Here is a 72,089-nt window from a genome sequence, read left to right as displayed (position 1 = left end):
TTTTAGCTGTGGAGGTCCCACATGTCTAAACCCCATACAAATCATTTTCCAATATTGCTGACACCAACAGAAGACAGCAGATGCCTTGGAATTAAAGACCTCATTAAAGTCAGAGCAAACAAATTGATTTTATGGCCCCGCATGACTCTAACACAACTTACACAAACCTGGGCGATCACTATAACAGTTTAAATGTGTTCAAACTTTAATTTTAAAAAATGTTCATCTTTTTTTCCCACCAGAAAATCTTAAATGCATGCTGTGAGCTCCACATGTCAGGCTCTTGCACAGATGGATCAAAGTCAGCAGGATAAATGGCTCCTGCCTTTGATAATAATTAATTACACACTCAAGCAAAAACAAATGCGTATGCAGGCTCCTCAAATGTGAGGGGATTACACCTCTCTCAGTAAAACCCAGAGACATACTGTGACCTTTTTGTATCACATTATCATTTTCTTGCCATGTATTTTACATTGTTTTTCCATTAAAAAGAGAACGGGAAAAAATGTCTTTTTGGATATGATATAAAGAAAGAGATTTTGGAGTGAAAAACAACATACACATAAACAACACCATTTGCATAAAAGCAAGAGATATGCATGAAATGTCAGAGGTATTTGATCCCTGGTGCAAAGTTGCCATGGAGATGTAATTTGTGCTCATTGTGCCGTGGTGCAAAATTTATGTAAAATTTATGTTTGCAGAATACCAAAGACACAAGGAGACAACAGAGAATATTCTCCTTGTCTCTGTGTCTCCTATATGAGACCATTGTCCTTCAGCTACAATGTGAATCTTCTAGCTGTCAAACTGGGAAAGAAAGAGCATTGGCTAAAGGCCACTTGTCTTTTCACTGGCACCCAGACCGTGTTTGTACTGTCAGTCCTGCACAGCTCAACACAAACTCATATTTACCCACCACTGTATTGTGTGAAGGTGAATCTAAAAATATATACACATAAATAAATATAGATATGATTGGGCTTGAATTTTGATTACTTTGGCATCACTCCCTGATCTAAGCTGTGCTACACCTATTTTAATCATTCTTTGGTGTATCCCACTGCATGATTAAAATGCAAAATGATCATTTCTCTCTCCATGACTATTAGAGCCTATGGGCAAACATCTGGGACACTCACACCAGGGTTAATAATCCTGTTATGCACATGCATACAGTAATTATGGTGGGAGACGGCAGTTTATTGACAAGGACATTGTAGATTTTCTCTCATACAGCAACTGTTTCTGGATTAGACTGCGTTACCATCTTTTCAAATTCCTATGCTAGACTATACTCTAATTGACAAATTTAAAGAATACACGGTAGTTTGACATTTTCCTTGCATTTTCCTTTCCTCTTGCATATAATATGCATTACATTGGAAGACTGATATCTTGGTGTACACATTCTCTGTGCAATTTTCTTCATTTTCAAATGGGAGTTTGTACGTAACAAAAGAATTTCCCTACAGGGATTAATAAAGTTTTTCTGATTCTGATATGATAATAGTATGTAGCTTTAGCCAGCAGCTAATTAGCTTAGCTAAGCATAACACGGGAAACATGGGGAAACAGTCAGACTGCCGCTGTCCTAAGGAAACAAAACCAGTACAGAACCTCTGTGTCTAATAAACTCTTACAAAAACCAAAGTATTAAATTGGTGATTCTGTGTTTTGTTGCAATATTTGTCCCTAGCTCTTGTTCAGCCAAGAAACAGTCCAGGACACGACCCCTCCTAAAATGGTGATTTGTTGTTCTTATATATCTATAAATGCTTGTTCTAACGAAACACAAGAGATATAATATGTTTATTCCAGCAATTTAGAGATGTCGGTAGTTTGAAGGATGCTAGCTGTTTCTGGTATTTATGCTAAGCTAAACTAACTAGCTTTCATGTTTATAGCTGAGTTTCCCATAATGCAACTAGACCTTTCCCCTGATTTTATTGTCTCTAAGGGGGGATTTGTCACGTAGCCAAGTGAAACAATGAACACAGAATTTAAAATAAATTGTGTAAAAATATGTGAAACTTATGAAATCCCATAACTAAGGTCTCATGAAACATTTTTTTTTTACCTGTAGCCATCTTCAGTGGCTGTAACATTATCACCATCATCTCTCGCTGGATATCTCCGGTGCAGAAATTTAACTTACACGGACGCTAACGTCTGTGTGAGATCCCTCCGCCTAATTGACTCTCGGTGTGAGCCGCTGCACCTGCCTCCACGTTGCTTCTCCCTCCGCCTCCGCCGGCCCGCATCATCTCCTCCTGCAGAGAGCCGAGCCGGAGCAGCAGCGTCTCTCCCTCTCCAGCTCCAGCTTTATGCCTTTGAGGGCTGCCCGGTACCGTGGGGGATATTTTATCAATGCTCTCCACCTAATGTGACAATTTCATACAACTGCTAGAAAACACCGGCTGAAGCAATGGGAGCCTTTGGAGTGTTAATAGGGATTTTACAGTACGCGGGACTTTACATTCAACTTAACGCAGCGCTCAACGTCGGGCACGGCGAGGTGGACAATCATGTCTCTGGAAATGGTAAGTTGTTCAGTGTCTGTGTTTGTTGGTGGCAGCTTGAATGCAAAAGGAAGCGCCTTAATATTATGATTTTTACTCTAGAGGAGTGGCTGGGTGGGATTCAGTGAACAATGATTATTCTTGATCAGGTGCTGATTTATTTTATTTTATTTTATTTTATTTTATTTTATTTTATTTTTTGGTTACTTGTTTTTGTCGTGAAGCTTTTTTGTAGTCTTATTATTGTCTGTGATAAAACTTCTGAATATGCACTTTTATCAGTTATTTCCAAATTAAAGTTGCTGTTGTGTAAGTTGGTGAAGAATTTTGATCTGATATTGACATATCACTTTTAATAACTTATTAAGAGCTGGGCTGCTCATAGCACATTCATACCATACATTCACAGTGATAAAGAATTAGTTTCAGCACAACCTGCTCTGTTTGACTGAATCATCTACAGCATAAAGGTTTTTTTTAGGCCAGTGTACAGTAGGCTTTTTCAGTACTGACCAAAATGTCTGTTTAATTATTACTGCATAAAATCCTTTCTGAAAAACAACAGCTGTAACTATAACAATAATAATATTAAGATATCTGTGGTCTAAATGTCAGCACAAAATGGATTTTCATTTTCATATTATAGTCATTTATTTTATAACACTCACAACTGAGTGTGTGTGTATATATATATATATATATATATATATATATACAGAGAGAGAGAGGAAAAAACATATATTCATATATATGATAAAACTGTTATACAACTGTTGTAGTGGGATCTGGAATATAGTTTAAAAGTACTGGTGGTTTACCTGTATGAGGTTCTGGTTCTGATATTAAGATAAGCCAGTTATCCTGGTTTGGATCATATCCTGGAAATGTAAGTGTTTTTATTTTGTCTAACTTTACGTAACACAATACTGACTCAACTGTTACCATAAGGTTTAGCTTTGTATACTGCAAACTCAAGATACCGCCTGATAGCTAGTCGTGATATCCAGCTCCATTTATGTATTTGAGAGTTTTTAAATCTCAGCCTGGGATTTAAACCATCACTCTTTGTCGTGGCACAAATGTTCCTCTCTTACCTGAGGCTTCAAGAATCCTAATAACCTAATACGACGCTAAAAACAAATATTAATTTCAAGTCAGCTGTGCGAGGGTCGACATGAACTATAAACTCACACAAGAGCAACAGTGCAGTATGTCAACTTTAAAAATTAACACAGATTAATTTATGTTAAAAAGCCTGCAACCTAGATTTGGCTGGGGGTTTACTTTGATGGACATGAAATATCAACTTGTAAGGTAATACAAGCCAAGGTGAACCATAAAAACAAGAAAGAAAAGCACAAGGGCATGTGCCTTCAGTGTTCTTGAGACAAATTACAGTTCCTGTAGGCACCCAAAGGAGAGAGGGCCTCTGGGCTGCACTTTGTGCTTTTTATGGAGGTGGGTGAAGGGTTTCTGTTACTGTACTGTAGCACCTTTATCATAATTCATATTCACAGTTGGGTGTTGAGACAAAACTCTGTGGTTGGTTCTTGACCACATCCCCTATTTGTGCTGTTGCCTTCCAGAGACTCTGATTTGCTTGCTGTGATTAGACAGACCATAAAACTAGCCTGTGAAAACCTGCAGTAAAACTGTATTTTCTTTTAATTAAAGGAGGGGGGTGCCCAGATAAATGGACTTAGCAACAGCTGGATTCAGATCCAGTTTCACAACAGAAAGGCCATCTTCATGTTTAAATATATAATTCTGTTTCTTACAGCTTGCTGTACAGGGTCCTTCAGTATAAATGCCATTCCACATCTCTGTCTTTGAGGATGTCTAGTGTATAGTGATAGTAGTAACAGATATTGACCCTGCCCCTCAAATATGTTTCTGTTTGCTAAGCTAAGCGATCAGACAGCTGCTGAAAATAACTTTTTTTTTTTTTTTTTTAGCTCAGATTAACTTTACACAGTGGCAACTTTTTCAAAAGAGAAATTCTTAATTCTGCCCAAAGAAAAGAAAATTAGAACAACTCTGTATCAGTACCAGTGTTTTTTAAACATGATTGACATTTTCACCTACTTGCAATTCTACCTTCCTCCAGCAGGTCCAAACATGGATTTACTGTTATCTAATTAAATTGCGTGATAACCACTTCATCACAGTGTCTCACCAGCTGTCCCTTGAGCCCTTTCTGCTTAGCAAGTTAGCTTTAGTTCAATCACTATAAATGAGTGCAGCGGTTCTAAATGGATTGACTGTCTTGGACAGGTTAGAAAATCAATTAGCAGCATTTGTCCCAAAGGGAGTTAATTAGAACTGGCTATAATCGTTGTGTTCTTTCTCCCACTCTGCGTGTCAGACTGGCCATGAAGAAGAAACGCCTCAGGGAGTAGAGCCCTCCACTTTCACTTTTAAATAACAGCAGCTCCAGTACCAGAAAAGAGAGTTTTGGTATCTTTATGGTTAAATAATCCTCAGGAGATTCTTTTTTTTTTTTTTTTTTTAACATCTGGCTCTTTGATAAATTGCCCAAACAGAGGGGAGCTGAGCCTTCATGTGGAGCAGAGAGGCTGGATGCACTGTTCCGAAGAGTGCTTGTTAGATTCAGCTCAGGCTCATTTGTTTCAGCTAAGTGCATCTGGTTTGGGCCCGGTCATCCCCTGGACCCCAATTTCCACTTGAAGTGTAGATCGAATCACCTGTGATGCACAATTATATGCCCAGGTTAGATGGATCAGTACTGTCACCGCAGTTGTGCGCCACATGTGTCAGAGGCATGATTCTCACCTGTCATGCCCCTGGGGGCGGAGTCTTAGTGGTGAGGACAGAGAAAAGACCTAACAGTTGGTGTTGTTTGTGCTTGTGTGGTCTTGTGTGTGAGTTCTTGTCCCTGTAGACGGCGTATAATGCAAAGTGATGATAAAGCCGCGTGTTTTCATCATAAATTCTGAACATTTCCAGCGCAAGCCATGGCAGTGTTAGTGCTCTTTGGCAGCGCTCATCCTGTTATCCATCGTGAGCGAACCGCTTTCACAGTGTGGGGGCGTGTACCAATTCATTAGGCCTCCAAAGTGTCTGGGATCCTCTGCCAGTCCTCTGCTTGGTGTCCTCTTAATGAGGACGGCCAGCCCAGGCAGTTTGCATTGGCTTTCAATTTAATGGAGCTCTGGCTGTGCGAGGGGGTGGGGTGGGGGGCAACAGATTGTACAGTCATACTGTCACAGCAGAGGGTGCTGGCAGAGGCTCGGTAGGAGAGAGAGCAAGGGAGTGAAAAGATGGTTGAAACAATGCTCACCTCAAGAGGATGCTGGAGACAGGAGTAAATTTTAACATGTCGCGACTTGTCAGCTGCTTCCCCTGATGATGCAGTCATCTCTGGTGTGTTTGTCATGACCCATTGATGAAAAAGTCTCTGTCTATTCCACTGATCTTTCTGTGAAATTATTAATAAAAGCACATTTTCAGACAGAAATCTTGATTAAACTGGGTATTCAGAGTCATTCATTGTTGATTAGCTCTTTCATTAAACATGAACTTTTGCTTAAGGTTTGTCCAATTAAGAAAAGAGCCAGATACTCTTGTCGCTTTGCTATAAAAACAAAAGGGCAGCATAACAACTTGGGCTGTAACAGCCCATTGTTTTCATTAGGAATTCGACTGCAGAGTATTTTCTGCAACAACCAATTTATCGTCTTGTTCAATAATATGTTGGAAAAAAGATGGAAATGCCCATCACATTTTGTTAAGGGTGTTGTTTTCAAATTATTTTATTCAACCAAAAACATAACAGTAAATATTCCCATTTTATTGTAGCTGGAATCAGGGATTGTTTTGGCTTTTGTGCTGGAAAGTTTAAAGATCATCAAAATTGTTGATTAATTTCCAGCCGAATCAGCTCTTTAAAGAGCTCTAACCCTAACCCTAACCCTAACCCTTAACCACCAGAGAGAGGAAGATAGTATGTTTTTCTTGACACTGAAGAAATGTCTCTGAAACTGAAAGGGACCAGAAAAGATCCTGAGAAATTTATCTTTGTGTAGGTCCTTATCTTGTCCTTGCATATAGTCCACAGCGTGGACACCTTCAGCATTTAAGGTGCAGTTTAAGGCGCAGTGAAAGTAAAGGACTCTGCCTCAGATGGTTGGAGAATGGAGAAAATACTGTATAGTGCATTTTTGATAAGGTCCTAGTTGTTTAAGCTCATTTAGACTCACTTGAACTGAAATATGTTGACAATACATTTTATTACATTACAGCCATACTTCAACATACAGCATTACTTCAATGAAGGTGAAACTGCCTCAGCTTTAATTCAGCTTCCATTTTCGTTCTGTGGATCGCTGTAGATTGGACACATCAATGCCAGGCACAGAGCTCTTGCACTCAACTGTCCCATCTCATGAAATCACACATCACTTAAAGGTTCCCAAGGGCAACATACTAGAACCGAACATAATGTTGTCTTTCATCCCCCGGGGAGTACAGATGGAGTACAGTGTGCGTTCTCGAAAATGCCCCAGAGCTCGGGCATGTGTTGTCAACAATACGTGCCACTTTGTGTTGCCCACACACTGGCAGGAAAGGCAGAAATAGTCTCTGAGTCTTGTGTCCCATGGGCTATGAAAAATTCACTCCTCAGACCCAGAGTATCGGCGGCAACAGGCAGACAGCTGCTTGCTTGATTGCTGGCTCCATTCTTATTTCATTATTTTACCTTCCACCTTGAATGAGGTTGAAGGTCTCTCAGCAAGTGATTATTTCCCTAAGGAGACTCCTGTCTGTTTGCCCCGCCACTGATTCTAAACCAAATACAGCGTTATTGACAAATTCCAAGACTACTTTGTCATTGTTGTGTTTTTATTTCCCCACATTTGGTTATAGGCTGTCGCTTGTACTGTAACTGTGCTGTACCGAAATCCCTCGACGCAGTAAGTCAGGGTGATAGTAACTGCAGGAATAACATTTGACTGAGACTGTAAGAAGCGTAGGAACACTGTAAACAGAGAATACAGTAAATTAATAAAACAAACTTAATCTGGCTGCTAAATAATAATCTTTTCATTGGCATTGGGTGAAAATTTAAAAACGTGTTTCTAAGCCTGTACAAGATACATGAGGTTTTTCCCATATTCACTAACCAAACATGACTTCTTCCTCTAGTTGGTTATCTGCACGCAGGATTAAAGCTTTTTAAGATCAAGATAAATATCTGCAGCAGGTCTTTTTATTACAGGAGCTTCTTGTTGTTTCATCCACCGTTCCCTCGGGGCTTCCCTGATTATTAAAGCCATTCATCAAATTAGCGAAATACCTCTTCCCCCACGGCTTCTGTTCACGGGCTATTTACATGCACCTTGGTGGAAGTTATGATGTTAAGCTGGATTTTTACGTCTTGCTATTTACTGTTTTTTTTTTTTTTTTTTCTTCTCAGTGATTCATTTCTTCTCTTCAGTGCCCTACGGATGTGACTCAAATAGAGGTATTGAGTTAATGAACCCGATTTTACTAGCCGTCCCTGTAAGGTGGCACCTTTTCAGATGAAAAATGTTTGCACTTAACTTTGAGAAGGATTTCCACATCTTCCAGCTACCAGGGCATCATTTCAAATGCCTTCTCTGTGTCTTTACTCTTTCAGTACCTGTACACGACTATGAGATATATGCCAACATTCACACAGACGTTGAAAACATTGTTTCTACATTTGTATTTTCTTTTAGTGTCAGAAAAGAAAATGGAAACAGACAAAATGATGATCGTAAGTTATTTAGACGGTAGAATTTCTGTATAATTTTCAGCTTGTGGAACACTGTTATTAGCTCGCTAGCCTCCCTATTTTTTCAGCGGACGGGGACATTTTGGCATGGAAAATCAATTCTGACCATGTCCCAATCATTTGCAGTGCCTTTGCTGTCTTGTCTGAGTGTCCAGCTAGTGTTACTGAAAGGGAGTTGCATTTCAAGCCAGCAAACAGATGGACAGTGAATTTTAGAAACACCTCCCACTGGAGTACAAAGAGTTTGAAATTGAATGGATATGTCTTTTTTTCCATGTTTAAACAACAGTTCAGATTTCAAATAAAAAGTGACAGCTCTAGTAGCAGCTCTAGGAAACGTAGAGAGAACGGACTAACTCATTATTGGCTTTGGTCTCATGTGATATGTTGACTATAAGTAAAGTACAGACTAATACAAGCATCATACTTTAATGGCTTGACAAAGAAAAGCAGAAGCTTTCAGGGTTGGTGGCAAGCTCACGCTGCACGCCTCTCTGACTCACACTCTCCTGTTCACACACAAGCACACACACACACACACACACACACAACCACGGAGAAGCAAAGATACGGATGTCACACTTGCTTCTTGTCCATGCTAATAAGCCCTCTGTAATTTAGTCAACCTCAAACAGCTCAAGCTCCCGCCACAGCAGGGAGGGAGGGCGAGAGGGAAAGAGAGGATCGATGGATTGACCTCACAGTGGCACTCAGGCTGGATGGATCTCTCTCATTTTCCCTGGGACCTGACGTGAGAAAATACTAGAGAGGTCTCTTTTGGGCTTGAACAGTGCACATGCATTTGTTTATATATTTATGTCCTCCATCGCATTGCTTTCTTTCATTATTTTCTCTTCCCTTTCCATTTTTAATGAGTCTTCCCTGGATAGCGAGCAGCTGTCTATGTGTTCTTGTGGCCTCTCTTCTATCACTGCTCTCTGAGCAATATAGTGAAAAATGCCCAGGAAGACCATTTTAAAAATGCATGCACTGTACTTGCATCTTCAAACAGGGGTCCCCTGCCTCTACTGGAAGGTGGTTCTGACAGTACAGCCCTTATGAAAATCTCTACTTAGAAAAGGCCAAGCCAGGTGAACTCATTGTGGGCCAGCTCTATAGCATTGTAAATGAGACAAACCAGTGGGCTTGAGATTTCCCTGAAAAGTCAATATTCACCTCAGAAGTACATGTTTTCACTCTTTTCTCTGCCAGTTTGTGGTCATGAAAATTTACCAGTGGAGTCAGCTTTTGTTTTGATTTAGCATTCTTCCAAGGTTATGGGATTGATTTCTGGTGATGCTACTGTGATTAAAGTCAGGAAACAGTTGGATGTCTGCTGAGCAGGCTTGTCAGGACCTGACGTCGGCACAGCACTCACCGGGAGACGGTGTGTTTGTCAACAAGTCGTGTTTCACAGGCAGGTTGAAGAGGGTGCATAGAAAACTGAACGGCAACTGGCAATTTGACAACAGCCAGATCGATAAAGCCGGGACGAGAAGGAAGAGGAGGAGGAGGAGAAGGAAGGACAGGAAAGGCAGGAAGATGAGGCATTAGTTTAGGCACCGCATGATTTGGAGATTTGGATAATTTGGGATGTATGCATGAAGCTTCAGGGGTGTATCTGTTATAACGGTCATAACATCTTTGCATTTGTGACACTGTTTGTTATGGATCCTAGAATCAACCATTCAATTACTGTCTATCAACTGTCCATGGACATTTTTGTTTTACACATTTTTTTTTTTTTTTTTTTTTAATGTAAAGCACACTTAACGGACCAGTGTGTAGGATCTAGGGGGATCTACTGGTAGAAATGGAATGTAATGTTCATAATTATGTTTTCATTAGTGTATAAACACCTGAAACAAAGAATCGTTGGGTTTTCATTAGCTTAGAATGAGCCCTTCGTATCTACATAGGGAGCTGGTCCACTTCCATGATGCCCACCATGTTTCTGCAGTAGCCCAGAGCCAAGAGAGGTACTTTCGCATTTTCACGTTACTGTAAGGCCACCGTAGTTTCTATTACACGCTTGGAAAGGTAGGGATGAGAGGTGGGGTACAGGTGGTTGCAATCTGCAGCCTCACCACTAGATGCCACTAAATCCTACACACTTGTCCTTTGAGGTTGAACACAGTACATTACACTGAACATCCATTTTAGCACTTAGTGTTTTTTTCCATACAGTTACTTCATTGTGATACATATGAACATTGTAAAAAATAATTTTAGTAATACCTAATAATAATCTGTGAAGGACGAGAAACAAGTTGATTGTCAAATGTTTTTGCAACCTGTCATACTACATCATCACGTGTCAGATTTAGTCGACAGGTGCAATCGTGGTATCCCTTCACAGACTGAGCTTTACATACAGCAGGCAGATATCAGGGGCACATGAGGAGGAAACAAAAGATGAGTTGGTGGGTTGGTAAGTGTGAGACAAACAGATAACTTAGATAAATATTGAACCTGTACCATGCTACAAAAAGCCAAAACTTTTTAAGTATTTGTTTTACAGTAGTTGGATCCGTAATCTGAGGAGCATTCACAGAGAGGCACATACAGTATATAGAAACCATATTTAGTTAGCTTTAGTAGAAACTGAGTTGTAATGGATAGTATTCAGTTGCCTGCTGATGAAATCTGACTTTATTATTTGGTGAATATAAATACGTTAAAAACTGAAATTAAGAATCACAATTTCCTTGTACTCTGTCACACAGACACAGTTCTGCTGCCTTGGTTTGAACAAGAACAGGGAAATTTCATTTTTGTACAGGGATTCAGCTCAACTCATATTTTCTTGTTATTAATGGCAGTTGCCTGCTGATGAAATCTGACTTTATTATTTGGTGAATATAAATATGTTAAAAACTGAAATTAAGAATCACAATTTCCTTGTACTCTGTCACACAGACACAGTTCTGCTGCCTTGGTTTGAACAAGAACAGGGAAATTTCATTTTTGTACAGGGATTCAGCTCAACTCATATTTTCTTGTTATTAATGGCAAATTGTCCTCACCTCCAGTTCTCTGTAGAGCTTAGAGTCATTATTGTCCAAGTCTCTCCACCACCATGTCCAACAAATTTTGGATCTTCCCTCAGTTTTTTAGGCTTTTCAGCGATCAGTATGGTGCCATTTTTCATATAATTAATTCTCAACATTTGTGTGAATATCCACATTGACACTGATCGCAGCAGTTTACAGAAAAGAAGGACCTCAGAAATGTTTGACATGTTGAAGAGTAGAGCAAGTAAGAGTAAGAGATAAAAGAGGAGTAAGTGGAAGTGAGCTGGTGATTAGTCTCGCTAAATTAGTGTAAAGCAAATAGTTAAACTAGAGTGTGAAATCTGATCTTCACCCAGCTTTTAAATACCCATGCAGTATTTATCATAAAATCATTAACAAAAAATAGAGATTATATGTTTAGAATGCAAAATTGCATTGACATATGGTAATGGGTTTAAACTTTAATTAAAAGCAGATCTTCTTGCATCCAGCGTCAGAGCTATTAAAATAATAATGTTTTACTGAATGATGTAGCACTTTAAAAACAGTTTTATTCTCTTTAGCCTTTGCATCTCAAGGCCTACAGCATGAATGAGGTAGTGAAAAGTTCTTCTGCCAAATTTCAAAAAGCAGCAAAAAGCTCTGATGCACATTTGCGACAAAAACCCAGAACGTTTCACTGTCAACATGTCGAAGTTCCATAAAAATAAAAAAACTTTAATGGAGCTTTTCGACAGACGAGTGAAGAAGCCATATCCATTAGTGAAGAGAGAAACTGAAGGATGCATATTGTAACTCCATTTACAAGCACAAAGACTGACAGGGCAGAGGGTTAGTGTAGACTGTAATACAGCAGTGGGGATAATTGCCTTTCTTGTCGTGTTTAGAGAAGAGCTGAGGCCTTTAGCTCTCCCAGCTTGGTCAAAATAACTTGTTGTTCTCAGATACTTCTGTGTTTTCATTTTATTTTATTGTCCAAAACTTGACCCAGTGAGGTTCTGTGGATGTGCACACAACTGTATTTGTTGCTGCACTTTTATGATATTGTTACCTAGGGATACAACGAACATTTTTGTTCATTAGGGATTAATCTGTACTCTGTATAAACTTAACTGATTATACTACATGACTGCTTTTGACCTTATCATCTATTTGGGTGTATACGGTTGGAAATATATCTACCAGTTGTAAAACGGCTTTTTTGTAGGATTGTTTTGTTTTTAATCATGTTTTTGCAGTTCAATTGCGGGAGCTAGTAAAAACAGCAAAAACAGTTGGGATTATTTTTGTTTAATTCACCAATAATTAATTAATTACCCCACTCCACAGTAGCCTGCCCTTTGCAAGATATTGTTTGAGCTTAATTACATGTGTTTTCTGTTTCTCCTCTGCCTCACTCAGTGACGTCTCTCACACAATCATTCCCTCTATTTCTGATTTCATTATATATCCACTCGATATTCTGAATAAACCTTTGCTTGTGTTCCACCACAAGGTTGCACATGGTACAGTTTTTGTTGGTAAAAATGTTTGCACATGAGCAACTTAACCAACCCCTAAAAAGCTGTAGACCAGCAGTGACTTTTTTTTTTTTTTTTTTTTACCAATTTTGGACAGACGGTGGTATCAATAGAGATGGAGGATTATTTGTTTTGCAGCTGTAGCCTTTTTTGCATACTCTAACATCTTTTGATCTCCCTGCTGTGTCTACATTTAGCCTTTTTTTAAACAAAGTTAATTACATGATGGAGTCAGTGAGCCTAAACAGTAATTGTATTTCATCTGTGACAAATAAAAAAAAAAAAAAAAAAAAAAAAAAAAATATATATATATATATATATATATATATATATATATATATATATATATATATATATATATATATATAATGCTTCCGTCATAGTGTGGGGACTCTTCCATAAATTCTTTTTCATTTTTCTGTTCCTCTTCCACCTGCTGGGGAGAAGAGTTTTGTGCTTTGTTCTTTTTTCAGATTGTTGTGATCCTCTGTGCTTTGGTTGTGTGGTTGGAAGACATTGATCTGTGTGTGTGTGTGTGTGTGTGTGTGTGTTTTTGTGTGTATGAGAGAGAAACCACATGTGTGATTGGTGTTGCAGGATGATATTTGGAGAGAGCCTTTTCTCCTCCAATAGTTATACAGACACCTTGTTCATTCATTATGGTTCATTTGTGACAGCATGTCAATGTTACCCATTACACCATTAAACATGCATTTCAAATCCACAGTTACACAAACACACAGACATCACTGGGTGTTGAATACAAGTCATAGGGCACCACACACAGTGAGGCACACACACTGGGTAAGTCTCCCAGGATGCTGAACACCTGCCAGCACCAGTGGGCAAGGCTCCAGGAGATGTAGTGAGCTACTCTGAGAGTGTTGGAAGCATCTCTTTGTGCCAGACACCAGAGAGCCAACACACACAGACTGCCCACTCAGCGAGAGAGGCACAGAGAGGAGGAGAAAATAAAGAGGGGAACTGAATTAAAGGAGGAAGGGAGGCGAGAGTATAGAAGAAGTCTCAGTGAAAATAAAAAAGAGGTAGAAGCGCTAATAGGTAAAAAGTAAGAATGAAAGGGCCAATAGAAAAGGGAGAGTGGAAGAGTAAAAATGCAGTATTTTCAACACACAGGAGGGGGAGATTTGTGGGAGATGTTACTGAGCCGGCGAGAGGGACAGCAGGGGAGAGAAAGAGCGAAGAAAGGATTTAAACAAGAGGAAGAAAGAGGTGGAAAATTGAGAAAAATCTTGCGTTTGCAGAATCGGGGTCTTATTGGCTGGCTGGGGAAATGAGAAAGTGCAGGAATTACCTTGCAGCTATAAGCCTGTCCTGCTGTAGCTCTGGACTCCCGAGTGTATTTCAGGACTCCCTGTGCAGCTCTCTCCTTGACTCGACTTTGACTTCACACACTGTGGTTTCAAATGGCTGTGGAGACTCAGCTAGCTTCATTAATTCTTCACCATTTCTCCTTCATACTATACTTTGGTTGTAAGTTGTGGAAAAGGACTGGTTTATATTTGAATAGGCACCAAGGAAGACTTTTGCAAACAATGATATACACTAGAGGTAAAAGATAAACGAAATCTCAATCAAATTTGGCCTTGATTAGTCAGTTGTTACGTCTATAAATTAAAAATAAATGGTGTAGGAAGCAGAAGCCAAAAACATTGCTTTTATGATGTTAATCAAGGCCAAACAACATAATGTTTTAAATAGTTTTAAAACTCTAACCAGCTAAATATCTACTTGCAAATTGACTACAGCAAACACGGCACGTGTGCAGTTTACAATGGAGCAACAATGGAGGAAGCACTTGTCAAAAATGTTCAGGACGCTGTGTTCTTGATTTCAGACAGAGGCAAACAAAAGCCAGCTTCTCATTTTTAGCCGTCAACAGTCCATTTTGTTGGCTTAAATGAAAACTAGCAGATTTTATCAGCTGTAGCTGATTAAGCTAACGTTAGCTTTGTGAGATGGTTGAAAACAGTCTCCATCTTCGCCATTTTAATCTGAGAATAGCGTACAGGATGCTACACACGATGTTTAGATAAAGGAATTTAGAAGCAAAAGTTAACAGGTTTCAGGAAAAAGCCTAGTTTAAGTTTGATCAGATAAAAATCTAAGATGAGGCTTTTATTTTCATTCTAATTTAACCTAAAGTTAAAGGTTTACCTGCTACGTGGACAAGCAAAACAGGGGTTTGATTTAAGTTTTATTGATTGCATTTTTTTTAAATAACGGTATGTTTTACTATGTCATGATATAACTATATTCAACACTCATATAATGAGTTGGGTTTGGGTTGCTGGAGTGTACTTCCCCAAATTCAAAAAAGAAGAGTTGCAAAGATTAGCTTGAACTCTGGTATCGCAGCATCCAGGACCTGCTTCCACACACTGGAGAAAGAATGAAAATAACATGACATAACATAGCAGAGATTTTTCTTTTAATGTAACCTTCAACCTTGCAAAAAAATGTATTATGAAAAATCCCTTCAGAAATAAGGCTGGGTTACGTGACTGCTGTAGCTAGCTGTGATTTGACACAGTTTAGCAAAGGGGTTTAGCAATCTATTCATTTCATTCACATTCATTCAACGAATCATGTAATAAGATAATAATTTGAGCATTGCTTTAGTCACTTTAGACGGTATATTTGTCCATATCATCCATTTTTATGCTGGCTTGTTTTGTGTGTTTTGCTGTGTGTGCCCCACAAACTTCGTTTTTGTCTGCAGGAACACAGTCTGTTCAAAGTGACAGATGCTGCTGTCTGTGCTCTGCCGTTAGCTGTTGATACTGTATCTGGAGGACAAAAAAAAAAAAAAGTAGCACCTGCATCGAATACTAAGAAAACCCATATGATTGAAATGCCACCTCCTTGTTGTTTTCTTATATATTTTATGCACAGCGAAGTTCTCGGCTATTCCAGGCTTCAGCTCTGCCACCATATGTTCAAAACACATTATTACAAGACATTATGATAAGTTTTGTCACACCTTCTGTGCTCTTCATCAGATAGCTGAGGGATGGAGTGCCATATTGAATAATGAGATGTAAAGGGGAAAATATAAAGGGAAAGAAATAATAAGAAGATGACTCAATAAGAAGTGAAAGTTTTTTTTACACATACGACACCTTTGAGTGTTTTTTCAAACATAAAGTTAGTGCTGTTACACGAGCAAGGATCCTTGGCATGAAACCATGAGGAAACACCAGGTGTTGATTTAGTCTCACTGTGTAAAATTCCAGAAATAATTGGCTGCTTAAGAATTATAGCATAGGTGGTGTCGATACATCTAAAATAGCTCCTCTTGTATGTTCAGAGATTTTAGGTCTGGCTTCAGTTTATCTTCTGAATCCTTTAACTTTAAAGTAAATGTTGCTATTTTTGAATCTCTTGGACTTGCTCAGTACAGATTGGAGTGATTTGTTATGCTGCCACGCTGATTTTCCTGCCATCAGGAAAGCCATGCATCATCAGATGAAAATGAATCATTATGCCAGCTGTGATTACAGTCTACACTGGCATTGAAGGAATAGTTAGCGCTACAGGAAACTGTCCCAGAAAATGTGTCCCACTGTGCAGCCGAATCACAAAGAATCAGTGCAGGAGCACTGATTGTCTCTTTTTCCTTTTCACAGAGCTGCACAGGACTCAAAAATCGGGCCCAGAAAAACATTTATATGGCTGCTTCAGTGGCTAGTTATCTGTGTCTCCTTCTGTTTTGCTGTTGTATCTGTCTTAGAGTCTAGTGATAGTTTGACAGTTTAAAGTGACACAGTCAAACATATTTGTAAAATGCCCATTTTCAATTTGTTTCACCTTTGGAATTTTATTTTACACCACAGCAGAAGAATCAAACCAGAAATCCTAGTAATACATACTTGTAAAACGCCTGTGCTGGTTTGTGCATGCAGATAATTCAACTCAGTTCAATGAAATGTTTAAATATTTAATCTTTGGTACTATACCGTATATAATATGTACAATCAATGTGGCATATTCCTTCTCACCCTCTACTTTTGCTTAACTGGCATGTAAACGATGGAAAGATTAATATGTGCAAGAATCAACTCTCAAATTAAATATATTTTATTTTCACTTCTAAATGCTTAACTTAAAAGTTTTAGCTTTTAGTTTTTAGCTTTTTCTGGAGCTTTAACTGCATCTCACAGTCTTTATCAGTAGATCGAGTTGTCTGGGTGTTGATGAGGACCACAAGATGTTATTGAAAGGTCCAGAAAAAGCAAGGAAGTGGACCTTGCATTAAGATTGACGTTTCCAAGTTAAAAAATGAACTTTCAGCCTCAGCTGATACCTGCTGTTCCATGTTGCTTGTATCTGTCATCACCCTCACATGGATTCTGCTGAAGGAAACTGTGATGTTCATGACATCAATACTTGGCCTGATATATATTCAATAAAGCATATTACTCATAGATGGAAATGGTACATTTAATCATAACTGTACCAGTGCGCAGGTGGAAACTGTCCTGATAAGGACAAGCAGCCCAGATAATTAGGTGTTTTCCTAGCAGTATTTAACAGTTGGACCAATCAGACAACCCTGTCTGTAACAGTTGAGTAATCGGTAATATTTCATTCCTCTAGGAGGAGCATGGGGTAAGAGGGTTAAAAGATTATCTCTTGGAAAAGAGATTCTTGGTTCTCCAGACCCTTCACAATGGCAGATATGTACTTTGTACTCTCTGTTATTTGAAGATTTAAAATTGTGTGATTCAGTATTCAATTTTTTGTCCTCCCGAGTCTTTGATTTGGTTCCTACAAACCCAGAAGTGAAAGTTTTGATAAAATTTGTGTAGTCGTAAAAGACGGAAGAAAATCCACAACAGTTCGCACTGAAAGAGGGAGATGGAACAGGACTGGAGAGATAGACCGCATTTGACTGAAATGTATCCTTATCTCACCTGTTATTTTTCAGTCTCAGGAGAATTTGAGCTAGACAGAAAAGTATAAGGAGGTGTTATTTTGAAGTGGCTAGAGCGTGCTCATACATAATGGACCTTCATGTTGCCATGACAAAAGCATGTGCTGTTATTTTAACACCTTACATAATCAGGAAGACATTTCAAGGGTTTAAATCCTTAATATGGAGACACTTTGTCAATACTTTATCTCTTGGCTGAAGAATTAAACATATACACAATTATTTAAATGCTTTGGTTGTGGCACTCAGAAGATGACTCAGAAGCTTTTTGGTAATGTGGGCTGTGTTAGTCTTTACTTCAGTCTCTGAATGCAGGTGCAGTTTTCAGCCGAGCCAATAATGAGAGGACATTAATTGAGCTACGTGCTGTGTGTGCTGTGTTTTTCACTGACAAATATTGATATTGAACATTTGGAAGGTATGTTCATTCTGAAAATGTAAGAAAAAAACACTGACAGTGAACATTTTATAAAATGAAAGTGGTATTCGTGCATTGTTTACAATGCTTGGCATGATGAAAGGAAAAGGTTTTACTGCAACAACAAGGTAGTGTTAAGTGGACTGACTGGACTCTTATCGCTGTGTGTGTATTTGTGGTTAGTCACTCTGCTTTTCAGCTCGTCTCTCAGTCTTTCCTATCACTTTTCCTCACTTTTCCATCTTTCCTCTCCCCACTCGCCTCAGTTCACCTCTGGCCTCCATCCTTCTTTTCTCTCTTTTCCTCTTGTTCCTCTTCCTCTATCCTTCTTGGCCTCCGTACAGCTCCATCCTTACAGTATGTCTGCTCATGACAAATGAGGCCACTGCCTGGCCGCAAGCAGCGGTGCATCAAGGGCATGACTCCTGAGGGCCCAGTCAGTCAAACGATACCAAAACCCTCTCCTCCACCAGTCCTCTTTTCTCAACCCTCTTCTTTCCATCATACTATTCATCCTAGGGCCTGCACCCCCTCTGCTCTCATTAACATAATCTCTAGCAGCAACAGGCAACTGTTTTTTTTTAACCAAACAACCTCTGATAAACCGGCTGTACACCCACCTGCCCCAAACAGCTGACATAAAAAGTTTGCAACTAACTAGTGAACATAGAGAACAAGAGATATCAATTTAGCAATTATGAAAATTTCTGTGATGAGCTGGTAGAGACCAAAACAAGGCTAAAAAGAGGCATTACTTCAAATGAATGATGAAGTTGTAATAGCAACATAATATATGATATACATAATGCATATATTATTTAACACATCTCAAACACTAGAACATATGGGAAAAAGAACAGTTTCTAATCTACTGCCAAGTTATATACTGTATGTCCCTGAATCTAATTTTAATTGATTCATGTTTTCTTTTTCCCTGTTTTTCTTCTTTGTTTCTTCAAACACTGTAAAAGCTGAATGTGTGTTTACACATTGGAGTATTTTGGTCATTTTTGTGTCCATTTTGTCTGTGTTTCTACAGACAAGAGAGGTGACAAAGTGCCCCCCCCCCCCCCCCACACACACACTGAGTGAGTCAGATATGTGATGGAAAATGTGCTGTTATGATGAGTTAATGACCATTGCTGAAAACTGGTCCAGAGAAAATTATGTCGGCGGTGTAGGTGGTTGACCTTAGCTGCGTGGGTTTCAAGTGCAGTGACGATTCAAAATGTTCGGCTCTGGCTGCTGTACCACCAGCAGAAGGATTATGTAATGTTCTTGACACCCTTTCAGTTCAGGTTATGTTCTGTTTTCTTCACACTGAAGAAACAAAAACAAAAGATTGTTCAATTTGCAAAAGGTCTTGCCTCACTTACTTCTAGAGAAATTACAAAGAAGGGATGGTTGCCACCTGGGCAACACATTTAATAAGTAATACTGCACTGAAAAAAATGTTTAGTTGAATTTACTCAATTTTAATATTGAAAGTGGTTGCACACAATACATTCATCTAAATCTAGACATATTTTTTAAGTTGGCTGTACTTAAGATTTTTGAGTAATTTCAAATAAATTATGTAAGTAGTTTCAGCACAAAAATTCTGAGTATTTGTTACTCTGATTTCCTTAGTAATTCTAACTAAATCCATGTTCAATTTACTTAAATTCATTATGGAATTCATATATTGTGGTTACATAATTTGTTATTGTGCATTAAATTAAATTATTTTATTCTACATTATGTAAAATATGTTAATTAAATTCACATTTTTTTTTAAAACAATCAAAATGCATATGTAGATGTGGGGGTGGCCGAGAAACCCAGTATACAACAGTGAGTTGTGGCAGTCTGGCGCAATTCCCAATTCCATTTTATTTGACAAAATTAGAGTCTTGTTAAAAAAACTTCACAGGAAAAAATGCACATCGGGCCAACCAGAAAGATAAAAGTAAGCAAAAAGGGGAAAAAAATTCAAGAGCACTTCTCAAGAAGAATCAAAATAATACAGAACAAAAGAACTTGCCCTAAACTGCTTTTCTGGCTATACCCTTAAAGTTTGGGCACATGGCAGGAGCTATAATCTGGAGCTGTGTTCAGGAGCTGTGCTTCTCTCCTTTAGGCTCCGGCCACCACAGCCTCCTCACTTTTATACTGGTGGACTGCACCAAGAAATCAATATCAATTATCTCTTCCAGCACACTTACAATAATCCCAATACTAAATAACATATTATCAAATAGAAGTTCAGTTAAACTTACTTTAAAAACACGTATTTCTTTTTAAACAAGATACTTATACAGGTCATTTCACCACAAAAGACAAAACACCCCTCCCACTCTACCACACTTGGTTTCTTCCCCTGTGAACCCCCCTATTTAACCAAATGGACCGCTCCAGCTCAGGTTTGGCTGTTCCTGGTCTGACGGAGGAAGAAGTGCAACAAAGGAGACAGGTGAACACAAGTTAAATTCAATAAATCAAATACACGATCACAGTGTGTCTTCTCTCCTTCACCCCCTCCTCCAAATGTTCATACCACACACATCACCACCAGCACTTCACACCAGGATCAACATTCTGATAAAATCTACCTGAGAAAGAGTGTGTAGCACATGTGCCTTACTTTAGTGCACGGGGTCTCCCGTCAAGATTTAGCTGAATGTATTGCATTCACTTTCAATATTAAAAGAGTTAATTCAACAAAACATTTTTTTCAGTGTGGTTTGTTCCGCTGATAAATTCTCTGTGAATTACTCCTTACCTAAATGAACTGGCTGCTAACACCTTGTTCTTGTATGTCGTGCAGTTTTTCTCTTGCTGAAATGTGATAAGCAATGTCACCAGTGAAACTGGTCGGCACTCTGAAAAATAAAAACCTTGAGTATTTGTCTATCTGTTATTTTGAGGATGTCTCAAGTCCATCATTTCCCTTATCTTTCCTCTCTTTTTTTTCCTCTCTCAGCTCTTTTTACAGAGGTGCCACACGACATCACGACGCAGAGCGGTGAGGATGTAGAGATGGCTTGTTCCTTCCGTGGGGCAGGCTCTCCCTCCTACTCCCTGGAGATCCAGTGGTGGTACATCAAGGACCACAGAACCTGGCAAGAGAAGTCACCCCAGATCACTAATTATGTAAGCCGCCAGGGAAAAGCAATGGTTTTTCTTGAGCTTTTCATTGAGCTACAAGCTCAGTGTTTATCTTGATATAGGTTTTAACTGCTCAACTTACATGTATATATGTGAGTAGGCAACTCAGTCTTTGTGTTTTACCCATGTTTAAATAAATCCAAACAGTATATTTAGTGGTTCCCTGTAAATCGAAAAGAAAATGGTTAGTGCTTTAAAGCAGCCTATCATAACACTATATATGACCGAGCTATTTTCACATTCCCGATTTCTGAGAGGACTTTTTTGGCGATAATTTTACTCAGCAACCCATATTTTTTTCTTTAAGGTTAAATCTTTTTCTTTTTTAAACCGTTAAGTAGACTTACAAAGCCCATTTTCAGTTTCTGCATTGCAAGTTTATTTGGACCCAACTACTCGGACTCAACCTAAAGCTCACTGTCTATCAGGCAGAGGGAAATGCAATATTAGCCATGGCAGAAACCCTCTAGCACGGAAACGAAGGGATAATTGCTGATTAGCATTTGCCAGCACTGGGGGAACAGGTTGACTCTCTCCCATCATGGGGGAACTCAGGCTCCCCTGTTGTGCCTCTAGACACTATAATTGGCGCTGAGAAAGAAATAGATTTTCAAAATCTCTGTCTGCTCCATGCATAATTCATACCTATGCCCAAAAGAATACCTCTGTGCCTGTGAATACACACTCACAGACACACTCCTGCTCAGATGATTACGTGCTGTAGAGTGTGTGCTCATACACACACATTTAAACATGCATATATAAGCATGCATGCATATGTACAGACAAACGCTGAGAAACGCTCAACTACCAGAGAAAATGATAGATCAGCAATCTGAGGAAGGTTTGTTAAAAAAAACTTCAAAAATGTTCATCCACTGTAATATTATGCTCCTATGAGATTTTTTCTTTTTTTTTTTTTTTTAATTTTAGAAAAGTGCAGCTTTTTGTTACTAATGCATCATCCTTATTTTTGTGCAGGTTGTACCCCTGGAGCAGACGTCCAGAGATGCCACCAAAATTAGCGTGAGTTTGATCCGGCATCAGCTGTCAGGCAACACAAAGCAAAGTCGATATCAAAGAAAACTAACAGACTTTTTGTTGTCAGGAGTATGAAAGACACCTGAGTTTCTGCCTGACTTATTTCCATTCATGAATGGGTGCATTAACTCTTAAAGGCAATAAAGTTAAGAGAAAGTGTAGCTGAGAATGATTTAGGATATATTTATGTGTATATTTATGCTTTATGCTTTAAATAAATGCAGGCATGCATGTTGATTCTTCTTTAGGTGGTAAAAGTGGCCGGCAGCAACATCTCCCATAAGCTCCGTCTGTCCAGCGTCAAGCCATCAGACGAGGGCACATACGAGTGTCGTGTCATCGACTTCAGCGGCACCGTGGCGCAGCACCACCGGGTTCGCGCCTACCTCCAGGTGGAGCCAGAGAGGAGTCAGGGGCTGGATGACGTCCAGCTGCAGGAGCCTGGACACCGGTCGCACGGGAACCACCCGCACCCCCACCACGAGACAGAGGGCAGGGAACTGAAGAGGAGATCAGCTGGCAGCACCACTGACTGTAATGAGAGCTGTGTGCTGTAGAGTGGGCAGCCTGCCCAATGTGTGTCTGCATGGTCATGACTTATCTCTGACAGGGGGACGGTCATCAACACACCACGGAGCTGGGGCGTCGGTCGTAACTGGACACTTTGTGTTTCATGGTTCATTTGTCTATCTTTAATATTGTTGTTTTGGATGCCAATGCCGTTGAATGCCAATGAAGGGCATGATTTTACTGAATGTGTATATGATTTGTTCTATCTTTTGTTGTGTTGTTTATTTGTCTCTGTGCTTTTTCCTGTTTATTAAGTTTACGTTAATGTGACAGCAAAGCTGTAATAACAAAGGAGCACTTTTATTTTGTTATTTTGTTTGAGCAGGACTCTTTCAGTGGCCGAACACCTACAACCTTTCCTCACAGAGTTACAGTAAATGGCAGTAGAGAGTAAGAATTATTATAGCTATCATAATAAATAGAGCAAAGTTGGGGTTCACTGATACAGACACAGAACAAACCCTTTCATTTTGCAATGTTCCTCTGTCTTTTACTTAAACATTCACCAAAAGCTGCAGTATTTCAGTGTAAATGCTTTCTAAGGAATAAAGAGCAAATTCAGCTTTTTTTCATTTATCTGAAAACTTTTCAGTGTTTCATTTCTGTAGTCTTTGTTAAACACCTTGAGAGAAAATTATTGTGTTTAGCTTTCTAAACCACGACTAGAATGTTTGTTAAAATACAAATGTATGCCTTCATCATGTCAAAATAATGTAGAAATTCTTGTGCATATTCACACTTGGCACTGTAGACTTTAACTGTTGTCGCTAAAAATAAAGTTTACTCTGTGCTACTTAACCAAAAGACTTTAGAAACACAACTATGGTAATCAGTCCAAAATTTTTTTGTCATCATTTTCTTGACCACTATATAAATTTTTGTCTAAGCTTTTACATGTTTGTCATCTCCTCTTGACTGTGTTTGTTCTAAGTGCTGCTGTTTGGTATCTGTTCTGTTAAATACATTCATTTGAAACAAATTTGGTGTTTTTTTCCCCCCATGACTTTACACAATTGCTCTCCTTTCACCCCACACATCCTGTTCAAAATCATATCAACAGTGAAATGCTTGTGTGTTGCTGCCAGCTACTGTACAACACAAACAATGCAGAAGCTTTGCATCTTCCTTTTCAGCATGTGGAGATATTGTTTCTGACCAGCAGAGAGCAGCACTTCCTCTAACCTTTGAAATAAGTCACATACATGCACAAATACCTGAATATACACATGTACGATGTGTTCAGGAAAAAACAGGAAAAAACCTACAGTTAGTGATTTGTCTTAGGCCATGGGCCCAGCACAAACAGTACTGCACAGCACAGAGTAGTACTGCAGTTTGCCATGAATAAGAAAGATTTTGCGTGCAGTATTATGTAATCAAGTCCAGATGTAGCTGAATCAGCTTTAAAATTTACATAAGTAAATCTCAGATCACTGAAAAATTGCCAGGCTTAATATCCTGTGCCTTAAGTGCATAATTCCTTAAAAACTCCCATAGGATACTTGAGATCTCTACACCAGCACCTGTGACACTATTCCTACTACTGGTCAGTACCTTCTGCAGGACTGTGGACACATCCCAACTACAGATACACTGGTTCTGTGCACAAGAAGAGAGTGGTGGCTGCAAGAGGTGCTTAAACAAGACTGATGATGTTGTTTCTCATGTTGTTTGTTTGTCCAATTATAATTATTTCATTTTTGCTGTTGTTAATTCAACAACACTGGATTGGATTGGATTTTAAAGTCAACAACATCCTCTCTGGTCATTTGGAGGCACAGGCCCTGAAGGTATTAGGGTCCCAAGAAAGGCTGGTGAAAGAGCATGGGGGCCACAGTAGATAAGGACATTGTGATAAAGACAGGTGCCATTGTTTATGACCATTTGGCAAAGTACCACAGGCAATGAGTTAAAAAAACAAAAGTGCACAAAGCGGAAAGGTTCATTGATTTACTTGGCAGAAAAGATTATGTAGAATAGATTAGATGAGGTTCTTCCTTAGTGAGTATAATCAGTGGCAAATTACGCTTTCAATCAAACACATTTGTCCAGCTGGATCAAAGACGGTGCGACTAGTTGAAAAATTATTACAATAAAAAAAATGAGACGTGTAAAAGTTCTTTTAATTGTAGCACTTAGAAAGAAAAGAAATAGTACATTGTATTTTATACACTACAGATTGTGAGAGGAAATGGTACAGATTCTATTTAAAATTTCACATGCAAATACATATTTAGCCTTAATGAGGACAAAATGTTCTCAGGTCACATTTAAAAATCTATGGCTCTGAATAAAAACAGATACACATGTTGTAACTAGAAATATACAGTGAGATTCTAAAGTATTTGAATAGAAAAAAGCCTTGTATGTATTAAAAACTTTGCAAAAGAAGGTGCTCCACAAAATGACTGATGAACAGTATTAATAAAAAGAGTAAGGAAACCTCTGTCTAATGGACAGTAAAAGCTGGAAAGCTCTATTTCCCGATGATGACATTTCTGTAGCCCTTGACGTGACACAGCTTGCTGCTGTCGAAGTCGACCACCAGTTTTCTCAGCCCAGAATGAGTGGGAGTGAAGTAAATTTTCACTTTGGCATCTTCCCCTGGTCCCACTGGGGATCCCAGTCTGTAGGATAAATATTTAAACATTACTTTTATGACACACACAGTGAGAGCTTTATCATAGTCCACTGATTAAATAAATATTTAGACGATCGATTACCACCGACAAAGGCAGTTATGACTATTTATGGAGATGGTGCAGATGGAGCTACAGTGTTTGACCTGCTCAGGTTAGAAAAAAAATAAGTATGCTTCAATAACTGTTTCATTAGTTTTTTGATCTACCACAGCACTGACCAAAACATAGGACTGTTCACTCCTTGAATGAGATAAAAGCAGAAAAAAACAAATGTTATTAAACAATTGTTAAATAATAACAACCCACGTCACTGGTAGTTCATCAACTGCATTCTGTCTAAATGTACTGCGTGCTCCAGTAAATCCCTGTATTGTATTTTTTCCTTTACCAGTGGGCTTCTGTCCTGACTAAACAGCAGCACATCCAGCTAAACATCTGGACAAGACCAACGCCAGGGCAACAAATACAATAACACGTATCTCATAGTTTGGAATTGAAATGGACAAGAGACATTTCCATCATGAAAAACTGGTGATGGCCAAAATGTCCTTTCATGTACTGTCTTTGTCTTGAAGAAAATAATCCTTAACTGATGGGTGTCAAGACGCATCATCATCTTTGTGTCTACTGAGACTGTTGACATTGTGTCACAGTTTCTAATGCACAGCTGGTCACTTAGCACTATTTGTGAAAGAAGAATAACAAACTCAAGCTGGATAACGAGACACTCTCATACCTCTCAGAAATGACGCATCCCCCAGTCAGGTTGGCGCCCTCGATGCTGAAGCAGCAGTTCTCCAGCGGCTCTGGCAGCGGGTTTTGGAGGGTGATCTCAGCGGCAAGTTTACGATTCTCCTTTGGTTCACCCAGGATCTGCAGATGACAGTCACTTCCAGGTATTAGTTAATGAAAGTCTCACTGTACTTACAATACTGTTTTGGCCAGTTTTGGGCCAAGTTGTCAGAACACACAGGAAGAGGTGCTGATTTTACAGTATACTGACATAATCCTGTGTCTTCTTAATGTAAGAATAGAATCATTAACAGCTGCATAAGTGAGCTTTAGCAATAACCAATTTTATAATCAATTTTCCAGGCTTGTTAGACTTCGAATTTTAATCAAATCTTGACTGACCTGATTTCATGTACTCCGGTCTTGTTTTTTGTTTTTTTCTCTAAGTCTGTATCTTTTGTTGCAGGTTACTGTACGCACCCTGACTTTGATTTGAGGATTCTCCAGCACGATGTTTCTCACTGCAAGTATTGTCTCTCTGGTGCTGTAGTCCACCAACAGAGCTGCCAGACGGATTAAGTTGTCCTCAGTGAGTAGGCCACCATACTTAGAGTAGTTCAACCTTAGAGGAACCCGCCTCTCTAGAAGAATACACGCAATATATTTAAAACTCAAGCCAAGTGTACAAACGCATCTGCATGCAAACACCACGTGGCGACTTAGCTCACCTCCTCCTGGTGCCAGTTCAACATTGAGCAGATCTTTAAAGCCACAGTTCTGCCCCAGAGACCCATTGTAGGACATAGCACAGGATCCAAACACCAGGCGGCACTTCTTCTCGCTCTGCGTGTTGTTGGTAACCACAGCAAACACGTCGAAGTCGCAGCCCTTCCTCATTTCTGATGACACTTTGATGGTGAGGTGTATGCCTTGATTCTCCTGCTGCTGGAGCAGCCTGTTTTGGTGGTTGGCCTTCTTGAAAGTCTCCCGCTCTTCATCAGAACCTGGCAAAGTGGATGCAATAAAATCACACGCTGAACGACAGAAGTCTTAAATCGGACAAATTTAAGTTTCGCCATCCAGTATAGTCAACTTCTATAGACAAGCTGGCTGTATGAGTAATGGAGCATAAACCCGACCTTCTCAAACAAAGGCGGTTAAGAGTTGAGTTTATGTACATTAAGAGTAACACAAATGCTGATAAGGAATTTACACAGCAAGTGACCTTGATGTGACCTGCTGGTATGCAGAGGAAGTTTGTACAGAATTGTAGTTATAAGAATAGTTTGACATTTGAGAAGTAGATGTTCAGTCACCTTTGTATACATGTACAATATAAAGTACAGTATAGTGTCCTCTACCTTCAGGATACTTGTAGAGATGAGTGATGTCCTCTCTGGCATCACTGCCCACACTCTTTGTGCTGATCTTCTGGCCTACAGCAACAGTGGAGGTAACTTTTGATGAGCTGCCATCTTTTTTCTGCATGAAGGTGACAACGTCAGCGTTGACCTCAGCGAAAACAAACGGGGCATCGTACTTGAACGTGAGCTCGCCCTCCTTGATGGCCCTGACAGGGATGGGGCCACAGCAGTACACCCCTGAGGGAAAACAACAAAACGAAGATGATGGATCCACCTTGGTGAGGATTTCCCTTTGGACAAAAATATCATCACAGGTGCACTGATGCAGGTTGTTTGTTACCTTCACTTTTCTCCTGAGGTGTAGGGTCAAAAGCCTGCCAGCCATTAAAACCAGGTTTAAGATCAGGCCTGGTCATCCAGCTCTCCACCCAGCAGTGATAATTCCTACAGATACAATACACACCATCAGCTTGAGTCCTACACTTAGGCTTTCTGGTTTGGCACTTTACTAATAGCATATGATGACAGGTCTGGTTCTGATGTCATCACCAAACCTGCAGTAGATTTACTTGATTTAAGTTGGAACTAAACCCCTACTGTGTAAATCTCTAACCTCAGGGTTAGTATAAAAATAATTTCCATTACATTCATAATCAAATCAGGGGGATGTTAGAAACGGATGCAAAGTGCATCTGATCACATGGACACATTTGCCACGTTTGGGGTAAAGCTCAGAAATTGAAATACAAATTAAATAGCTTTCAAAGTTTCTTACTTTCACTCTCAAAGGACTCACAGTTGTCCTGACAATCTCCAAATTTTACACAAATCTCTCTCCTTGGAAAGTATGTTCCTTCTTTTTCCTTCAGAAAATGTAGTGTTACTACACTCCATTAATAATACACAACCCTACCCCCTACTATAGTATACTATACACGTTTAAAACATATGAGTACTTACCAGATCATCTCCTTGGATTGTACGAGTTCTCCATTTTCGTTGATGTGACGTTCAATCACCAGGTTGCTGTTGGTGTCGTGGGCTGACATGTAGTTGGTGACGACTCGGCAGGGAATGCCGAGGGCTCTGGAGACTGACAGGATATAAAAACAACTTACATATGCACTGTTGTGACACTCTGAGGAGGAGCAAACTCTATATCATAAATGTGTGTGTACATATATGGTGTTCTGTTGTGTCTGTTTGAGACAAATCAAGTGTGTTTTCCAGTGATAGGCTACTGAGCTGTGCTCTGTCCTATCTTACTTGAGCAGGCCACTGCAGCAAACACCCAGCATTGTCCATAACGCACAGGCTGACAGGCTTGGGAGTCCCAGTTGCGTAGAATCTCCACACTGCCCCTCCAGAACAAGGGGCTCACACCTCCTTCGTAATCATCTGTCCATCTTCCCCACAACACCCCTTTGTCGTCATTGCAATTCACCTAACAGGCAATGAAAAGGAGTGTAAAACATATTTTACATATGTTACATTCAAAGTTATGTCTTTGGTAACATACACTTATAAACATATCTATGCAAATAAATAAATAAATAGCAACAATAAGTATCTCTTTCTAAACAGAAAAGTGCATGAAAAGATCAGAAATTAATATCTGGCTTACCATAGCACTCAGCACTCTGGACACATAGATGGGATTTCTCCTCCCTGAGAAGTCTTTGCCAGGATTTTTCAGACATTTAGGATTCATATCCAGAATCCTCAGACAGGTATCAAGGATTCCACTTTCAAACTGAACAAAAAGAAAACAAGTAACAACTATTACTGCTGGTTGGTTGTCAATTAATAAACATGTCCTATTGAAAACCTTATAATAAAAATAGGTCAAAATAGATGTTATTCTGACATTCTTCATACAGGCAAAGAAAAGACAAAAAAGACAACATTCCTCTCCTTTAACAGAACAACCCTTTCCACTGTTCATTTCAGTGAAAAATGTTTAGAAATTACTGCATGTTTGCAGTTATGTAACATATCATAAATCACTTGACAAGTGGATATTTTCCTGTTATCAGAATAAGCATGCTCCAAACTCCTTCACCGCTCTGTCACAACGTTGGCGCGCCGGGCTGACTATGCAAGCATGATGAAGTGAGGCTGACAGCATCAGTGTTGGTGTTGGTACCTGGCCAAAGTTCCAGGGAGTAGGTATGGGATATTTGTAGCTGCCTCGAAAGATGATTCCATCCTGAGACAAGACATATTCTGCCAAACTCTGCTCATTGTCCATGTATACCACATCACCTGTTGCCGAGAGACATCACAAACATACAGAACAATGACTCTCCTAATACATGTCCTAAGGGGTACATGGCTGGTATGGTATTGGTCGTAATTTCTTGGAAACTAAAAAAACACATACATTATCATAGAGTTTATTCATAGAGTTTATTCATAGCATAATGAAAACCTTCCACTTTCATTTCAAGATTAGGAAATGTACTTATTTGCTTTCTTGCTGAGAGTTAAATGAGAGGATTATTACCAGTCTGGTATCTGTTCATTCAATATTAAGGTACAGGCAGAAGCTGGTTAGCTTAGCTTAGCATACAGATTGGAAAAAGGGGTAAACAGCTCATCTGACTCTGTCTGAAGGCAACAAAATCCACCTGCCAGCACCTCTAAAGCTCACTGATGCTATTGTTGTTGTATCTCTTCTGCGTGTTGCTTGGTAGTCCCACGGACAACACTTCAGAAATGGCTTCTCCTGTACAAGAAATAGTCTGACAGATATCTGCCTGTAAAACTGCAATTTGTACACTTTATACTTCAGTTTTTCTTTGGGTTGAGTTTTAGGCTGGCAGGCAACTAATGCCATTCCTCTCATATAATCTCTTCACTACTGGACCTTGTGGCCAAACATCCCTACGCAGGACCCATTGCATGACAGCTTGATGTATGGTCTGTTTACCCACCTGGACACCACGGGTTAAAGAGCAGGATAAACTCAATCCGCCCTGATGGCCCCAGGGTCAGGGTGTAGCGGCCTATAGGTGCGTCAGGGGCAGAGCAGATGGACAGGGCCACCATGTCTCCAGGGGGACTGGTGACGGTGGCGCTCCAGCGGGAAGTGTCAATGTTGGCAGACAGACCAAAGGAGGCCCTGGTGCCATACTGCTCAGAGGGTTGAGGACCTGCATGTGACAGTGAATACGGTTAAAGGCAAGCATGTGAGGAGAAGCTGGGAGATTTCCGTGAAATATTTGTGTCTGGGAAATGGAAAGTCACAGGGTACATTCTCACTGTTTTCCCAAACCATGCTAAATTTAGTTAAAAAAATCTCAGGAATCTTGTCATGCATGGTCAGCGTAACTGTGTAATGGCACCTAATTACGAGCAAAATGGATAGGGATTCGAGTCTCACTCTGTGACCTCAGTTTAGATTTCAATTCTGGTAAGTTATATGAACTATATAAACATCCCACCCAATGAGTAAGAAGTGATCAAGTTTGATCGTTCCGTGATCCATTTGAATGTACTTGACTTTCAAAGGTTGATAATGTTATCTAGGATTATACACATGCTTTCCTGTTGGCAAGCAACACTTCCTTTTCAAAGACTTTTGATGGCAAGCAACAGCTCTGTTATCATACTCACGAGAAGTTTATGCAAATATTAAAAGAGGAGGAGGGAAATAGTTTTCAGTGTCTTTCTAGGGCAAATACATGGGAATACAGTATCAGGAGCTCCCAATAATAACATCAAAGTTTATTAACACTCGCAGAATGATGAGGGAGAGGCTGAGGTTAACAACGGAAACAACAACAGAACATCTTACAGCTCATGTAACTGTGCTCAATGCAAAAAAAAAACGCCAGTAGCAGTGCTACTGACGGCTGAACAAGGAAAAAAGACCTCCTTTCCTTCCTTCCTCTCAAAGACAGGACATACTGTAACTACAGTGTTTTTCCTTCATCCTGTGTTCATTATAAGTTCATTGTGACACACATTTTTCATACTGTTTCTGTACATATTTAGCCTAAAGAGTACAAATGACAATAACACAGAAATATCTGAAAGCATCTTAAACAAAGAAAAGTGACATTTTCATGCAAAATTGTTCTTTAAAAAAATAAAAAGATATAAAGTACCTGTTTCTGCAACACAGTCAAGAGAGCTGACTCCTGGTTGATAGGTCCCGGAGCGAAGGTACAGGCTGATTGTGAACGGTTGGCCTCTCCTCACGATCAGACGATCTACACCGTTGAGGTCAGTGCGATGGTCGGTGTTGTTGAACTCACACTCCAGGTTCCAACGATCAATGTCCAGAACTTAAAAGAAGAAAAAAGACAGGAAAAAAATTAAATGTAACGTGATGTCATTCAAAATATACAGTATGCATGCAGATCAAATATCTTCTTATGGATCAGACTAGAGAAATATTTGTGCCATTATTTTTTAATATTAATATTGTATAATATATAAAGTATATACTAGCAGCACTGTGACAGTGTGGAAAAAGGCATCAGAACTAAGTGAAAGTATCTGAAGTCAAATTGTCGTTCTAAGCAAAGAGGGGCTTTCTCAGCATCATGACCCGACCTCGGGTTCTTAAGAAGGCAATGCACTGAACTTTAAAAAGCTTTACAGAAACTGCATCAGTTGTATCCAAAGCACAATCAGGCTCAATAAAAGTGACCACCCCATCAGAAGATCAATACATGAAGCTTAGTTACCCGAGAGACAGAAAAGCTTCATCACAGATACCGAACTTCTCAAATAAAGAACATAAGGCTGTGTTGTAGTGGTCTCAGAGGATGATTAGCAGTTTCCAAACTACTTCTCAAGGGGGGGGAACAAAGCCAAATGCTTGGGATGGGCTAAGAAATACCAGCATTTCACAGTGGATGACTGGAAAATGTCCTGTTTACTGATGAATCCAATTTAGAGATCTATGGCAGTATCAGAAGGGTGTATGTAAGGAGAGAATGATACTGCAGTTTATTAAACCTACCGTGAAACATGGTGGTGAAAACATTTAAGTCTGGAGGTGTTTTGCCTACTTTTGAGTTTATACCAAAATGACACCCTGACTAGAACTACCACTCCATTCTTCAGAGACATGCTATACACACTGGTTCACTTTGTGGAGAAGAATTTATATTGCAGCTGGATATTTTTTTTTGAGGGGGGGGGGCTTGAACTATGAGAAAGCCATGGACTCTATGGCACCACAAGATGCTCTTTGGAACACTGTCACATCATGCTGGGAAAACATGGCTCATCAGGTTTTGCAAACACCTGTGGAGTCTGTGCAGCTGGAGCACATGCTGTCATTAAAGGAAAAAGGGGGGGGGGATACCAAATACTATAGGTATTCTGAAATCCATGTGCTTTTTTTCAAAGATTCAACTTTTCACTGAAATTGTTAAACTCAATATTATCACTTGTAATGAAACAAAAAAAAAAAATACTTTTGAAACAAATGCAAAACTCAGCTCAGACTTTTGGACCCCACTGTATATGTTTATGGAGCACTTAAAATGCCACAACAAATTCTTGAAGAAGTTGTAAAATCTATAGCTGTTGTAGGATGAGGGAAGTTTAATACAATTTACCAGGTCTAACAACCACAAATGTGTTTTTACAGCAGGCTTGTGGTGAATTAACCAGAAAAACAGACTTAATTAGTATCTGGATTTCTTCATGTTGCAGCTGTGAATGTGGTGTTCATATTTTCTAAAAATAAACCTTTCTGTCCTACTTTGAACAATTTAATTTTATAATGACATCACTTCCCTGAGTGATTTTAAAAAGAGCTAGGTGAAATGTTTGTAAAGGGTCTGCAGGACACTCAGAGATTCATGGTAAGTTTCTGTCTGTGAACACAGTCACCCTATGTGAAGTGTGCAAACACAAAACCACTCTCTCTCTCCTAACACACTGAGGCTAAGAGAGTCCCACCTTTTGATTTCTTGTTTGTTGGAAAACTTAAGGTAATAGTATATAATGCCTCCACGGTCCTCCTGCTGCTGACTAACCACTGACTGGGCTGCTCCATGACATGTCAGGAGGTTAACCTCTCCCCATATATTATGCTTTGGTGTTAAGAAAAGCCCTTAAAACAAGCATGGGTTTAAGGCTGGGCTAGACTTAAGTAAACAACCACAAAGCTGCACAGACTTCCTGCTGTTTTAGAATGAAGTCCATGGGGGCCATTGACTTCATTCCTCAGTACTCCTCAGGGCTCTGATGTTTTACTGATCTAGACCTTAGTTCGGTTCCTAATTGAAAACATGTTAGTGTATCTAATCGAGGCAAATCCCTTAAAGATGACAGTGCTACCTATTCTCGGACAGTTGGAGAGTGCAGGCAGAGGACTAAAATGGCTTTGCAGTTTAGTCTGTGCATACTCCCCAGCCATTTCACCCACATTTGATCTTTGCAAATATCAATACGCCTCACGTGGACCCAAGAAATAACTTTTTTTTTTATTATTTTTTCCTTTTGAATAGAGTTTTACTTTAATCTCACCCAAGGCAAGAACCCAATAAAACAATGTGAAAACAATTACAAAGGCTAATGATATATAAAATCAGCAACTTCAGAAACAGAGTAATGGAGCGACGAGACTCTGACATAATCCTTTCTGCTGTGATTTGGGGTCCTTATTGTGGCTACATAAATGGTGTAGAACAAAGTTCATTTTGACTTGCTCCCAAACCGCTCTGCAACAGCATGTGTCATTTAAGGTGAAGCTGTTGTGCTATGCCAGATGGTCTGCATATGTGGTGTAAAGCCAAACTGAATGCATTTCATTGGCTTACAGTCTATTCTGCAGGGTCACATTTTCAGGATTACTGAGTAGCACCATAGGCAGAGACAGGCAGACACACAAAGAAAGGCTGATGCAGTGAAGATATTTTCATGAAGAACACTATGCTTACAGGCAGATGGGTGGACAACCAGAGAGATGAGTTGAAAGGTATGTAGGCAAGCAAGCAAATAGGAACAAACAACTAGAGTCTTCACATGAAGAACAGAGGGGAATATTATCGGGGGAAAAAGAGACACAAAGGCAAAGAATGAGGTGAACACAAAGACTAAACACACAAAGAAGGCAAGGATAATTGGCAACAGGTGAAACTAATCAGGACAGGGCAGGCAATCACAAAGGCAGGGAAACAGGGCAGGAAGTTAAACAACTATGGACATGAAACAAAAGGTGATTTCAAAATAAAACAGGACATATGGAAAACGCTGGCAAGAGCAATGCAAGCTATAACCACACTGAGCCAGGCAGGACGTGACAACTTGTCCAACACTCTAATATGAAATGCAGGAGACAGAGATTCCTCAGTCTTCTTCACTAAGCTTTACATACTGCACACACCCACGCTTTGCTCCCCCTCTACCAACCATGACCTGCACCACTGAGGGACTTTTTCTGTAAGCAGCACTGAGGCCAGCATATGCCTAATAAGGAAATTAAAACAAAATATCACTGGTGTCAACTGGGGACACGGTTTTAATCCTGGTAACATAAATAAACAAACTCCCGTCAGAAGAAAAAGAACTTTTCAGTCTTGCAGGTAACACCCATGCTGAATTTAGAGCTCCAGCACAGACACACACTTTCAATTTAAACCGAATGCTTTGAGCATGTCTAACACAAGGAAGACAGGTAACACTGATTCATCACTATGTTGTTAATTCCGAAGGCTATTTCTGCAGTGGTGGAAGATTCAGACAAGGGACTTCCAGTTATTAAATGCACACACACATACGTTGAATACACACACTCTAAATGGAAACTGTCTTCTCCTCTAGAGAATGTCCAACAGCAGTTTTAAGATATTTTTGGTATGTGACATATGCAGGTCAACAACTATTTCAACTTTTAGAAGTGATTCGGAGCAAACTTGAAGGTTTGTCTGTTTTCTTGTTTAAGACGTTTTGAATGTCTTTACAGGGGCTTAAAGCAAACTATTTGAAGGGTGGCGTGTGTGCCTATAAAGAGGAGGCTCCAGCTGCTCTCAGCTGCTATTATAAGTGTTAAGGTCCCAGGGCAACAATGATCTGCTCAAACATGAGGGTGAAACATTTTTCAGATGCACTTGGTCTTTAGATCTCTGATGAATGTCTGCATGAAAGAGCATTCAATCCAGCAGCACAGAGTGATGATATGTGCAAAAGCTGGGAGAACTTTACATTCGCCACCTTGGTTATTCTCAGACATGATGCAATTTAAATGGTAAATCTACCCTTCCTGGACATTCACTTAAAAAATACACAAGTAGTAAGCAACATTTAAGGATATATTAACATAAACAACCATATTGGGAATTGATGGGAAGAAAACATCAAAGCAACTGGAACTGACTTGGAAAAAAAAAGATTATGTCACTATGAATCGACATTTAGGTATTTTAACCATTTAGCGAGTTATAAACTGTTATGCCTATTAAACAGCAATAAGTTTCCATTAATTATTAAAAAAAAAAAACACGCAGGTAATTTATGACATCCTGCTTAAAAAAACAAACAAAAACAAAACAATAAAATAGAAGTAAGAGTCTGTGTACACCTTACCTTGCGCCATAACTGCAGCTGTGGTCAGTGACTAAAGCGTGTTTCCAGTGAATCTCCAGCTCAGACGAGGATCTGCTGTCTCACCCCGCCGTTATCTGCCTCTTATTTGTAGTTCTCCTCGTGCCAGTAAGTGTGATGGTGGGCGTGACGCGACCCTCCCCTAACCAGGAGCACACACACACACACACACACGCAGACCTTTGATACGCATAGAGCCGGCGAAACAGGAAAATTACGAAAGTTTATTCATAGTTTATTAATTTTTTATTGTTTTAATGACGAGACGCGATAAAACAACACACGTTGCCACTGTAGCAGAGGGGGAGTGGTGGAAACCAGGAGCAGGTTAGTCGTTGGGTTCAGTCAGTTCAACAGCGAAGCTACCTAAAGTCAAACTGCTGCTGTGTTTTGTTTTGTTTTAACTGAGATTTCAGGGATGTTTTCTGTCATAATTAAAGCATAGCGCAGGTATTTTGTATTTTTTATTACTATCAACAAATCCCATGTAAAGCGCTGAACCAAGAGTACTGTATATTCAGGGGCGTAGCACGCAAATCTGGTATGTGGTGCATATTCGGTCTCCGTGGGCCCCTTTGTCCATTTAATAATCATTGCCAGGCTTGTAGAAATAACTACATCAACAAGTATAAGCCTGTACATTTGTAATAAAGTGTTTTTTGAATTAATTGAAGAAAGTCTGTACAAAAATATCAGCATATTTCAAACTCTTTTTTCAGCATAGCTACTGTGATTGTTGTGTGAAGCTTCCACGATGAGTTTTACAAATTTAGACTATATTGAACTTATTAACTGCCTTTGTAAACACAGGTGCCACAGAGCTCCATTTTAATCAGAAAACTAAAACATGTCAGTGAGTCTGACTTCATCTCATGCGTTTGAATAGCATGCCACTTTCAAGGACAGTTTGCAAATCATGTTTATGCATTTTAAGCCTTTTGTGTGTCATTTAATGCTGTATAATTACTTGTGTCCGAGTTGGTTTCAACATGAAACATTATATATAAACTATATACTTTTTTTTTTTTTTTTGAAAGATTTAGGCTGTCAGTAGGAACCAAAGGGTTTACCGCTGTTCGTGTTAGTAGTACATCATGTTTGTACATGATGAGGTAAAGAAGGGGAAATATGGGCTAGTCCAACTTAGTACAAGCAACATTTCAAGTCAAAGCACATTTTCCTAGGTTTCTGCTTTGGCTGCAGTGGAGAGCCTGCAACAGCACTTGTCCTGTGCTTGATATCAACTTGCCTGTCCCCACTATTAAATTTGACAACAAGTTTTAACAATGCACCAAAAATGCGAAAGTGAATAATGACTTTGTAATTTTAACTATTTAATTAAATGTAGAGGATAAAGCCAGTCATATGGTTTGAAGCACTCTTGGCAGACTAGTTTTAACTACAAACATGAGTCTTGGCTCCAGGATCGGGCATTATGTCAGGAAACTGAATTTAGTGTTTAACAGAAGGGAAACCAAAGCCAAAGCTCTGTCCGAACCCACACAGTGGAAATGACCAAATGCCTTTGCCAAGGCAGACTTCAGTACTTCAGAGAGATTGTGGCATCTATCACCTGAACTCACTTCCAGGTTAAATAATAAGTGTTTGTTTTTAAAAAGGGGTGGGGGGGTCGAGGTTAACTCAGAGTGCCAGTGCCAAAAGAACAAAAGCGAACTGACGGTGAAAATGGTGGAACCCAAGAGTTTTAGTGTAAAATAGACCTTATAATATACAATTAAACAATAATGAAGGTAGCACTATGAATAATTAAAAAAAAAAAAAACATTATATATTGGACTGCTGTTGCTTCTGGCAAAAGCAACTGCTATTACAACAGTGGGTTGACTTACAGGTTAACCAGAATTCACGTATGAAGTTTGACTGGCTCAATATGTACATTTGGGTCAGTGAGTTACAAAGAAAGTTTCATGAAACAGTTGAAGGGAAGTTGGGGTTTATTCATGTTGCAACGTAAATCATGACCTCAAGGTCAGCATGACATTTCCTTGTAAATACTATTTGTAGTAGTTTTTCACTGAGGTGCGGGCTTGGTGGCTAAAATGTTTTAGTTTCTTTTCTGCACTAAAAATTGAGAGTTAAATACAACCTTTAACAAAATACTCCAGGAAAACATGAATGATACTGTTCTGATGGCTACATCTGTATTATATGTTAGTTTTCAAGTTATATTTGAGCCGCATTTGACATTTATGCTAGAAACAAGATACTGACTAATGTTCATGCGTAGAAATTTAAATTTCTGGCTGTAAATGCTGTTAGCAAAGTTTATTGCAAAGAAAAAAAGGCTGAGGTGCAAATTAAAACACAGATAAAAGCAAACATATATCATTACTGGAAATATTCTGTATTTCAAGTAGAAAGCAGTACAATTGTTACATAGATCAATATCTTCACAAAGTCTTCATAGCAGTAACATATGAGTTTATACAAAACTGTTAATTAAAAGAAAGGACAGAGTGGATGTATTTTATTTTCAGAGCAAATGAGTAATTAAGTTCGATAAATCTGTACAAAAGCCAATACATGCACTGTAGGGCATAAAAGATGGTATTATTTACTGCTTTTTTATTTAGCCACAGTGATTTAGCCACGTTTTCAAACCACAGTATAGTTTAGCATTTTGTTTTGAATGACAGACTGTTATACAAGCACAGACACAAAGACCGCAGCAACTCTATGATCTTCTGAATGAACTACAAAACTAGACTGATTTACAATACAGGTGCATTTTGTATTTCATGTTCAGAGTACATTTATAGACATTTTTCTGACCTTTTCTTCTTGTGGTGGTATTTACAGAGTGCTAATTGATTACAGTAACAGATCGTTTAAAAGGCTGTCTGTTTATAGTTTCCTCTTCCATGCCGACATTAGCATTCTTCTCTTGGCTTTTCTTGGACTGCCCCCAGATCTGAAAAAAAAGAACTCTTTAAACTTCTCACAGTAGCACATTTTATTATTAATATACACATAATGTCTGTTAGAAAATAGTTGGATTATAAACTAAGTTAAGAGAGACAGGTGGAATAAAGTTGCACTATACTTACCTTGTACTGTCTCTCACAGGTCAAACCTCAGTGGATTTTCCAACACTAGTGTTCTGAACCTGAGAGATTCATAAAGATATTAGTAATTTAATATAATTGACCATTGGCATGAGAGAATATACCTCGCAGAAAAAAGTGATGAATGAATCTGTGAGTAATTTACTTTGAGATTTACTGGTTAGCCGAGTTGTACTGTACCTTGCCACAGGGGAAATCCTTGGCCTGGTATTGTGGTTTGGGTTTGGGCTTTGGTGCCACTGGTGGTTGGATTTTCTCTGGGGATCCTGCCAGAGCATTTGTTTTTTGGAAAGCTGCAGAAGCTTCAGCTCGATTAGCAGACGCAGCCTCCTTAACGGTGGTTACCGAGGCACAGACAGAGGAGGTGTCCTCCACCTCTCCTCCTATAGCAGAGTGGTAGCTGTGACTGCAACTGCTGAAGCCACTTATACTCTCTCCTGACGACTCAGAGCTGTCCACTGGAACATAGAGAAGACTTGACTATAGACATGACAAAGGATAGGTGAACAGATGGATGGATAGTTATGGAGGAAATCCTGTCAATCAATCAGCTATCAAGCATTCAGTCAACAAAAGTATTGATAAACCCACAACCATCCACTCATGTAACTACTGTTTTTATATTGTCCACATTGCTACTTACATAATAAGTTCTGACTTCCACTCTCGTGGTCCAGGTCCTCCTCCTCTAGGACTCCAGAGGACGATACGTATCCTGCGAGCATCTCCACATCTGCCCTCGTCTTTGGCCCACCTCGGCATCCCACAGGAGACAGAGAACCCACTCCAGAGGAAGATGAACTGCTTCCTGAGCCAAGAGATTTTGGCCGCCCCCCTGGGAGCCCGTCCTGAGACCCCCCTGATCTCACAGAGGACAGCACCCGGTTTTCTGCAGAGACTAGGTGAGAATAGGTTTTATCAGAATAAGCGTTATAAGCTGTGAAAAGCCAAATTCAATAGAAAACTATCACAATACCTACTGACTTAAATGGAAGTATTGAATAACAGTACAGATCTGTGTTACTGGCACTGTTTACTTACCTCTTCCCACTAGTACATAGTTGACAGCTCTGTCATTGATCGCTGCGTCACTGGGTTTGATGTCCATGAAAGGCTTGTTTCCAATACCCATGAACACTCTCTCCTGCATGCGGACCTCTAAAAAATATAATCATTTGTTTAAAAATATTTAAAAATTAGGAAGTGACTTTGAAGTGTGTGCAAAGTGAATACACACTGATAACTGAAACGTACCTCTGTTATGTACGGCCTGCTCCCAGAGAATCCGCTCCAGGTCCTTGGTCCAAGCCTCCTTCACCCCCCGGCTAACTGCCTGGAGTATGTATGTGTCCTGGGTTTTCCTCTTCCTGAACCAGATCTCAAAACACAGACCGCTGTCGCCGCTGTTTTGGGTCATGCCTATGTCTGATGTCTAAATACAAACAAAGAAAAAGGGATCAATCAATCTGATTTAAAAAGGTAAATTCAAATATGGAAAGCAGTTTTGCAAGTGTTTCAAAACACAGACAAGACTCCAAGACTATTGTAATTGAGCCTGTGGAGGTTTATGCAGTGTGTCAGAGGGGCTACTAAACTGCTGTTTGTTTAAGTGGCAGAGGGTAAATTTTATCAGGAGGGGCAAACAGTCATCTGAAGTACACTACAGTGAATTTGACCTGGTAGTAGTAGTTGGCTCCTGGCTGTTTTGCGTGATGTTGCAGTTTGAAGCTTATCTGTGGTCCTAAAAGTCTTTATGCTCAAATAGATGTTAGTCTAATATATACTCAGTAGCTATTTCAATAAATAAATAAATAAAAGTAACATAAAATTAGTTCAGTACATTTTTAAAATTATATAACTTATAACATGCAGCCTTTTCTTTCTATGATTTACAAATTCTACTTCTCAAATATTGATTTTCAAATATTTTTGCTTATGTGTGGCACAAAGTCAAAAGTCCAGGGTGAATTTTCACCTCCAGTTCTCCTCTTTACGTAAGTTATTGGAAAGTTTTCCCAAGTTGTGACAGATTATAAGTAACTGATGAGTAACCTATTGCAAGGAGAATATACAGTAGTATGTGTTAAGCACCACGGAAAAAAACACATACTGCTTTGTTACAAAGAGGAAGTAGTTACAATACAGAGGCCTTATATTGCGTTGGATTTACTTGTTCTTCCGGTGCACCCTGTGTGTGTGTGTGTGTCTGTGTCTGTGTCTGTGTGTCTGTGTCTGTGTCTGTGTGTGTGTGTCTGTGTGTGTGTGTCTGTGTCTGTGTGTGTGTGTGTGTGTGTGTGTGTCTGTGTGTCTGTGTGTCTGTGTCTGTGTGTCTGTGTGTGCATACACTAAGTGTACCTTGAATGACTGTTTGTAGATATACGTGTCATTTCCTACGTCAGTCTTCCGAGTCTTGCTAAAGAGGATCAGTTCTTGAAAGAGGAAAATGTGCCTAGAGCATTTTTTCTTTCTGAACGTCACCAGGAACTCATCTTGGCGTATCAGCTGCCCCTGCTCCTTCAGATTAACCTGCAGTACACAAAAGGAGAACACACTGAGGGTCAGGCCCTTGGTCGTGCACTGTAGTCAGCTATGATGCAAATGCAGTTCTTAAGAAACAGTGAAAAAAGATGAAGAAAAGAAAAACTTAAGCATTCACTGCACAGATTTTGCTCATGTAAGTACAATGAGCATTAACACAACATATTATGAACTTCCTTATTATTTTGGGCAGTGCAAGAAAGGCTGTACAGTTCATAAAGTAACTAACAAAACTGCTATGAATCCAACTCCATTCCTCCTACACTGAAAAAAATGTTTCATTGAATTTACTCAATTTTAATGTTGAAAGTGGTTGCACGCAATACATTCATCTAAATCTAGACATATTTTTTAAGTTGGCTGTACTAGTAATTTCAAATAAATTATATAAGCACTTTCGGCACGAAAAATCTGAGTATTTGTTACTTTTTTGTATTTCCTTAGTACCTATATGTCAAAGTCAAGGCCCGCGGGCCACATCCGGACCACAAAAGAATTTTCTATGGCCCCCGGGATGATATTTGATTAGTATTAGAACCGGCCCGCTGGCCGTAGCTGCCCGCTGCCGTTTTGCGTGCGCCAATACCACATTATCCACAATGCAACGGTAGCGAACAGACTCACTGCAGTGCTAGCCTGGTTGCCATGACTACCAAAACTCTTCGCGCTATTGCAGTGCAGCAAGCGGGCATCGTTTTAATTATCCATCAGCAGTCAGAGCAGATGTCGACTTTCAGCTACCCCCCTCCCTAAAAAATGGCTAAACGGAAGGTGGATGCTTGAAATTACTAACAGAGCCATAAGACAATATTGCTTTATTCATTTAATGTACAGGACATGTGATTTCTCTTTAAAGGAAGTTTGTTTTTGTCTATGTGCCTGTTGAAAATGTTTTCACTGGAAATTACTGAAAGAGCCATAAAAAATACTGGATTATTCATTTAAACATTAGCCTAAATAGTATACACCTTGTTAGGTATTGGTTCAATAGGCTATGTGTAATCATTTCAATATGTTTTAATAAACACTGAATCAGCCCGGCCCTTGGCTTGTAGCAAATTAGTTTTTTTGGCCCTCTGTGTATTTGACTTTGACATCCCTGCCTTAGTAATTCTAACTAAACCCATGTTTAATTTACTTAAATTCATTATGTAATTCATATATTGTGGTTACATAATTTGTTATTGTGCTTTAAATTAAATTGTTTTATTCTACATTATGTAAAATATGTTAATTAAATTCACATTTTTTTTTTAAAACAATCAAAATGCATATGTAGATGTGGGGGTGGCCGAGAAACCCGGTATACAACAATGAGTTGTGGCAGTGTGGAGCAATTCCCAATTCCATTTTATTTGACAAAATTAGAGTCTTGTTCAAAAACTTCACAGGAAAAAATGCACATCGGGCTAACCAGAAAGATAAAAGTAAGCAAAAAAGAGGAAAAAAAAACTTCTCAAGAAGAATCAAAATAATTAAATTGTTTTATGCTACTGTCACAGGGAGACCCCGTGCACTAAAGTAAGGCACATGTGCTACACATGTGCCTTACATGTGCTCTTTCTCAGGTAGATTTTATCAGAATGTTGATCCTGGTGTGAAGTGCTGGTGGTGATGTGTGTGGTATGAACATTTGGAGGAGGGGGTGAAGGAGAGAAGTCACACTGTGATCGTGTATTTGATTTATTGAATTTAACTTGTGTTGACCTGTCTCCTTTGTTGCACTTCTTCCTCCGTCAGACTAGGAACAGCCAAACCTGAGCTGGAGCGTTCCATTTGGTTAAATAGGGGGGTTCACAGGGGAAGAAACCAAGTGTGGTAGAGTGGGAGGGGTGTTTTGTCTTTTGTGGTGAAATGACCTGTATAAGTATCTTGTTTAAAAAGAAATATGTGTTTTTAAAGTAAGTTTAACTGAACTTCTATTTGATAATATGTTATTTAGTATTGGGATTATTGTAAGTGTGCTGGAAGAGATAATTGATATTGATTTCTTGGTGCAGTCCACCAGTATAAAAGTGAGGAGGCTGTGGTGGCCGGAGCCTAAAGGAGAGAAGCACAGCTCCTGAACACAGATTATAGCTCCTGCCATGAGCCCAAACTTTAAGGGTATAACCAGAAAGGCAGTTTAGAGTGAATTCTTTTGTTCTGTAATTTTTGATTCTTCTTGAGAAGTGCTCTTGAGAATTTTCCCCCCCTTTTTGCTTACTTTTATCTTTCTGGTTGGCCCGATGTGCATTTTTTCCTGTGAAGTTTTTGAACAAGACTCCATTTTATTTTCAAATAAAATTGGGAATTGCTCCAGACTGCCACAACTCATTGTTGTATACCGGGTTTCTCGGCCACCCCCACATCTACATATGCATTTTGATTGTTTTAAATAAAATTGTGAATTTAATCAAAATATTTTACATATGTAGAATAAAACAATTTAAAGCACAATAACAAATTAGCTAACCACAATATATGAATTACATAATGAATTTAAGTAAATTAAACATGGGCTTAGTTAGAATTACTAAGGAAATCAGAGTAACAAATACTCAGAATTTTTGTGCTGAAACTACTTACATAATTTATTTGAAATTACTCAAAAATATTAAGTACAGCCAACTTAAAAAATATGTCTAGATTTAGGTGAATGTATTGCATGCGATCACTTTCAACATTAAAATTGAGTAAATTCAACAAAACATTTTTTTCAGTGTATTTATGCTCTCCAGATTCTGGAGGTCCAGACCACCATCCCCCACATACACAGCACCTCCTTTTACATTCCCAGAAGAGGTGATAAAAGGACTGTTTTCCGTCTTCTCCTTCATCCAGCTCATCTCATCCCATAGCAAATTAATCACGATTAACCAATGGTATCTGGCACAGAGCCAAATATGAATGATAAACATATTTTCCCCTTTTGCTCACTACATATCATCCTTTATGGATGAATGCCATAGTCTGTATGTGTTTGCTCTCTCTGTTTCTCAGTGATGGATTAGAGAGTGATAAGCCATTCTCATTGCAGTACATACTGTGTGTACAGTATTTCTTTCTAAAAATCGTTCTTGGTATTTGGGTTTACAAAATGACCCAAAACTTACATCACAGCTGTTGATGGCGTCCATAGCCAGCAGGTTGTTGCCATGGCGGAGCTGGAAGTGGATGACCTCCAGGGCGGCCTTGACCTCAGCCATCTCTCTGTTTTGTCCCGGACCACACTCTCTCATCATGTCCTGCAGCAGCAGGCTGTACTTGCTAATGCGCTGCACGGGCTTCAGGAGGTACGACCACAGGTCCATTTTATCCCCCAGCCTCAGCTGCTTTTGCTGATGTACGAAGAGAGGGGACAGAGCAGTCAATGAACCTGCAGCAGTGCTAGAGATGAGCTGGTAAAGCTACAATATCAGGATAATACTAAAGCTGAGTTGGAGAACAGCCTAATGTTAGGTGGATGGGACTCAGTAAGGATCAAATCAGGACTGAAATAGTGTACATTTTTATTAGGAAGATAATTAGACGAAATATCCTTATTTGCTCTTTATTAGCCATGCTATACAGTGGGACTCAAGGGACAATGTCTGTCTGTTTGTTCCACCATTGTGGTCCAGACTGAACTATCTCATGAACTATAGGATGTTTTGCCATGAAATTTCCTACAAATATTCATGTTCCCCAGATGATGAATCTTAATGACTTTGGTCATCCCTTAATATCTCCTCTAGTGGCTCCATGGGTTTAACTTTTTTTTTTTGTGAAAGGGCTTGATAACTATTATTGTCATTTAACTTGGTGCAGATATTCAGTTTCCCCACAGGAGGAATAACTTTGGTGATCCCCTTTTTGTACACCACTATCATCAGGTGATATTTGGCATTTAGCTCAAAGCACAGCTGTGCCTAAGTACAGTCCTCCAGAGCAGCTAACATGGCTGAGTTAGTCTTTTTTAAAATACACCATCCTCTCTCCTCTTGTTTGAGAAAAGTCCAGATGTGGTTTTAGAGAGAAATGAGAGAGTGAAGAGTTTAGGCACTCTGGCAGGGGTTCTCACCTTGAAGAAAGCCTGTCCATGATTAATAAGAAGACTATCAGACTGCGGTTTGTTCTTGCTGTAAAGGGCATACAAAGCAAAGCTTTCTCTCTGAAATAAAAGAAACAAATAAAGACTGTCATCATTCAGTGTTATCATCACCAGTACATGTGTCACACTGTAAAATGCTGGTGTAGTGTGCCATTGGAAGTTTGTGTAAGCTGATACACATTCCAGAGTCTCCAGAGGATGTGTTAATGATATCAACATTTTATCTGTTGAAGGAAACGATTCCTGGAAGATATGGCATTATTTTCCAGTCAGGACACATCTGGAAACGCTTTCATTACCAATCAATCGTGCGGGAATAATTGCAGTTACGGTTCAAAACAGGAAACCAAGGACAGCTACTTAACATTACACAGACTCAGGTCTGCCAAAACCTGATTGTGTCATGGAAATAACAGTGACACAAGTTTGATAAGTATTTTGTGTATTTATAATATGTTCTAAATAAGATTTTAAATCATTACTTAACATGAGAACATCATCAGTTTCTGAATCTGGATTTTTTCCTAAACAAGGTGCATCACACTCTCAGAGCAAACTAGAATTCATTTTCAGTACTGTCACAATAACACATGGAGCACCTACATGTCGTAGGAAGCAGCGTCCTACTCTGAAGGGTTCATTCACGCAGCTCTCCAGCTCATTGAGGAAATGATGTCGGTGAAAGTCGTGGAGCTTTTCTAAGTTACCGAAGATGCTCCCCCTCTGGCCCCTGAGGTCCTGAGGGACGTCGGTCCTCTCCAGCTCAGGGAAATAGTGTTCTCGGACATAACCCAGAGCCTTCACGTACTCCCTCTCTGTGGACAGCAGCTCCTCCATTATCCTTCGCAGCTTCCTGTTCCACATGTAGGAAATGAAAAATGTAAAATCACTGATTTTATTAAAGCTCATAACTAAACCCAGGTGATCTGAAGATCATACTCAGTTTTACGTTACATATCTGTGAGTGGAGAAGAATTTTTTATAAAGTATGACATTATTAGAGAACAATGGTGCCATTCATGAATGCATGGATGTCATTTTTAATGTTCTGGACGGCAACTCACTGAGCTTTAGATCATAGCAGAAGGAGGGGACATTACTTACAAAACATTGCTGCAATTGTTTTCTGTTGGTGTGAGTAATGTCTCTGGAGTCCTTAAATCTTTAGGGCTCTGGGTGGAGACTGTGCATCCTTCTCCTTCCTCTTCATTACTGTCTCTGATTGACTTGCAGTTCAAGTTTCCCGACTGTAAGCTCTCGTCATGGGAAGTTGGCCGATTTTGGACAGGTTTCAGATTTTGTTCCAGCGCCTGTGTCCTGTTCTGACAGTGTTTGTGTCTGACATTCAAAGGTGAAAAGCCAGAGATGCTCATCAAATGAGGGCTAACACATGATCCCTCGCTTAGGGACCGACCCAAGGCTTTGTGCAAAGGAAACTCCTCGCCCACTTCAGTAGAACCTGTGCTCCTCAGATCTGTCTCGCTGTAGTGCTCTCTTGGCCTCCATTTGGCTTCAGGATGACAGTCACAGTTTTGTGAAAAAACAAGAGTAATTTTCTCATTTTTAACTGTTGCATCAGGTAATTTCTGTGCTTGGGCTTCATCTTTCTCGCACCCTTTGAAGTCAGGTTTTAAATGGTTGTTGAAACACGCAACAGTGGCGCTTTCTCTTTCTCTCTCCGAGATATTGACCATCTCTTTAGGAGAGGTTGACTGTGGTGTCAGGGAGCATTCATCCTCCCCCAATTCACTCTGTTTCTCCTTGTTCCCCATTCCTCCATCTTCCCCTTGAGAGTTTACAGCTGTGGTCTGCTGGATCTGGTTCTTATCTACGCCTTTCTTCTTCTGGATCTCCTCAAGACTCTGCCTCACTTCTTGGCACTGGACCCAAGCTGCATTCCACACCTTCATCACCCCAGAGGCCCCTGATCCTAAACCAGAGGCCTTAACTTTCAGAGCTTGGAAGTGCGGGGTGGAGAATTCACCACCTAATCTCTCTTCATACATCTGGAGTGTGCTTAGGTTCTGAGCTGAGTAACACCCCTGTTCTACCTTTTCCAAAAAATGACTGCATTCCTTGGCCAGGGCAGACGCCTACAGAGAGGGAGACAGTAAGAAAAGTGGATTCAGCAGTTTAGATTTAAAGGTTAACACAAATCAGCTAGGAGTATTCAGACAAAGGGGAAGTGGAGACAGCAAATGCAGAGACTTAAATTTCAAAGGTCAAATGGGGGACAAAACATTGGGCAATAAGAAAAAAAAAAAAAAAACCCACACAAACCTGATTACAGAAGCGGTGCACATGCACCAGCGTGTCCAGTTCTTTGTACCTCTTTTCTGCCCTCAACATAAAACTGTCCATATTAGATCTGAAAGTGCTGACCAGAGTACGAAAAATATCTGTTGCAGGACTGGAGTCACTGGTGCCAACAATTTCTTCTGCCTCCGTCACTAGGGTCATGGCATGCTGTTGTTTCTCCTGAGATAAACAATAAGATGTCAGATTCTTAATCTGCTATTTATTATTATCACTGCAGTCATTTAAATATTTCTGCTTTGAGAGACTAAGGACAAAAATGTTGATATGTGAACAGAAAAATAGAGAACCAAATAAGGATAACTTATAAGTTTTATTTTTAAATCCCTTTTGATAAATTGCAGTAATACCTTAGACTGAGTGAGAAACTGTTCAAAGTGCTGCAAAGCCTTTTCAGTGCACGCCAGGGTATTATCTGTTGTGTAAGAGTCCGCCAGTCTCTGTTCGCCTTCTGTATTGAACCAGGTCCCGGCCTGCAACACGTAATGTAGAATCATGTAATGTTGGTTTTCGGTTTGGCAAAACTTGAGGGTAGATTTACATTTCTTATTTTAACAGTCACATGAATGAAAATATGAACAAAAGGGGACCGACTTTCATACCCCTGTCTACAACACCACCTTAATGAATTTTAGACGCTTCAGTACACATTGTTGATTTCATTAGAGTGAATAGAGAGAAAAAACTGGTGCTACCATGCTGATTTTGGACTCCATCTCTCTGAGCCTGAAGAGGAAACCCAGCTGCTGCAGTGACTCATTCGATCTCATCACCAGCATGTGGAGCTTCTCTTCCACCTGGTTATACAGACTTGTCACTGACTCCAGAGCATCTCTGCAGGGAAGGAGAGACAAATATTACCAACAACAACAAACTCTGAGACATGAAACACCCAACTTCAGGTGTGACGTGTATATATCATCAGATGCAGTAAATGTTTCACAAATATTTCTGAGGAATAAATCATTAAGTCAATATTAAAATTCATTTTTCAACCTATACATATGGCTATAGTATCAGCTGGCTGTTGATTTTCAGTCAGCACATTAATTTAGAATTAACTACTATCCAGTTGCTGCTGAATATATATGAAACACAGCTGTGAAACAGCAACATGTTTTTATACAGGCAGGCTTGGAGGAGGTGTTTAAGAGATTATTACCTTAACAAATAGCAATTCCACAGTGTAAAAATACATTACAAATGAAAAAACCCTGCATTCAAATACAACTTAATTAAAAGTATGTAAATGTTAACAGGAAAAACTGTAAAAAGTAGTATTTATTATGCAGAAAGGCCCCTGATAGTGTTATATCATCACATATTATTGACTTGTTACTACATTACAGTATAAGTAGCATTTTAACATTGTAGCTGGTTGAGATAAAAATTATTATCTCAACCAGCTACAATTGGCTTATTATACTGTTTGGTAGTGAAATCAATAATAATGAATCAGTAATCAATAATCACTTTTTTTAAAATACAGTGTTCATGTTATATTGGTAAAATGTAATGCCTCTACACAGCCACTGGCAACACACAGGTGTTTTCACTTATGTTGCCAAATTAGACCTCAGGACTCTGTGAGCAAGTACAGACTGGGCCTGATTTATATCTCCCCCAACCATCTGTTGCTTTTGTTGTTCCTGTTGGAGCAGGACAACCTACTTCATTTTTATTAGTACTGTACACTTAATTTGGGGACGTTTGGTATATTATTTCCTGCCATAGCTTCACCCAATTTACTCCTGACCAGAGGCTTAATCTGCCAGAATACTTGAGAACATCTGTGGGGGTGTGCAGAGCCGTTAATATGTAAAGTAACTCGTGACTATAGCTGTCAATTAAATGTTGTGTGGTAAAAAGTTTCATAATATGGAAATACTCAAGTGAAGTACAACTACTTCAAAATTGAACTCAAATATAGAATATGAGTAAATATACTTTGATAATGGAACAATGTAGATGAAGGGAAATTTGAGCATTACTGTCTCTCTGTGTGTACTACACGGATTGGTATGAGAAGTGGAACATAAGTAGACTTAAATATTTTTTGACACCTGTAGTCTTCAGACTGTGGAAATCTGAACTCCTCCCTCCTCATCCTGGCCAGTACAGCCCCTCCTTCTCTTTGCAGCGTGACCAGTCGAGTGTCCTCTAGCACCTCTTTCATTGATGCCCTCTGTTCCTGAATGCATTGCTGCACATCCTGTAGCACATGCAAAGTCAAACATTTATGCACTCGTCCAAAATAAATATGTTATCATAGTATGAGCGGTTGTATTTTACCGGGGCCGTGTCTATCTTTTTGCTGCCTTCCACTTTCCGGATGGCCTTCTGCAACAAGCTGTCTGCTCCTCGCAGGTCAGTCATGAAGGAAACCAGTTTCTGAAATGAATTAAGTGGAGGTTAACATTCTGGAGGAGAGCAACTACACATCGGCTTATATTTACATGTACTGATGTGTGTTTATTAGCTGAAAGTCTATATAAACACAGGAGACTGCCCTCAGCGTGCTGTTAGCTATGGCAGGAAAAGACCTCAGAGATACTGAACAATGTCACAATAGTTTCTTGAATGTGACCAGTACTTTGGAGAACTTGTTGTTCATCTTTGCTTGTCTGCTTTGCAGGCGACTGTGTAAAGCTGTTCCTCAGAACTGTTTCCATCTGCTGCATCCGTAGTTCTGCCTCCTGGAATTTTAGACCCTTTACAGTGAGGCTTTCTCTACGAAGTGGTGGCCTGTTGAACCAAAAAATAACTTTGCCCTTTCAGTTTTATTTAGGGACCTAATGACGTAAAATGCATGAGAAAATAGTCAGAAAATATCATTCTTTATACGAGTATGTTGTGTAATCATGGCGCTGAGATTTATCTTGTAACCAGTGGCAGAGGGACAGGACGTCTCTTCATAACAAACTTCAGCTGCTTAGCTCTGACCGGCAGTTTAATGAGATGATGTGCAAAAAACATGAAATTTACCTAACACTGCAAGTTAAAAATTGTTCATAAAATGTTGTATGTACAACTGAAACCTTTACTGGTAAGCTGTCTATGGTCAGCCAGTTCTTTAGAGGGGAAGCTGGAATTTGACTTTAATGCAGTTTTCATTTCCAAACTTAAAATATATTAACACTTTGTTTGTCACTTATGCTGAAATATTATGTATTTTAATATACATAACACAGTACCAGTCTCTGGTAGTAGTAGTAGTAGTGGTTAACAAAGTTTATTTAACAAACATGGAGGAACACATAGTGGACCTTACCTGCTCATTCTTAAAGGTCAGTAATTATACTGACTACTCAAACTGGTACTTATAACAATCCAGTTTATCATTCAGATAAGACTCCGTTCATTATACATTCATTAAACAGCAACATAGATGATGAATGTTTGGTATGGGTGTGTGGATAACAAGTCATCACCTGTGGGCGAACTGTGGTTGAGCAGCAAATTCCTCTGACTCTACAGGAAAGTCCACAGTTTATCAAAGTAATTGTGGGACAGAGTGGGGTGGTAATGTGGTATCCCAGGGTATTTGAAAATGGCAACGGTGTCCGTTTCATTACAGTTCATGAAAAACCTCTGCTGCTCAATGTGTGCACATAAAGGCCTCGAGAGTGTTTGTCCAGCACCACTGTCTTTGTGGTTGAAGATGGTATGAAAGTGATGACAGGAAAACAACATAGTGAATATTCAGTACCTGATGGAACTGCAGCCAGTCTGTATGGCTATAAGTAAAGGTACCGCCCAGGTCAGATGTCAGCTGGGAAGCTTCAACCGTCTTGTTTAGGACTTTCATAGAAGTCACCATGTCCATCTAACAGACAAAGGCAAAGGCTTGTTAAGGAAGGAAGGAAAAGTTGCACTCATTTCCGGTGTCACATCTGACTAAGATAAAAAAAGACTAAGGGAGGACCTGGAAGTTGTTTTTATTTCTGACCTGCAGCCCAGGCTGTTTTTCAGGGCGCGGGCAAGTGTCTTTATCCATCAGCATCACAATACTGTGCACAGCATGAAGGGCTTGCTCCTGCAGCAGGTAGTCAATGAATTAAAAGCAATAAATTAGGGAATAAATCATATAAATCATGCATTTTTAATTAGCTCAAGTAGTATTTGCTGACGTGTGTTTTAGGGTGAGGGCTAAGGTTGACAGTTCACTCAGGCATGTGTAGGCAGGTGTGTTGTTTTAACCTGGGCCATCAGCAGAGCTTTATAGAGGTGAAGTGGAGGAGGCTTCTTCCTGGCATTGATGACCAAAGTCATTCCCAGCTCTCGAACATCTTTCCTATGAAGACATTCATTCATGTCAGGAGCCAATGAGGACATATCCATTTCAACAGAACTGAGGACATATCCGTTTCAACACAAGTCTTAATGTGATGAATGAATCATTCAAATTCTTTTATGCTTCACTTCTTTTACTTCTCAAATTTTCTTTTATTTCTCTCTGACATCCACCCACACACACCTTCACATATCCTATTCTACTTCTTTAACACCTTCACACACACGCCCCTCTTAAAGCCCCCTTCTTGGGTTACGGTTGTGCAAACCTGCGTCAGATATGGCTGCTAATTCTAGCAAGGCGCTGCATACCAGACAGTTGGCTGCCAGCCTGGATAGAGACTGTTGATGTAGGGCTCTTTAGTGGGGACAGAGGAAGGTCAAATTATCTGGTAGAATGGCTTTTTGAAGTTCAAAGACACAATTAAACCCAGTATAAACAAATAACACTGTTAAAGTGTTCACTAGTAAACCTTTGAGGGTCAGGAGTGACTATTTTGGCAGAGGGTCAGCACTGGTCAATGATATTGCCATCCGATCTAAAGGCACAACTTGATAAGGCAGAATTGTTCATAAAGTGATTCTACTGATATTTTCTGTTGTATAAGTTGTAAAACAGTAACTATTCAGTAACTATTCATCAGGAGTCTCTTAGTTTGGATGTAAGAAGTTGCATAATTTTCAAAGTCTGCTTTGACAACAGGAAATAAATTTTAAATGACACTCTGCTGCCCTCTTGTGGTTGGACCTCTTATTACCACATACTACCACACTGGGAGCTCTCCAGCCAGCCAGCAGTAAATGTTTGAGTAAGGAGATCACTATCTCATAATGGGCATGGGTCGAGCTTTCCTCCAAATTTGATTTATGATGACCTTACTTACCACCGTATTTGGTATTTTTTTTAATACAGACATACATAAAGCATTGTTTTCATTACCTGGGTATGGAGTGTAGGTAGAGTAGCAACTCGCACACACTCTGAGCCGATACTTGGGGGGACGCCCACTCCTTCCTGTCACCATGAACCTCCACCACTGCTCTGCCTGTCCTGTCCCTGCTGCCTGAAGACAAGCAGGGCAGAAGAAAGTAGATGACATGTAAATGTCTTTTTCAGGAAAGGAAGGGAAATCAAATTCTTCTAGTACACTAAGACGATGATGAAGCAATGACATGTTGAAAGTTTTGTTGAATGTTGTATAAAAAAATTACTTGAGGATTAGGAATGACCCAAATTACTGAATATCTCTATTATGTGATGTTTGGTCTTCAAGACCTTCAGACACTCGTTTCAGAGGTCTCATGAGCTCTGGTGACTGGTTGGGACTCCCAGTCTTTTTAACAGCTCGTCATTCACACCTTGATGTCACATGAGAGTTGCTGAGGTCACAGGTGCGTGCTTAAAATCACATGGTAGTCATATGAGACTCATTTGAATCAAGGTATATTTTTTAAAAGGAAAAGTGCCATCACCGTATAACATTTTCAGGCAGTAACAAACTATTTTTAGATATTAGGGATTATTTGACTGAATGCACAGAAAATTATATAAAAGATATAAAGAAAAATCATTTCTAAAGAACCTTCCCATAACCAACCACGCATAATTATAGAATAATTGATGTCAAACACATTGGCGTAAAGTACCTGGCAAACAAATAATGCCAAATTCAAGCAGACTGCTGATCCTTCTGAAACTGGATTCTTCTGTTTGTGGAGACTGAGGAGTGTCAGAACTCGCAGACGGAATCTGAACTTGCAGAGAAGATGACTTTTCTGTCTTTGAGTGGTGGAGTCTGGTGTCAGCTCCATCTGTGGTGGAGGAAGTTTCACTTCTGCTTGACTGGGAGTCTGTCATTAGACACAAATATACATGTTTTCTGACAAGCAAAGAAAAAAACAAAAAAAAAAAAACTGAATCTCATTGGCGCATTGCAAGAAAAAGTTTACTCTATGTATTCTGTTTCTCAAAACTTGGTTCAGTATAATTCATCAGACTGTTTTACTTGAGGGTATTCTTGTAGAACAGCGCTAAGATTTCCTGGAAACCCCGAACCTTATATCCTGTCCAGTGACATTTGCCCTTTCATACTAACAGTAATCATTCATCTCTTCAGCCATAACTCTTAATAGCCCTCTATTGACATGGACCTACCCTACACAGCTGCCCAGCTGTATGCAGACATTTAAACATTGGATATATGGTAACTCTGTAACAAAACACTGTGGTGGCCTGGCTACTAAACCTGGCTTTGATTTCAGACATCCTAACTGGCCTCTCCTTAGAGCCAACAAAGCCTTGCCTGTGCTCTCTCTTTGCTACTTTAATAGTCCATGACAAGTATGTCTCCAGTCAAGATCTCAACATGCCCCTCTGAGGGCATGAGGGTGCATGCCAGCGGGTGCGGGGGACACAGAAACCTCCTTCTTGCACGTTATGCTGTCTCTCTACATTAGAGGAATGCTCTGCTCTTTCTTTTTACCCAATGGTATCAGGCCCTCTCTTTCATTGGGGGTGCAGCATCTTATTTCCGTTCACTCCCTCGGTAATGGGAATGACGTGAATGCGGCCGCACTGCCAAAGAACCCAGACAGCAGTGGGAGAATCACTGGAGGAAGATCATACTCAAGCATGACCTTCGACCTTTGAACCCTCTTTCTAAAGAGCTCTTATGAACTGTGACCCTCAGTGAAGCACGTTCCCCCCAAGCACACAAGGTCACAGTCGAGTTTCAGTCCCTCTGTTTGGTGTCAGTGTTCAGTGGCCGTTCAAGCTTTGAGAAACAGATCATGATAAATGGCTTTGTGTGCAATAATAACAATGTACAAACTGTGTGTGTGGGCGGGGGTTAAAAGGAAATCTGTCGAGTGAAAAAAGAACTGTGAAGAGTCAGTCTTAATTTTCTGGCTCTGCTCACCTTTTTTCAGACACTTTCCAGCCAGCTTTTCCAACTTTGGAGTCACCTGATCCAAAAGTTCACCTTTCTTACACTGGATTACACTGGAGATTGTTTCAGGACAGATATCACTGTGACTCCTGTTATTGAGTTTATAGAGAAGTGGACTCCCTTTAGGTGTCTCTGACACAGTGGATGGAGTCCTCAGCTTAACTTTGTGTTTCCCCGACGGTTTTACAACCTCCACCTTCTGTTGTGGTTTCATGTCACCATCACGGATCTCCGAGAACAAATCTGATCCTGGATGCACATTAGGCTTATGTCCCAGTGGGTGGGAAATAAGTTTTGTCTGAACTCTCTGACTATGGCTCAAACCAGGGGTTGATTTCAAAATCGCAGGTGATTCCTTCATAAGGTTTTCAGATTCAGAACTTGGAGGAATGTCTTTAAGGTGAGACACAAAGTTCTCTGGTGTTGGTTCACAGCAGTGTTTGTATTGGCAGAGCTCATGACGTATCACGGCCTCTTTTGGGTGGTTACAAACGCTTCCAAGTTCGTCTCTTGGAGCTTCAAAATTACCCCTGGATCTTAACTCACCCTCTTCACAGAGGCTGACCTCCTCGAGGGCAGATAGGAGGTCTACACTCCCCCTCTCAAAAGTGACTGGGTTTCTCAGTGCTGCCAAGTAAGAGTCTCTGTACCGACACTTCAAGTCTTGATCAGTGAGCTCCTGCCCCAGCTTTCTCTGGCTGCATGGTGTACAAGGCTCCTCTGCATACTGAAGGGTGCGTCCACAGGGAGCACTTTGCCCGAGTGGTACAGGTGGAGGTGGTCTGACAGGTTTGAACAAAGCTGAATTGGGTGGATTAGGATGGTTGTCCCTCTGTTTATCCACAAATTCTTTCCCTTTGGCGATATCCACCAGGTCTACATAATCACCTTCTATCTCTCGATAGTTACGACTGTCCCAGGTGTTGGGAGAAACCCAACCCACAGGTTTGATTAAAGGTTTGGAGAATGATTTTGGCATTCCTCTTTCATGCTCCATTTTGACAAGTTTGGAGGAGCTGTCCACAGGTCTCAAAGATGCTGACATTCTGTCTTTTAAAGGAAGAATCATGGCTTCTATCGGAAGGGTGGAAGAGTTAAAATGGGAGGGAACTGAGATCTGTTTTGGCTCAGGAGGAGCTTCCCGATAAGTGGGCATGATCTTAGGCTTGTCCAAAAACTCTGGGATAGCTATTTTGGCCCAGGGCAACTTGATTACTCCTTGATCTGTGCAAACCAAGCAACGTGACAGAGGAGTTCCATGGCGTCCTTCATTGATGTCCTGCAGCCAGTCTTCAGTGAAGATGCAGGGGTACGAAGTTTCAGGCACGGGGGTCTCCTCCACTTCCCGACACCCCTCTTCCAGAAGACTTTTGAGGACGATGCGAGCCGCTTGGTCCCCGAAAGGTTCCACCTGAAGATAGAAGTCTCCAGGACGCAGAAGCAGAGGGTTTACAGGTGCTAACTGGATGACGGTTTTATCGTGGAGACACAGAGGCCAGCCCTCACAGCGGAAAACCACATCAGAGTATCCAGCCTAGAAAAAAAAATCGAGCAAAATTACACTGTAATTTTGTTTTGCTCTATATATTACGTATGTATGTAATACAGTTTCTTCAGTGTTTCACTTAAGTAGTTTTCCCGATTTTTATGTAGTTTTGTTGCCTCCTATTTTCGAATCTAAGCCATCTGCAGTAGATTGTTTCTCTGAATGTACTGTTAAAGTGAATTTATCACCAGCATTTTTGAAACATTGGATACAAGTAGGATACTTAGAGCTGAGTTATCTCACGTGCATTTCTGTGTTTGTGTATACTGTGTACTGTATAAATACTGGTCTAACCAGTATACACTAACTAATCTGTGGCTTATAAATTCACCATTTTATATAAACATTATTTATGGAATGCACAGAGGACCGCCTCCCCACAATTTACATGAGTATCAGTGTTCCAGAAATATAAGAACAATGTTGATTGGACATTTAGAGCCTTAGTAATGTCAAAAAAATATTCATAGTGCAACACAATAATTTCTATTCGGGGAATAAGTTTTGGAATTGGGGCTTGGGGGTATAAACAGGACGTATGTTGCCATGCTGAGGGCAACAACTTGAGCCTGTTTGTTTTTCTTGATTTTTTTTGCACTGCAGCCATGGATGTGGATTTTATGGGCATTTGTGGACAATGGACATCGGAGCTGGTGATATTTCGGAAGTGTAAGTCATACTGAATCTAAAAACATGTATCATGTCTGTCTGTGACTGAAGAAGTGTGAAGATGTGACTGGGTTATGACTCTGGCAAGGAGCATGATTTTTTAAGAAATTGCAGCAATTTACCTCAGGTGGTATTCTTGCCCCCCATCTTTCCTGCAACCTCTAGGGAGGTGTGCTTCAAAATTTGAAAACCAATATACAGTCTAATCCAAATCTCTCCAACAAGAGATAAAGAGTAAAATGAGTAAAAATAATTTTGACAAATGTCACTGTCTCCACCCCAACCACATTTTAAACACCCTCCAAAAGCAGAGTCTTTTCTCCCAAATCTAACTGAATAACTTACCTCATTAAATGTTTTGGCACACATTAAGTGCCTCTGAATAAACTTTGCACCGGTTCATCTAATAGAATTTTAAAAAATGTGCACACATGAGTATAGTGTAAGAGAGAAGAGGAACAAGCGTGTAGGTGCAGATGTATGAGACTCACACATGCTGCCTGTTGGACACTCTCCAACAGGTGTTTGGAGGGGATGAGGAAATCTAGCAGGCACTGTAATGCATCGCCATGGTAACGTTCCTCAATGGTGCGAAACAGTTGGCTGAGGACGATGGGCGCTGTGGCCTCGAAAGGCGGGAAGAGGGCAGAGAGGGTACTCTGGATAGACGAGTCCAGAGATTCTGGGTTCTAGGGGACAAGAAGAGATGGAGGTCGGTGAGATGAGGTTTGTGCAGTCTTGATGGATTATACATGTCCTGTGAGACTGGATTAACTTTTTCTCCAGGCCCTATCTCAAGAATACCAGGAACAACAAACGTAATAAAAAAAATTATAATAATAATAATAATTCAATGAAAACAATATATCTAGATGATATTTTACACTTTACACCTAATAATCACAAATACAGCTTCTGTGTATATAATTGACAGAACATCAGTGTGCGATCTACACATTCTTTTCAAATGAGAATTGTATTGACCTTTTCACCGAGGCACATGAACAACACAATATTTAATTTAGACAAAATAAATCTTTCATTTGGGATTATGTTGTCTCATGTAATTAAAACAGCTGCCCTCAAACTGAAATCCTGGTGAATAGCCTTTTTCATCTTCTGACTTGATTGACATCTGCAATTATTATTTCCAGCCACATACAATTTTTTATTTGACTGGAAATATGTATATGCACATGAAAAGGTGAAAAAACCTGGCAGCAATCTGCTGTGACTGGAAAACTCATGTCAAATTAATTTGGTCATAATGGGAGGAGAGCAATTTTGAAAAAAATACATCAAATTCCCCTTGAATAGGTTCACCAGATTTCACAATGGTTATGGATCACATGACCTGTATTCATGTCACCTTTAATGCCTATTGTTTTCTTAATTTCTAGTTAATACAAGTTTCAGACAATGCGAGTAGGGGCTCTATATTTGCGAAAATTAGTATCCTGTGTGTTTGATGTGGATGGTGAATTTCAAAAGTAAATGTCTTTTTGGACTCCTCTTGTTGTAAAACTTATTTATTTGAAGAAGGTCCATGTGGCCAAGATATGTGGAGAACAAATGCTCTGCAAATGCAAAATGACAGGACAGATATTTTTCTTGGTGTGTTACCCCGTCACTGTGCCCATTTGGAGCCCCTCAAAGAGTTTTCAGTTTTAGAATCAGGAACAAAAAGAAACAGTGATGTGCTTTTCTGCTTAAGTACAATTTTGGATCAATGAATTCTTACACAGAAATATCATGTCAAACAAACAGAAATCTGCAGCAAAAGATCAGTTTCACCAAAATCATGATGAAGATGTCTATCAACTCAACATGGGACTTGGAGGTAAACTAAAAACTGACATATTTCAAGAGGGGCATGTCTGAGCCTAATCAAAAGCCTTTCAACTGTATCTGGAGATGATTAAGTCTGACCCACATAAGTATGTGCAACTTGTTTCATGTCTGGCCAAGACACACTTCATTTGAGGTGGTGTATTTGTAGCAGACCAGGGTCAGCATCTGATCTTACTCAAAGTGACACGAAGAAGAAAACAGACAAAGAAGCAAATGGCTTCATCACAAATGCCCATAGAGATGCAACTGTGCACCGTTTTCTGTTGCGTTTGGTGCTTGTGTTTACTGCATGTATAAATCTGCTTTTGGTAATCATCTGAATGTCTGCACTGGATAAAGTTACTGGCACCAGCTATGGACGAGGTCCAGCTCTAGCCCAACTGTATGCATGTATCTGAGGTGGTGATGTTTTGAGATGTGTGAGCTGTCAACACTGATTAGTAAAATAACCAAGCATTTAACACAATGCTGAGCACTGCAAATACTGCACTTTGGATTTGATTGTCCAGTATGTCCGCTACAGTGAAAAAGACTTTATGGCTTTGCCTGTCATTTGACTTTTAAGTGTAGTATGGTGCTCAAATTTAATTGTAAATGTAGCATTAAATGAAGTAAAATCCTTGCCTTTGTGGATAAGGTGAAAATATTAAAGTTTCATTAAAGTTTCATTAAAAGGCTGTGTGAGCCTACCATTTAGCTGGGCAGCAGCGCTTCAAGCAAAATGCTAACATCAGCATACGAACATGAACACAGTGACAGTGGTTAGCAGTTACAGTATTTACCATATTCACCATTTTAGCTTGTAAGTAAGCTAACATGTTGCTTCTTTACTACTTTTACTTTTTCTCTGATTTGTTTTAGTTTGCCTTATTTAGCTCTTGTAGCTCTTGTACTGAAATGTGCAATTGTTCTTTTATTCACATACAGTATAGTCAAATAATAATGTCTCTTTGCAATGAAAGGGAAAGGAATAATATTCATGTTTAAGTCAACAGCTGGAAATAAGGACTTGACTCACTTATTTTGGATCTGGACACATCTTAGAAGCTGAGCACAGCAGGCATGCTATTCATACAATCAGTTCACAGTACCCTGCTGTGTAAATCTCCCAGCCCCACAAAGGACTCTGTTTTTAGCCCCTTCCTCATTTAGCTTGATGGCCTGACCAAGACCAGAGACTGGCCCAGGGTAAACACAAGTGCAGCAGCTTCAAAGACCTCACACTGGTTAGCACTGGGGCTGTGCTGAGCGTTTCAGTAACGAATATTTATGTGAGCAGCTTGGACATGAAGCATTTGGAATAAAGGTCATAAAGTTTCAACTGCTGTTCTCTGAATATTTTAGTAAATCATTCAGCCTTTGCATTCACATTTAGCTATTAGTACTGAACATTTGGATTCAAGGTGGTTTTGTCCAGAGTGTCTGTAATGTCTGCAGAATAAGCTAACGGTAATCAACAGCAGTTAATGTGGGATGTTGGGTGTAATTGAATATCAGTCTTTTACCACTTATAGTATTCTGAGTCTCTGTATCTCTTGTAGACATTGCATGTCCTCAGCAGAAAAGAATGCTTCCTTTTTCTGATTGAACACATCTGTCACAATAGATTAGGAAATGGACAACAGAATACCTTCGAGCCTGGCTCTTGAATGGTAATGCATCACAGCTGTTTTAGACCGACTACAGCCTTTCAACTTTGGGCTCTACTGTATGTCTCATAGCTAACTGTAAACGTGAGGTCACATCTAATAAAACAGTGCTGTGTAGTTACTGTACTGGCCTGAGAAATTCAATTTCCCAGCCAGTTTTATTTAATCAATGTGGCTTGGCACATGTGCTGCGACTCAGGCTTGTAGATTTCATTGCTGATTCCACAAATTTATTAGATCACATCCACTGTTCCTCAGCCTAACTTTCAGTACTTCACTGCAGTTCAACCTTAAACTAAAATTCACTGACTTACAATCATAACATTACTCCAGAATCATTTGAGATGTAAGCCTCTTTTTGTTAACACTCCTGCCTGGATAAACTTCTTCTCAAAACAAAGAGGTTTAAAAGCATGAGGCATTTCCCCCTGACTGAGGGTCTGCTCTGTGGGTGGTTTGGCTAGTGATATTCATATGAGTGAGACCCTCTTGAGATTTTTACTAAGCGTAGCTGAGCTGGACCCAGCTCAGATAGACTCAGTCAGCCAAATGAACTGAGGGTGGCTGCTGGTGTTGCGAGTTCCTCTGTATCTCATTACATCTGACAAACTGCCAGACAATATGCCAAACAGGCCTGAACTCCGAGATGTTCACCCTGAATTGTTCAGAGACAAAGCAGAAGAACTATCATTATCAGCTATCAACTATCATGAATTCTTCAGTTCTATTGCTTTGGCTTTTTTGGCAAACATCAACTTTAATCATAACCATAATTAGAATGATAGTCATAATCATAGTCATAATTATAATCATAGAAAAAGGATAGTAGTCCTTTTGGCCTAGTACCATACGTATACTGGTTAAAACATGTTTGCTAAATACTTGCACAATTCAGTGAGCACGGAAATTTAGACCTCTAAATATACACGTTTGAAATGTATGGGCCACTGAACACAACCTTTCTTACACATGGAAAACTCTTACTTCATCTTATCTTGTCCTTGTCTTGATTTTGATTGCTCTTTTTATTTTACATGTCATGGATCGTTCCTGTGACCTTTGTTTTTTTTTAGATATTTGTTTCCTCCCACCATCACAGCTTTCCCAGTTTAAAGTGGGAGTAGACTGGGCACTAACTGGAGGTGTGAAGTTCTGAGGTGTATGTTGGACTTTCCTGGCGTCAAGAACGAAGCCTCTTTTTAATGAATATTGGTGCAACACATAGCTGAGATACCAGACATGTTAAATCTGTAACAGGTCATACATAGTAATAATCAACATGCCAAAATCACAGCTGTGACACTGCAGAAAACACATAGCTAATACCTGGTGGCCTATCAAAATCAATCAAAAATTTCAGCATTTAAAAATTAATATCACACTATAATTGTGACACCATTAATGTGCTATACTGTACCATCTCAACATATAAATGTTTCTAAATTTAGTATTTTTGCAAATATTAGTGAAGGTGTTGCTAAGGGTTGTAAGAAAATAAACTGTCCACTTTTTCTTTCAATCAGTAATCTCAGATTCCAAGTCCAGTCCATTTTCTATAGTGTCTGACACCAGTGTTTAGTCTCTCTGCTGTTTTATCTGCTGTGCAGCGTGCTACCATTACAATAAACCCTGGGTCAACAGCAATTTGTTCATTTCCCATGTGAGCGCCCAGACACAATCAGTTCCCTACATCACTATGATAACATAATTTTTTACTGTATATCAGTGTATGGAATCTAGCTCTCGTTTCCTTACGTCGACAGCAACATAGAGTCGCTGTTTCTTTTTCCAAGATATTTTACCTCCACCCTCACTGTTCAATCATGCTTAAATCCTGAGCCTTTATCTTGGCCTGCAGAGACTGTGGGGTGTGATCAAGGTCCTGCTGACGACCTCATTCCACCGCCGCCTTCTCTACACATTCAAGACCAGGGGATTCCCTCTCTGCTCGCTATTGTCCACTGTAGCCTGTGATTTAACTCTAGAAAGAGCTTCAGTCTCCAAAAAGATCATTGTTTGACCTGAATTGGCATGCTAGTGTGGACAATGGGCATTTGTTATAAAGGTTCAGTCTCTCTCTTTGTCCTGGGAGACTTTGCTGTATTGAGTATTAAGCAGGTAATTACAGGTTTTTCTGTATTGCCTTAGGCTTTCGCTAAAGAAAGTCAGATATGAGCCAGAGTATAAACAAACTGTCAGGGTGTGTGATGCCCAGTGTGCATCTGTGTCATTGGCCACAAAGAGTCAAAGGATTAGTGAAGGTAATCTGACCAGAATGTGATTGTAATGAAGATTAACTTCAACAAAATGGACACAACTCTTGATGTGACATGCTGAAAGAATTTGCTGATGTCTCTTTCTCAACTGGTCATCACATTTTCTTGAAATGCTCATAAGAAATGGACGGTCACTCACCCTTGGGGTTAAAACCAAAAGTATAAGCAGAAGTGACAGTTGGGTTAAGACTTGCCAGTAAATTCTTAATACTGCCTCAATTCTGCATGTATGGACACGCAAATGCATCCAGGAGGGCGCACTGCCAAATCAGCCATTATAAAAGACAATCACAATGATCAGTGTTACAATCACTAACCACAAGCAATGTTATCATCTCAAGTGAGTCGTGTCCAAATGCAGATTTCATCTTTCATTCTTTTTCTTGTGGTTTAAAAAAAAAGGCACAGTAAATGTGTTTGCTTTACTATTACTGGTTTCACACAACATCCAGAAGTGGGAAGCAATCAGAATCATAATCACAATCATAGTCTTGGTCTTAATCATATCATAATCCAAAACATGCAACCAGTATCTCTTGGTTACTCCCCCCTTCTTCTCCCTCCTTCCTTTCCTCCTTAAACCCTCGGTATCTCCTGTTTGGCGGTGAGACAGTGCCGTCTTTGTGTGAGATCCACTCTTGTTAAGCTCAGTAGAGGCGCACTCCATTCAGCTCAAACATTCAAAATCCTTTTAAGCAATAAAAAAAGGCCCCTATGAGACAAAACTCCCACATCATTTCTTAGAGTCACTTCTGCCAGGAGTAAACACAGTGTGTGCTCGCTAACAGACCCTTAATCTGGCAGGGCTCCTATTATTCATTCATTCATTTTGTAGTTCAGAAGAACTCAAACTATGTTTGTAAAGTGAAGAGGGCACATAAATAGTGTGTCAGGTTTCTGGCCTGGGCTTTTTTTTTCTCGTATTGCGCAAGATGCAGTTTGCAAATGACTCATTAATCGACTCTGAATCTGTGAATAATGAACAACGAACGTCTAGTCTGCAATAATCTCCCATCTAACCCGACAGTCTCAAAACAATAACGTTGTATACAGTCATCATGGAAATATTTGCCTCTGTAAAACAATGAACAATGACATGAAGTGTGTGTGAATCCAACATAAATCTCTGCAGACATCTCTTTTGCAACCACAGACACCGGCTCACAGCTGCTATTCATGGCAATCACATGTTACGAAACGTAACTACTACTAAATGTAGTGCTTTAAGAATGATATCTGCATCGTTCTCTGGTCTGAGGATGTTGTGAAACACTAAACACTCCTTCTTTCCTCTTACACTTGGTCAGCATATTTTTGTAGATTCACCACAAGATCAGACAGGTGTACAGTTAGAGAAATACGCCAAATGCCTGATGAGGTGATTGGCAAGGAAGCACAGCAGATTATGTTGAGAGCTCAGTGCAGGAATGCTGTAAAAAAGCTTAAATGAAAGATGAAATGTCCTAATGGACATTAAAAAAAAATCAAGAGCTAGCATGCAACATTTCAGAAGTTGCCATGTGGCTTTTTTTTTCCCTGGAATTTCTACATAACTGATTCATAATGAACCGCTCACATTTAACACGACAAAACAAAGTCTCCTGGAGTTCATTTCCAAAACGCCTGCATTCTGGCAAACTATCAGAAATAAATTTGTAACATGCTTTGTGTTTAGAAAGTGCAACGTGCCATAATGGCTTCCATAGTTCAACTCATAATGTTAAAATGGCCAAGAAATTGATCAACATTAAAAACAGTAAAAGTAAAGGAAGGCCTCGTGAAATCCGCTAAACCATAACACAAGGGATTTGTTAGTTGGTCAGCATGTGAGTGTGTTTATAAGGAGTGTACTAAGCACTCACATCTGTTGCTGTTCTTTCTTTAGCCAGGCAAAATTTCCAAATAAGAGTCCAAACAAGTGCACAACTCCAAACAGAGCAAGGGCAGTCTACATTTGGAAGAAATGCAAGAAATAAGAAATGTGAGTTTTAAACACAAAGCATTGACAGACTCTTAAAAACATTAAAATGTATAGTTTAATCCTTTATTAAATTGAAGCTATTGAGCTGGTTAATAGGGACCAGAGGAGGCCGCAACAACAGCAACATTCAAACGGAGTCTGGGAAGGAAATGACAGTGTTGCACTAACTGAGTTTCTAGAGACAATGCACTCTGAAAACTGACTCACAGAAAGCCTATGGCTGCATTTAGCGACATTTCCCCTGAACACTTGGCAAAGCTTCTGTTTTGAAAATACACCGCACAGTCTCTATTGAGTTTGACCCACTTTTGTGATACATAGATAATAAACATGCTGAAAACACAGTTTGCAGTTCCATGACAACTCTCAGAGCCTTGACTTGCTGAGTCAAGCAAATTAGAAATAATTCGGCTCACGCAGCTCCGCAAGGCAGATGTCTGCAATTATAGATATTTTCTCTATAAATCACATCAGTTTATTGTTTAGATTTTCCCTGCTTGCCGCTGTAGGGATTTGGCAAAATCACAGCAAGTGAAGCTGTGTGCAGGACACAGATGGTAAAGATGTGATGACTTGTTACAAGCAGAGGAGGGAGCTACTGATGACTGTCCCATGACTGTTAAAGACAGAGAGGGAGACAGAGACATACAGCTGTGACCCTGTAAAGCCAGTGTGTGCACTGTCAGCCAGTCTGGATACTCTAACGCAGCATGTCCACAGTGTTTCCAAAAGCTGAGAGATTAAGGTATATGCACATGGCTGGTTAAAAAAAAAAAAGAGTGAATAAAAATGCTCTGTGTCTGATGAGATGATGACCTGAAAAGCTTCCTGATAATATAAAGCATGTGTGTAATCTTCTGTGAGAGCCTGTGAGACTGTTGCTGTCAGTTGGCTCCAGACTTAAAGCTGATATGAGCAATATTTTTACTATGTGAATGTGAAACGAGGTCGCATGTTACGATTAACTCACAGAGAATTATCGCCAGATTCTGCAGTTTCTGGAACATTTTAGCATCTTTCAGCTGATTGTTTTGGTCTCACAGCCCGAACATTTCTGACTTAGCGAAGCCAGAGAAGATACTGGAGTATTTAGAAGCTAAAGAGCTAGATATTTTTTGAGGAGATAGTTTAGTCCAAAACAGAGATAAAAGCAGAAAAGCAGAGATTCATCAGGTGGACACACAACATCAAATAAATACTGTTACTCAGCTTGTGTCCGCTTTGTGTGTAAAAAGGATGATAATATGCTAACGAATTTGCTATGAGTTAAGAAAAGCATAATCTAGCAAACAAACTTTGCTAATGACAGTTGGCATTTTTTTTCACCCTGATGCTGCTGAGTTCATACTAAGCATGTTTTGGCAAGACAGGAGCACAAAGCCCAAGAGCAACTCATACACAGGCTTTGGTCATTTGCATTAACTTTGAATAAACTTTGAATACTGCAACTGATGCCACTACTGCAAATACTATATGTCCTGCACCAGATGACTATGTTTACTGTACACTGAATGAAGAAAAACACATGCTATTGTAAGATGTTACGAGGAAAGTGCTTGACCTTGCCGGTGAATGAATGATTCTTGGTTGTCCATGTCACACAGTAACTAAATGCAAATACAGCGCACTCTAGCATGCCAGTGCTCTGGGTTTTGTATTATTGTTGAGTGTTTACCCAAGATAAAAACTCCAGGTCCCACACTGAACTGTAATCTAATAATTCAGACTCGCCAGGCTCATGACTGTAGGTTGGAGAGTGGCAACGGAAGACAACATCAGTCATGCATTAAGTAAAACAAACAGTTGGGACTGTAAAAGCTGGTCAAACAAGTGCTGCAGTGGATGTGAAGGGAGGACAAAGTGCAGTGGTGGCCATGCTGAGCAGCCAAGTCTGGACTTCTTTAAACATCCGTCCTTCATGCTCTCTGTAAAACTATAATTTATCTGCTGCCCTTGTACAGATATTATGCCTCTGACTGCTTTCTGTTTAAAGAAGAAAGGTACAATGAATAAATAGAAAGCTGAACATTGTGGAGAATCTGTGAATAGATTTCAGTTTACCAAAAAAAATGGTGCTTCTAGCCAGTGTTAAGTAAAAGGCAATAAAAGTTCAAAGAAGCCACATTCTCCCTCACCTGTCCTCAACATCTAACATGTTCTCATCTTGAGGCTCACTCGCTGTCATTAATTAGTTTCAGTTGTGACTAGGATGGATTACACTAGTCCTCTCTAGTCATTAAAGCCCTGTGGTTTGAACTTTTTAAAGAGCCGCAACACTGAACTGGAGAATTCCATTATGCGCGCATGCAAAGTAGTCGAACAATTTCTACACCACAACACTCTCCTCTCACTGAAGTATGTGTGCCATCCGCATCAATTAAGTCCTCATCAAAGGACTTCAAGGAGCAAAACAAAAGACAATGTGCCTCTCTCTCTCTGTCACTCCCTCTTTGTCAGCGTGCACACACTTAAAAAGCTTGAGATGCTGTGGGCTGTTGATGTGAAACAGTCCCACCAACTGTGCTCAGGATAACAAAAAGCTTTGGAGAGCACAGTGACATTAGCTTTGTGCTGCCTTTGTATGTCACAAAGATAAAAAGAGAACAAAGAATATGCATCAGTACTGTGCACAGTATCATGCAGCTGGAAAAAAAAAAATACTAAAAGCAATTGAAATACATTTCTGTTTTGTTTTTCTCTGTGTCAAAACTATGATTACAACATATCAGGCTCCTTAAAACTTTAGTGACACATGACCGGCAAAACCACAGAGAGAAACAAAGTCACTTGTCCAAACAAGAAACTCACGCTCTCAGTTAGTGGGTCAGTGGAGCACTTTAATCTCGAAGCAGAAAGTAACGGCAGACAAGGATGACAAGCATGAGCAAAACTTGGTAGTACTTTACCATCTTAGCAGGAGTTTGTCCTCTATCAGGCCGAGAGCGTTTTCATTTTTGGTCCTGATAATCCTCTCCAGACAGCCTCCCTGGGCTCTGTGCTAACAGACTTGCCATGTTTAGTGCATCAACAACAGAAGGCGGCTGAAGTAAACCCACATGACAGCGAGTCGCCTTGACCCAAAAGTAGCCAAAGTTATTTCCATTCTTCATGGACTTTCCGCAAGTCTTAGTGTGAAGCGCAGAAAGCAGCAAATTGTCAAGCCGCCTGTTGATCCTCCTCTTTCACTTCTCTTCCACTTCTCTGGCTACTCTGAGTGTTTGGGGGTGAGAGAGAGAGAGAGGAGAGGAGGGAAGGGAGAGAGAGTCTGGGAGGGGGAGGAGAAAAGCTTTCCCTTTCAGAGGAAATCCCCCTCGAGGCTTTTCAGAGTTACTTCGCTCTCTCTCGCACTCTCAAACACACACACGGGCTTTATCACACACCCAACCACACCCACAGACACATTATTCCACAAATGGACACACAAAAGCATGGGAAGAGACAATCACTGAATATGTGTGTTACTTTTTGTAAAGTAAGAATTTAAACATTCCCACATCCCACTTTGTCATGCATATAAGCACACACACATGCACACGGATGCACACACACTCCTTTGGCCCAGCATCAGAGAGCTGCAGAAATCCAGCCCCTCGTTTGTGGCCCCTTTCTTTCTATTTTAATCACTGGGAGCTTTTAGGAGGCTAAGTCAGTCTTTCTCCTATCCCTCATAGACTTCCACTGTCTGCTCCAGGCTTTCTCATTTCCTTTCTTCAGCAATTGTCTTCCGGCAGACTGCCCAGTCTTTGACTCGTATCAAAGCGGAAGGGCTTCCCTGCAGAGGTCTGAGCCAAGCAGCAGGCATGTGAAGACTGCTGCTATACCTCCACATTAGGCCAGAGGAATGCAGGGTTACACCCTCTGGACTACATTTTACATCTGGAGTTGGAAGATGTATAGAGCAAGAAACCCAAGACCTGCTGCTGCAAGACGCGAGGACCATCTCCGAGACATTCCTTGAGGAAGAAGATTGACAGGCCACCGTTTATTTCTGTCGGCTGAAGGCCAGAGAATGAGAGCGAGCGAGGTGGTTTACACAAGCAGCTCACGGTTGGCCTCAGCCTCTGTCTGTTTGTGCATTGAAATTCCAGAAATTGCACGACAGTTCAAGTCTTCATTAAGAGAAAAGGACAGAATATGTTTCTTTTGATCAAAAGTCTCTTTTTATTCAGCAGGTGAAGCTGCAGCTGGAAATATGAAATGTAAGCCTCCCTGTCCAACTCTCCCGGCATCTGCGGTTTCCCACTCTGCAGAAATGGCAGTCTCTTGAACATTCCTCGCATGTTTTTCTTTCACAGAAAGAAAGATATTCTAATTTGTCTTTCACCCTAAACCACAAAAATATGTAGGTGACGTTCTTCAAATGTGGTACACTATTCCATTCCCCGTTCCCTCTCTTTGTGTCATTCTCACCTTCTCCATCATTTCCTTTCTCTTCCTTCTTGGTCAAAAGACCAAGAAGGATTGTGAGGATCGTAGCTCGTGTCTTTAATGTGGACATTTGTTTAACTCAGGGATTAAGGGGACAGGAAGAAAAGCAGCAGGTACTTCAGCCCTCTGCCTTGGGACTGTGTCTGAAACACTTTCCTTCAGATTATCTCTGTCTGGTTCCCAGTATTTGGGATCTTATTTGCCTGTGTTTGTAAACAAAAACTAAACGGCAAGAGAGTGGATTTGAAGCCAAGTTCGTCAGCTCATACTGTGCTGACAGTCACTTAATAATGATATTTGTGCTTTAACTTGAAACTGATTTGAGGCGTCAGTGGAAACAAGCTGTAGACTCAACACTGACTTATTATGATGTTATTAAGCAGCTATCTCAACTGTGTTGTTATTTTGGAATTGCATCGCTGGCCACCTCCAATAGTCACTCTCCTTTCAGCTCCGTCAAGCAATACATTAGACAATATATTATGTCATCGGCTAAAATTAACCAGTTTTCTCTGTTGAGGCTCGGTCTCGGACTCCAGCTGATTTATGAGAAATAGAGGTGATCTACTTTCGTTTATTTCGCTCATTGTCATCATCCAGACTGTTACGGCTGTTGCCGTTCCCCCTGCAGATTCCCAGTATTTCCTCGTCTGTTTCTCTGTCTTTGTCTTTGTGTTGACATGGGTGTGGCTTCCCATCCTCACTCTCCTGGCTCCCCGGTCTCATGCACACTGGCCTTCCACCAGCTCAGTGTACCTAAACTGGCTTTTCATCCAATCTTCACCAGAGCATTCTATCAACCTCAGTAGTAGTTAACTTTCTAGGCCAACTAATCATGATTCCTTGCACACTCCACATGCATCGACTATGGTAACTTGCCTCTCTTGTGTCCCAGGATCATCTCTCTCCTGCCTGTCTCCCTGCCTGCTTACCTGCTTCCTAGCCTCCCAGCTAACCCCTGCCGGCCACTCCAAGCTCACTCTCAGCCACGCTCCTCCACTTCCCTCCTTCACCCAGCTACCACTGGACTCCCATTCCCTGCCATCAGACCCCAAGACCCCAGCAAATTCCCTTCAATAATACTTTTTCCTCCCCACTCTGTCTACATGCTGCATTTTGGTCTCTTTTGAGTTCATAACACAGCCCAGTCCAGGCTGTCTCCCCCAGCAGAAAACGTGACGGCGAAGCTGAGGTCGGGCGGGATGAAAGTGGGCCACAGTGGGCTGACACTCAGTTTTGATCCCTCCTTCATGAAAACCAGATGGGCCGTCCATCTAAACCAACAGAGAGACCGTGGAAGGGGGTGGTGGTGGGGGATTGCTCTGTGCTCGGTGAGTCAGTGAATGTGGAGATTTGATAGGCTGCTCTTAAAATTGCAGACATAAACACACATAGGAACACAGACAGTGAACCAGACAAAACTAGACGGGGGAAATGTACACAGAGATAGAGAGCGAGAATTCTGGAGATACTCCAAAGCCAGGAAGTTTGGTGCACACACCCTCATGGGTTCATTAACCAACCGTATAAACATGCGCATGTACGGCAGTTTCTTCAATATAGACATAAACACATACATTCACACGCACTTGCACGCAAACACAGTAGGATAAGACCCCAAACGCTTCGTCTTCCCCTCCTCCCTCTGTGTCTAATTCCTTCCTAGTGAGGGGGAGACCCCTGAGGCAAGTGAGCATGACCCCTTCAGTATTTACTTCAAACCCACAATCGCCCAAATAACCTCCCATGTACACTTAGACACAGCAGCCCACAGTCTATAAAGTATGACTCACAGTGAGTGTACACACTAATTGTCATTAAAGAATTGGAAAGCAACAACTCTCCTCTTGGCAATCTACCTCCTGCATCACTTCTTGGATCAATTACCTGACTCCATTTGCTCTGCAAGCCCATATTCATTAACTTTATGTGTCGCGGGTTGTTTTCATTTAACGCGAGGGGAGAAGAGCAGCCTTAGCATGGGTAATTCATCGAGTGTGTCCCCGCTCTTGGATCATACCCAAACACTTCTGGCATGTCTCAGCGGCATTATTATGAAGTGCACTGTCTCAGTGACGAATGTCTGAATAGCTTTCGGCTGTAATCACTCCTGTCTTGATGGGACGAGATGAAGGAAAGAAAGAAAAGACAAAGGG

At 40.1% G+C, this 72,089-nt stretch overlaps 3 protein-coding genes across 3 annotated transcripts; 1 reads left to right on the top strand and 2 right to left on the bottom strand.

The window, feature by feature from the left end:
* Window positions 1-2,412: 2,412 nt before the first annotated feature.
* vstm2l (V-set and transmembrane domain containing 2 like) lies at window positions 2,413-22,958 on the top strand. Its single transcript, XM_041034564.1, has 4 exons — window positions 2,413-2,546; window positions 21,176-21,345; window positions 22,342-22,386; window positions 22,650-22,958. The coding sequence occupies exons 1-4, from the start codon at window positions 2,432-2,434 to the stop codon at window positions 22,956-22,958; spliced, it is 639 nt and encodes a 212-aa protein (XP_040890498.1). The 5' UTR covers window positions 2,413-2,431.
* Window positions 22,959-25,077: 2,119 nt separating this feature from the next.
* On the bottom strand, window positions 25,078-36,366 carry tgm2b (transglutaminase 2b). The gene is made up of 13 exons (XM_041034843.1): window positions 36,263-36,366; window positions 31,822-32,001; window positions 30,646-30,864; window positions 29,856-29,974; window positions 29,334-29,462; window positions 28,976-29,153; window positions 28,670-28,802; window positions 28,050-28,153; window positions 27,707-27,946; window positions 27,074-27,349; window positions 26,826-26,986; window positions 26,350-26,486; window positions 25,078-25,598 (listed from the first exon to the last, which is right to left on the bottom strand). Exons 1-13 carry the CDS (start codon window positions 36,270-36,272, stop codon window positions 25,448-25,450), a joined length of 2,037 nt encoding a protein of 678 aa, XP_040890777.1. The 5' UTR covers window positions 36,273-36,366; the 3' UTR covers window positions 25,078-25,447.
* Window positions 36,367-38,491: 2,125 nt separating this feature from the next.
* On the bottom strand, window positions 38,492-68,696 carry LOC121179376 (uncharacterized protein KIAA1755-like). Its single transcript, XM_041034183.1, has 24 exons — window positions 68,412-68,696; window positions 58,240-58,437; window positions 55,504-57,067; window positions 54,233-54,436; window positions 53,526-53,649; window positions 52,493-52,586; window positions 52,242-52,328; window positions 52,002-52,118; window positions 50,585-50,683; window positions 50,356-50,504; window positions 48,988-49,126; window positions 48,643-48,765; window positions 48,257-48,454; window positions 47,081-48,069; window positions 46,580-46,829; window positions 45,947-46,036; window positions 45,000-45,224; window positions 41,722-41,892; window positions 40,621-40,798; window positions 40,408-40,524; window positions 40,010-40,264; window positions 39,547-39,824; window positions 39,349-39,407; window positions 38,492-39,212 (listed from the first exon to the last, which is right to left on the bottom strand). Exons 1-23 carry the CDS (start codon window positions 68,412-68,414, stop codon window positions 39,369-39,371), a joined length of 5,691 nt encoding a protein of 1,896 aa, XP_040890117.1. The 5' UTR covers window positions 68,415-68,696; the 3' UTR covers window positions 38,492-39,212; window positions 39,349-39,368.
* Between the last annotated feature and the right edge of the window lie 3,393 nt (window positions 68,697-72,089).

This window comes from Toxotes jaculatrix, chromosome 3 (genome assembly GCF_017976425.1).
Source record: "Toxotes jaculatrix isolate fToxJac2 chromosome 3, fToxJac2.pri, whole genome shotgun sequence".
Classification (NCBI taxonomy): Eukaryota; Metazoa; Chordata; class Actinopteri; family Toxotidae; genus Toxotes; species Toxotes jaculatrix.
The sequence above is the reverse complement of the archived record's forward strand: the minus strand, read 5'-3'. Positions and strand labels throughout refer to the sequence as shown.

Bases quoted from the DNA above. Each gene is read 5' to 3' on its own strand.
- vstm2l (XM_041034564.1), top strand. From the start codon at position 2,432: ATGGGAGCCTTTGGAGTGTTAATAGGGATTTTACAGTACGCGGGACTT. The intron at 2,547-21,175 runs GTAAGTTGTTCA...TTCCTCTCTCAG, and splicing joins CAATCATGTCTCTGGAAATG to CTCTTTTTACAGAGGTGCCA. The intron at 21,346-22,341 runs GTAAGCCGCCAG...ATTTTTGTGCAG, and splicing joins CACCCCAGATCACTAATTAT to GTTGTACCCCTGGAGCAGAC.
- tgm2b (XM_041034843.1), bottom strand. The intron at 29,154-29,333 runs GTAAGCCAGATA...ATTGCCTGTTAG, and splicing joins CCAGAGTGCTGAGTGCTATG to GTGAATTGCAATGACGACAA. The intron at 27,947-28,049 runs GTAACAAACAAC...GTTTTCCCTCAG, and splicing joins ACCTCAGGAGAAAAGTGAAG to GGGTGTACTGCTGTGGCCCC.
- LOC121179376 (XM_041034183.1), bottom strand. The intron at 53,650-54,232 runs GTACTTTACGCC...GCTTGTCTTCAG, and splicing joins TGGCATTATTTGTTTGCCAG to GCAGCAGGGACAGGACAGGC. The intron at 41,893-44,999 runs GTAAGTTTTGGG...TGTGTACTGCAG, and splicing joins ACGCCATCAACAGCTGTGAT to GTTAATCTGAAGGAGCAGGG.